This window comes from Oncorhynchus tshawytscha, linkage group LG29, assembly GCF_018296145.1.
Source record: "Oncorhynchus tshawytscha isolate Ot180627B linkage group LG29, Otsh_v2.0, whole genome shotgun sequence".
Classification (NCBI taxonomy): domain Eukaryota; kingdom Metazoa; phylum Chordata; class Actinopteri; order Salmoniformes; family Salmonidae; genus Oncorhynchus; species Oncorhynchus tshawytscha.
In genome coordinates this window covers 32,619,250-32,691,338 of record NC_056457.1, presented here as the reverse complement: position 1 = coordinate 32,691,338, position 72,089 = coordinate 32,619,250, and the positions used below count along the sequence as shown (strand labels likewise).

Here is a 72,089-nt window from a genome sequence, read left to right as displayed (position 1 = left end):
TGTGTGTGTGTGTGTGTCTGTGTGTGTGTGTGTGTGTCTGTGTGTGTGTAACCGCGTCCGTCCCCATGCATGCGTAATTTGATTGGTGGATTCAAATTAAGTCTTTAAAGTGTTTCTGTGCGTGTGTGTGTGTGTGTGTATATATGAATGCGTACGTGCGTGTGCACGTGCGTAAGCCTGTTACCATGGCGCTACAGCCAGTCCAGTGAGGTCCCTCCGATTTTTTCCCCCTCTGACCAATCCCAGAGGAGAATGAAAAATCCAAACACAAAGAGAGAATACAGAGATGAAAAAACTGCTGCTTTATAAAACAGGACACATTCCATGTTTCATGGGTGTACAGTGTTGTACTGTGTATACACACCTGGATGTTTCCCCCACATTTTGTTGTGTTACAGCATGAATTTGTGAAAAAAAACCAAATGGATTAAATTGAGATTTTGTTTTGTCACTGGCCTACACACAATACCCCATAATGTCAAAGTGGAATTATGTTTTTTGAAATCTTTACAAATGAATTAAAAATGAAAAGCTGGAATGTCTTAAATCGATCAGTAATTCAACCCCTTTGTTATGGCAAGCCTTAATAAATATATACAATTACAGACACTGCTCAAAAAATAAAGGGAACACTAAAATAACACATCCTAGATCTGAATGAATGAAATATTCTTATTAAATACTTTTTTCTTTACATAGTTGAATGTGCTGACAACAAAATCACACAAAAATGATCAATGGAAGTCAAATTTATCAACCCATGGAGGTCTGGATTTGGAGGCACACTCAAAATTAAAGTGGAAAACCACACTACAGGCTGATCCAACTTTGATGTAATGTCCTTAAAACAAGTCAAAATGAGGCTCAGTAGTGTGTGTGGCCTCCACGTGCCTGTATGACCTCCCTACAAGGCCTGGGCATGCTCCTGATGAGGTGGCGGATGGTCTCCTGAGGGATCTCCACCCAGACCTGGACTAAAGCATCCGCCAACTCCTGGACAGTCTGTGGTGCTCCATTGGTGGATGGAGCGAGACATGATGTCCCAGATGTGCTCAATTGGATTCAGGTCTGGGGAACGGGCGGGCCATTCCATAGCATCAATGCCTTCCTCTTGCAGGAACTGCTGACACACTCCAGCCACATGAGTTCTAGCATTGTCTTGCATTAGGAGGAACCCAGGGCCAACCGCACCAGCATATGGTCTCACAAGGGGTCTGAGGATCTCTTCTCGGTACCTAATGGCAGTCAGGCTGCCTCTGGCGAGCACATGGAGGGCTGTGCGGCCCCCCAAAGAAATGCCACCCCACACCATGACTGACCCACCGCCAAACCGGTCATGCTGGAGGATGTTGCAGGCAGCAGAACGTTCTCCACTGCGTCTCCAGACTGTCACGTCTGTCACATGTGCTCAGTGTGAACCTGCTTTCATCTGTGAAGAGCACAGGGCGCCAGTGGCGAATTTGCCAATCTTGGTGTTCTCTGGCAAATGCCAAACGTCCTGCACTGTGTTGGGCTGTAAGCACAACCCCCACTTGTGGACGTCGGGCCCTCATACCACCCTCATGGAGTCTGTTTCTGACCGTTTGAGCAGACACATGCACATTTGTGGCCTGCTGGAGGTCATTTTGCAGGGCTCTGGCAGTGCTCCTCCTGCTCCTCCTTGCACAAAGGTGGAGGTAGCGGTCCTGCTGCTGGGTTGGTGCCCTCCTACGGCCTCCTCCACGTCTCCTGATGTACTGGCCTGTCTACTGGTAGCGCCTCCATGCTCTGGACACTACGCTGACAGACACAGCAAACCTTGTTGCGACAGCTGTCATTGATGTGCTATCCTGGATGAGCTGCACTACCTGAGCCACTTGTGTGGGTTGTAGACTCCGTCTCATGCTACCACTAGAGTGAAAGTACCGCCAGCATTCAAAAGTGACCAAAACATCAGCCAGGAAGCATAGGAACTGAAAAGTGGTCTATGGTCCCCATATGCAGAACCACTCCTTTATTGGGGGTGTCTTGCTAATTGCCTATAATTTCCACCTGTTGTCTATTCCATTTGCACAACAGCATGCGAAATTTATTGTCAATCAGTGTTGCTTCCTAAGTGGACAGTTTGATTTCACAGAAGTGTGATTGACTTGGAGTTACATTGTGTTGTTTAAGTGTTCCTGTTATTTTTTTGAGCAGTGTATAATGGTCCCTCAGTCAAGCAGTGAATCTTAAACACAGAGTCAACCACAGAGACCAGGGAGGTTTTCCAACGCCTGCAGAGAAGGACACTTATTGTTAGGGTAAAAATAAAACATCTTATATCCATTTGAGCATGGTGAAGATATTAATTACACTTTGGATGTCAATCCACAAAGTCACTACAAAGATAGTTGCAAAGTAATGCTTCAAAAATTGATAATCTTAATGGTTGTACAGTCGTCTCAAATAAAACTGTGAAGGACCTCGGCATTACTCTGGACCCTGATCTCTCTTTTGAAGAACATATCAAGACCATTTCAAGGACAGCTTTTTTCCATCTACGTAACATTGCAAAAATCAGAAACTTTCTGTCCAAAAATGATGCAGAAAAATACCCATGCTTTTGTCACTTATAGGTTAGACTACTGCAATGCTCTACTTTCCGGCTACCCGGATAAAGCACTAAATAAACTTCAGTTGGTGCTAAATACGGCTGCTAGAATCCTGACTAGAACCAAAATATTTGATCATATTACTCCAGTGCTAGCCTCTCTACACTGGCTTCCTGTCAAAGCAAGGGCTGATTTCAAGGTTTTACTGCTAACCTACAAAGCAGTACATGGGCTTGCTCCTACCTATCTCTCTGATTTGGTCCTGCCGTACATACCTACACGTACGCTACGGTCACAAGACGCAGGCCTCCTAATTGTCCCTAGAATTTCGAAGCAAACAGCTGGAGGCAGGGCTTTCTCCTATAGAGCTCCATTTTTATGGAACGGTCTGCCTACCCATGTCAGAGACGCAAACTCGGTCTCAACCTTTAAGTCTTTACTGAAGACTCATCTCTTCAGTGGGTCATATGATTGAGTGTAGTCTGGCCCAGGAGTGGGAAGGTGAACGGAAAGGCTCTGGAGCAACGAACCGCCCTTGCTGTCTTTTCATAAAATGTCTAAACATGTTTTCACTTTATTATGGGGTATTGTGATGTTAATATGGGGTATTGTGATGTCATTATGGGGTATTGTGATGTTATTATGGGGTATTGTGATGTCATTATGGGGTATTGTGATGTTATTATGGGGTATTGTGATGTTATTATGGGGTATTGTGATGTTATTATGGGGTATTGTGATGTCATTATGGGGTATTGTGATGTTATTATGGGGTATTGTGATGTTATTATGGGGTATTGTGATGTCATTATGGGGTATTGTGATGTTATTATGGGGTATTGTGATGTTATTATGGGGTATTGTGATGTTATTATGGGGTATTGTGTGTAGATGGGTGAGAGAAAAATATCTATGTAATCCATTTTGAAGGCTGAAACAAAATGTGGAACACGTCAAGGGGTATGAATACTTTCTTAAGGCACTGCAGGTCTCAAGTCCGGTCTCAAGACCACATATTGAGTGTCTCAGTCTTGCCTTGGTGTGGGATACATTTTTACTTGGTCTTGACTCTCGGACAGTGAGGACATGTAATTCCTTCCTGAATTCAGCAGACGGGACCAGCGGAGTAAAAAAACTCCTAATTATCAGCTTCCATTCAGTCAGCGCACAAAACCGCTTCGTCAGACCAAATATCCTTTCATGACAATATCTTAATGCCTATTGAAACCTGGGCTTCCTATTTTACTCGTAACATTACTGTCCTTTATTTGGTGGAAAAATACCCTAAACCTTTGTCCAACATTCCCTTGATTCGCTGGTAGGGAGGAGTGGGGGAAATTGTTGGAAATTTGCAAACTCAATATTATAAGGGGAGACTGGAGGAAGTTGTAAGATATTGTCTTTTTATCTATTATAGAACATTTTGGGTTAGGGATCATTAGTAGAGTGGTTATGTCTGCCCTCAGCATTTTATCAACATTCTGAATGTCTAAAGAATTCAGATGTTCTTCTGAAATATGAACTCAGAAATACGGGACATTTTTAACTCTAATTATGGTGGCGAATCGACAATTACAATAACAGTCTTGACTCGGTCTCGAACCTCTCGTCCCCCCCCTTAAATCAAATCAAATTTTATTGGTCACATACATATGGTTAGCAGATGTTAATGCGAGTGTAGTGAAATGCTTGTGCTTCTAGTTCCGACAATGCAGTAATATCTAACAAGTAATCTAACAAATTCACAACGACAAATGTAAAGGGATGAATAAGAATATGTACATGTAAATATATGGATGAGTGATGGCCGTGCGGCATAGGCAAGATGTAGTAGATGGTATAGAGTACAGTATATACATATGACTAATGTAGGATATGTAAACATTATTAAAGTGGTGTTATTTACGGTTATTTACCTTTATTAAGTCCATTTATTAAAGTGGCCAGGGAATTGAGTCTGTATGTTGGCAGCAGCCTCTCTATGTTAGTGATGGTTGTTTAACAGTCTGATGGCCTTGAGATAGAAGCTGTTTTTTAGTCTTCGATCCCAGCTTTGACGCAGCTGTGCCTCCTGAGGTTGAAGAGGCGTTGTTGCGCCTTCTTCACCACGCTGTCTGTGTGGGTGGACCATTTCAGTTTGTCCATGATGTGTACCCCCAGGAACTTAAAACTTTCCGTCTTCTCGACAAATGTTCCGTCGATGGGCGGGGGGTGGCTGTTTCCTGAAGTAAAAGATCATCTCCTATTTTATGTTGACGTTGAGTGAGAGGTTATTTTCCTGACGCCACACTCCGAGGGCTCTCACCTCCTCCCTGTAGGCCGTCTCGTCATTGCTGCTAATCTACTACTGCAGTGTCGTCTGCAAACTTGATGATTCTGTTGGAAACGTGCATGGCCACGCAGTCTTTGGTGAACAGGGAGTGCAGGAGAGGGCTGAGAATGCACCCTTTTGGGGCCCCAGTGTTCAGGATCAGTGGGGTGGAGATGTTGTTTCATACCTTCACCACCTGGGGGCGGCCCATCAGAAAGTCCAGGACCCAGTTGCACAGGGCGGTTTCGAGATCCAGTGTCTCGAGCTTAATGATGAGTTTGGAGGGTAATATGGTGTTAAATGCTGAGCTGTAGTCAACGAATAATATTCTTACATAGGTATTCCTCTTGTCCAGATGGGATAGGGCAGTGTGCAGTGTGATGGCGATTGCATCATCAGTGGACCTATTGGGGCGGTTATCAAATTGGAGTGGGTCTAGTGTATCAGATAGGGTGGAGGGGATGTGATCCTTGATTAGTGTCTCAAAGCACTTCATGATGACAGAAGTGAGTGCAATAGGGGCGATAGTCATTTAGTTCAGTTACATTAGCTTTCTTGGGAACAGGAACAATGGTGGCCCTCTTGAAGCATGTGGGGACAGCAGACTGGGATAGGGATTGATTGAATATGTCCGTAAACACACCAGCGAGCTAGTTTGCGGACGTGGCTAGGCCGGCAGCCTTGCGAGGGCTAACACATTTAAATGTTTTACTTACATTGACCACGGAGAAGGAGAGCCCACAGGCTTTGGTAGCGGGCCATGTCAGTGGCACTGTATTGTCCTCAAAGTGAGCAAAGAAGCTGTTTAATTTGTCCGGGAGCAAGATGTCAGCGTCTGCAACAGGGCTGGTTTTCTTTTTGTAATCCGTGATTGACTGTAGACCCTGCCACATACATCTTGTGTTTGAGCTGTTGAATTGCAACTCTACTTTGTCTCTATACGGACACGTTGCTGGTTTGATTGCCTTATTTATCCGTTATTTTACCAGGTAAGTTGACTGAGAACACATTCTCATTTGCAGCAACGACCTGGGGAATAGTTACAGGGAAGAGGAGAGGGATGAAGGAGCCAATTGTAAACTGGGGATTATTAGGTGACCGTGATGGTTTGATGGCCAGTTTGGGAATTTAGCCAGGACACTGGGGTTAACACCCCTGCTCTTACGATAAGTGCCATGGGATCATTAATGACCTCAGAGAGTCAGGACACCCGTTTAACAGCCCATCCAAAAGACGGCACCCTACACAGGGCAGTGTCCCCAATCACTGGCCTGGGGCATTGAGATATTTTTTAGACCAGTGGAAAGAGTGCCTCCTACTGGCTCTCCAACACCAATTCCAGCAGCATCTGGTCTCCCATTCAGGGACTGACCAGGACTAACCCTGCTTAGCTTCAGAAGCAATTCAGCAGTTGTATGCAGGGTGGTATGCTGCTGGCAAATTCACTCTGCAACAGCTGCATTGCTTGTATTCGGTCATGTTTCCAGTCGCCTTGCCATGATTAAAATCGGTGGTGTGCGCTTTCAGTTTTGGGCCAATGACATCTCCGATGCACTTGCTAATTAACTCGCTCACCCAGTCAGCATATACATCAATGTTATTGTCGGAGGTTATCCGGAAATAAATCCCAGTCCATGTGAGTCAGGCAATCTTGAAGCGGGGAATCCGATTGGTCAGACCTACATTGTATAGACCTGAGCGCAGGCGTTATCTAGAGATTGGACATCGTCGAGTAATATGCTCTGGAGTGGTGGATGGTGTGCTCGCCTTCTGAGTCTGACCAATAGGCCGCTCCGTCTGCCTCTCCTGCAGCGACTGTGTTGTTTTGGGTCGGCCTCTGGGATAAGATCACATGTCCAGGGTGGAGTTCCGAACAAAGGATCCGCTTCGGGAAAGACGTATTCCTGGTCGTAATGTTGGAACGACGTATTCGTGGTCATAATGTTGGAAAGACGTATTCCTGGTCGTAATGTTGGAAAGACGTATTCCTGGTTGTAATGTTGGAAAGACGTATTCCTGGTTGTAATGTTGGAAAGACGTATTCCTGGTTGTAATGTTGGAAAGACGTATTCCTGGTTGTAATGTTGCTAAGACGTATTCCTGGTCGTAATGTTGGAAAGACGTATTCCTGGTCGTAATGTTGGAAAGACGTATTCCTGGTTGTAATGTTGCTAAGACGTATTCCTGGTTGTAATGTTGGAAAGACGTATTCCTGGTTGAAATGTTGGAAAGACGTATTCCTGGTTGTAATGTTGGAAAGACGTATTCCTGGTTGTAATGTTGGAAAGACGTATTCCTGGTTGTAATGTTGCTAAGACATATTCCTGGTTGTAATGTTGGAAAGACGTATTCCTGGTTGTAATGTTGGAAAGACGTATTCCTGGTCGTAATGTTGCTAAGACGTATTCCTGGTCGTAATGTTGGAAAGACATATTCCTGGCCGTAATGTTGCTAAGTTGACATCACTTTTATATCCAATAGTTCTTCCCGGAAATATGTTATTACACAAGATTTTCTGGGCTAAGAAGTATTGACTCTGTCTCAATCCCCTCGTGTCCCTCCTTGTCTCAGTCTTGAATCGGTTTCAATCCCCTCGTCCCTCTTCTTGTCTCGGTCTTGAATCGGTTTCAATCACCCGTCCCTCTTCTTGTCTCGGTCTTGAATCGGTCTCAATCCCCTCGTCCCCCTCCTTGTCTCAATCTTGAATCGGTTTCAATCCCCTCGTCCCCCTTCTTGTCTCGGTCTTGAATCAGTCTCAATCCCATCGTCCCCCTCCCTGTCTCAGTCTTGAATCGGACTCAAACCCCTCGTCCCCCTCCCTGTCTCGGTCTTGAATCCGTCTCAAACCCCTCGTCCCCCTCCCTGTCTCGGTCTTGAATTGATTCGATTTGCTCCAGTCTTGGTCTTGAATCTGTTTCACTTTATGTGTTCTCGAACACAACACTGCCGTGGACTAGGTGATTTATATGCTATGAGACAATAGCCTGGGTCTTTTTCAACAGAGCGACAACATGATCAAGTAGCTCCAAAGGCAACATATAAAGCATTATCTAGAAATGTCCCTTGCTGATGGGGACACCAGAGTGGCTTAGGGCTCCATAGAGAGAAATACTGAAGGCTTCTTTTTTTAGGCATTAACTCCTCTATGGCTCATTGGCCAAAGCCTATAGGGAAATTATGTTTTGTGGAGTATTTGGATAAAAGCCAAAATAAAGTCTCTGGTAAACACAGGCTTAGAAAATGTTATAGGTTTTGTTCTAGAAGATAATGTTCATCAGCTAATGTCACTTTCTGTGAATTTTGAAGCATTTACAGTATGTAATTTAAATAAGCACATAAAGTCTTAAACTCATAAAGGTGATGTTAACTGACTGGTATTATCTCATATATAATCCTACGCCTGTGTTAACCGCAGACTAGCGAGCTCTATTCAAACATCGTCCGGAAGTTCAGCTTTACAGTGTGATTGAAATTTAAAGGCAATGTTCCTGCTTTAGCGGCGACTGCATTCAGACTGCATTCACACTGCATTCAGACTGCATTCACACTGCATTCAGACTGCATTCACACTCCATTCAGACTGCATTCACACTCCATTCAGACTGCATTCACACTGCATTCACATTGCATTCAGGTTCCATTCAGACTGCATTCAGACTGAAGTCCTATAGTGAAGTCCTATAGTCGAGTCCTATAGTGAAGTCCTATGGTGAAGTCCTATAGTGAAGTCCTACAGTAAAGTCCTACAGTAAAGTCCTATAGTGAAGTCCTATAGTGAAGTCCTATAGTGAAGTCCTATAGTGAAGTCCGATAGTGAAGTCCTACAGTAAAGTCCTACAGTAAAGTCCTATAGTGAAGTCCTATAGTGAAGTCCTATAGTGAAGTCCTATAGTGATTGATAATGACAGTGGGATCATATCCTGTATAGGTGACCTGAGGTGGGATATGGGTTTAAAATGGTAATTGTACTGATTCAAGCCGTGTTGTTGGGTTATTTATTTGCTGTAGGGCACAATGTAATGAGATAGAAGATTAATACATAATGTTCATGTGAAGCAGACTAAACACACACACACAAGTGTACCACCGAGTCTGTTGACGGAAGATAAGCAGCGTAAACAAACAAGGACAATAATGATGTGACTCAATCTTTACCCCACTCGCTCTCTCGTTGACTCTGACCCCTCTCCTGTTGACTCTTACCCTGCTCCCTGACTCGTTGACTCTGACCCCTCTCTCGTTGACTCTTACCCTGCTCCCTGACTCGTTGACTCTGACCCCTCTCCATTGACTCATGCCCTGCTCCCTGACTCGTTGACTCTGACCCCTCTCCTGTTGACTCTTACCCTGCTCCCTGACTCGTTGACTCTGACCCCTCTCTCGTTGACTCTTACCCTGCTCCCTGACTCATTGACTCTGACTCTCTCCCTGTTTCGTTGACACTGACTCCTCTCTCTCTCCTCTCCCTCTCTTCTTGACACTTAATCCTCTCCCTGTTTCGTTGACTCTAACCCCTTTTCTTTCTCTTGTTGTCTCTTAATCATCTCCCTCTCTCGTTGACTCTGACCCTCTCTCTTTGACCCCTCTACATCTCTCGTTGACTCTGACCCTCTCTCTTTGACCCCTCTACATCTCTCGTTGACTCTGACCCCTCTCTCTTTGACCCCTCTACATCTCTCGTTGACTCTGACCCTCTCTCTTTGAACCCCTCTCCATCTCTCGTTGATTCTGACCCCTCTCTCTTTGACCCCTCTACATCTCTCGTTGACTCTGACCCCTCTCTCTTTGACCCCTCTACATCTCTCGTTGACTCTGACCCCTCTCTCTTTGACCCCTCTACATCTCTCGTTGACTCTGACCCCTCTCTCTTTGACCCCTTTGTAGATCTCTCTTTGACCCCTCTACATCTCTCGTTGACTCTGACACCTCTCTCTTTGACCCCTCTACATCTCTCATTGACTCTGACCCCTCTTTCTTTGACCCCTCTACATCTCTCGTTGACTCTGACCCCTCTCTCTTTGACCCCTCTACATCTCTAGTTGACTCTGACCCCTCTCTCTTTGACCCCCTTTGTAGATCTCTCGTTGACTCTGAACCCTCTCTCATTTGACCCCCTTTGTAGATCTCTCGTTGACTCTGACACCTCTCTCTTTGACCCCTCTACATCTCTCGTTGACTCTGACCCCTCTCTCTTTGACCCCTCTACATCTCTCGTTGACTCTGACCCCTCTCTCTTTGACACCCTTTGTAGATCTCTTGTTGACTCTGACACCTCTCCCTCTCCTGTTGTGTCTGACCCCTCTCCCTCTCCCGTTGACTCTGACCCCTCTCCCTCTCTTGTTGACTCTGACACCTATCCCGTTGACTCTGACACCTCTCTCGTTGACTTGGACTCCTCTTCCTTTCTTGATGACTTTGACCCCTAAATGTCATGGCAACCAAGAAATCCTTATTCTGACCTTCCTCACACTTTGTCTCATTAAAGACAAGGGATTCTGCTTTAGCTACACAGACCCTGCTTTGTTCCAATGTCACCCTATTCCCCAAATAGTGCACTGCTTTAGACCAAGGCCCACAGGGTGATTGGTGGAGGTCTTGTATAGAGATTGCAGTATGACCAGTCAGTGTGTGCTGTGTTTATTCATTCTCCCCACTGGGTCTCTAAGGATTTAAATCTCCATACCTGGTTGTTCTTCTGACAGGACATACAGTTGAAGTCGGAAGATTACATACACTCAGGTTGGAGTCATTAAAACTCGTTTTTCAAATCAAATCAAATTTATTTATATTTATATACCCCTTCGTACATCAGCTGATATCTCAAGTAATTCTTCCAACAATTGTTTATAGACAGATTATTTCACTTATAATTCACTGTATCACAATTCAAGTTGGTCAGAAGTTTACATACACTAAGTTGACAGTGCCTTTAAACAGCTTGGAAAATTCCAGAAAATGATGTCATGGCTTTAGAAGCTTCTGATATGCTAATTTACATCATTAAAGTCAATTGGAGATGTACCTGAGGATGTTTTTCAAGGCCTACCTTCAAACTCAGTGCCTCTTTGCTTGAGATCACGGGAAAATCTAAAGAAATCAGCCAAGACCTCAGAAAATAAATCGTAAGTCTGGTTCATCCTTGGGAGCAATTTCCAAACGCCTGAAGGTACCTCGTCAATCTGTAGAAACAATAGTACGCAAGTATAAACACCATGGGACCACGCAGCTGTCATACTGCTCAGGAAGGAGACGCGTTCTGTCACACAGCAGGCAGTAGTCCAGACCCCCATAGCCAAGACCAGGTTGAAACGGAGGCTTCAACCAAGAATGCAAAATAACACAAGCCCAGGCGATCTTAGGCAGAAAGAAAAATAACACAATGACTTACGATTGATATGGTAATGAGAGGCGCATTTTCAAACCGCTTATCAACATGAAATGAAATGCAGCCTTGCTGTTGATATCGTTTTTGAATTATTCTGGCTTTGGTTAGCTGGTGTGATTGAATTGCTGCACTTGCCTGAACACTATAGCTAAGGAACATGGGGTCAGAGGAGAATCATCATGAAACGGTTCTGGTGTTTCTGTTTCGGTGTTTCTGTTGTTTTTGTTCAAATCAATGAGAAGAAGAATGGCGGCTTTAGGTCAATGACCAATTACTTTTATAATGGGTGTTGGGGTTGTGCCCTGGGCAGAAACGATAGTTCAGATAACTCTTTGTTTCTCTCTCACCTGCTAATGGTGGAGTCAACACACACACACACACACACACACACACACACACACACACACACACACACACACACACACACACACACACACACACACACACTGTTTTAAAGATTCAACCTGGTGCATGCAGTGAGACATGTCATGTCTATATGCAGTGAGATATGTCATGTCTATATGCAGTGAGATATGTCATGTCTATATGGAGTGAGATATGTCATGTCTGCATGCAGTGAGATATGTCATGTCTATATGGAGTGAGATATGTCATGTCATGTCTATATGCAGTGAGATATGTCATGTCTATATGCAGTGAGATATGTCATGTCTATATGCAGTGAGATATGTCATGTCTATATGCAGTGAGATATATCATGTCTATATGCAGTGAGATATATCATGTCTGCATGCAGTGAGATATGTCATGTCTATATGGAGTGAGATATGTCATGTCTGCATGCAGTGAGATATGTCATGTCTATATGGAGTGAGATATGTCATGTCTATATGGAGTGAGATATGTCATGTCTATATGCAGTGAGATATGTCATGTCCTGTCTATATGCAGTGAGATATGTCATGTCATATCTATATGCAGGGAGATATGTCATGTCTATATGCAGTGAGATATGGCATGTCTATATGCAGTGAGATATGTCATGTCATGTCTATATGCAGTGAGATATGTCATGCCATGTCTATATGCAGTGAGATATGTCATGTCTATATGCAGTGAGATATGTCATGTCATGTCTATATGCAGTGAGATATGTCATGTCTATATGCAGTGAGATATGTCATGTCTATATGCAGTGAGATATGTCATGTCTATATGGAGTGAGATATGTCATGTCTGCATGCAGTGAGATATGTCATGTCTATATGGAGTGAGATATGTCATGTCATGTCTATATGCAGTGAGATATGTCATGTCATGTCTATATGCAGTGAGATATGTCATGTCATGTCTATATGCAGTGAGATATGTCATGTCTATATGCAGTGAGATATGTCATGTCTATATGCAGTGAGATATATCATGTCTATATGCAGTGAGATATATCATGTCTATATGCAGTGAGATATATCATGTCTATATGCAGTGAGATATATCATGTCATGTCTATATGTAGTGAGATATATCATGTCATGTCTATATGTAGTGAGATATATCATGTCTATATGCAGTGAGATATATCATGTCATGTCTATATGCAGTGAGATATATCATGTCATGTCTATATGCAGTGAGATATGTCATATCATATTTATATGCAGGGAGATATGTCATGTCTATATGCAGTGAGATATGTCATGTCATGTCTATATGCAGTGAGATATATCATGTCTATATGCAGTGAGATATATCATGTCATGTCTATATGCAGTGAGATATGTCATGTCTATATTTATATGCAGTGAGATATGTCATGTCTATATGCAGTGAGATATGTCATGTCATGTCTATATGCAGTGAGATATGTCATATCATATTTATATGCAGGGAGATATGTCATGTCTATATGCAGTGAGATATGTCATGTCTATATGCAGTGAGATATGGCATGTCTATATGCAGTGAGATATGTCATGTCATGTCTATATGCAGTGAGATATGTCATGTCATGTCTATATGTGCAGTGAGATATGTCATGTCATGTCTATATGCAGTGAGATATGTCATGCCTATATGCAGTGAGATATATCATGTCTATATGCAATGAGATATATCATGTCTATATGCAGTGAGATATATCATGTCTATATGCAGTGAGATATATCATGTCTATATGCAGTGAGATATGTCATGTCTATATGCAGTGAGATATGTCATGTCATGTCTATATGCAGTGAGATATATCATGTCTATATGCAGTGAGATATATCATGTCTATATGCAGTGAGATATATCATGTCTATATGCAGTGAGATATATCATGTCTATATGCAGTGAGATATATCATGTCTATATGCAGTGAGATATATCATGTCTATATGCAGTGAGATATATCATGTCTATATGCAGTGAGATATATCATGTCTATATGCAGTGAGATATGTCATGTCTATATGCAGTGAGATATGTCATGTCATGTCTATATGCAGTGAGATATGTCATGTCTATATGCAGTGAGATATGTCATGTCTATATGCAGTGAGATATGTCATGTCTATATGCAGTGAGATATATCATGTCTATATGCAGTGAGATATATCATGTCTATATGCAGTGAGATATGTCATGTCTATATGCAGTGAGATATATCATGTCTATATGCAGTGAGATATATCATGTCATGTCTATATGTAGTGAGATGTCATCACTCCCATCTGTTCCCTCTCCGTCCCAACAGCTCCCATCTCAATTATGCCAAGCAGCCTGTCAAGTCAGAGCAGAGAGACAACTTTACCAAATTACATGGTAATTACACAGTACAAAAGACCCTCTGTCTATTCAGGTAATATCTCCCTTTGCCAAAAGGGGGAATTTTCCTGGCTGTTCCTATCGTGGAAATATTCAGTCAATTATATTTCTGAAATAACCGGAGCCTGTTGGTTCAAATAGACTTGTATTACAATAGTAATATCAGCCGAGCTGGTTCATGAAAACAACTGACTTTCCAGCCTTGGCGCACATCCTTTATACAGGTTACATTCTTCCGTCACACACATAGTAACTCCTGTGTCACGGCCTGACCACAGTAAGCTGTTTATTCTCTGTGTTGGTTGGGGCGTGATAGTGACTAAGGGCGGGTCATCTAGGTTTTTTTGTATGTCTACGTTGGCCTGATATGGTTCCCAAACAGAGACAGTTGTTTATCGATGTCTCTGATTGGGGATCATATTTAGGCAGCCATTTTTCTCATTTGTGTTTGTGGGAACTTGTCTACATTGAGTTGCCTTGAGTGCACACCAGTAGCGTCACGTTTCGTTCGTTTGTGGTTTTGTTTTGCCGAGTTTCAGTTTATTAAAAATATGTGGAACTCTATTCACTCTGCGCCCCGGTCTACTCATTACGACGATCGTGACATAATGACTCATCCCCTCTGGCATTTAGCCACAGTTCTCTTTTTGCCTGGCACTAATTTTTTAGCTTGGTTTCACATTAGGGATTGGAAACTTTAGAGCCACAGCAATGGTTAAAAAAAATAAACAGTCATGTCCACTCCCCAGACAGGTGCATGTCTAATGGTGCCCTAATGGTGCCTAATGGTGTCTAATGACACAGACGCACACATAGAGTGCACTTATTCTTGCTGACTCCTCTGAAATCAACATACATGTTCTGTAACCCTGAGACTCTTAGGTTATCACGAACGGAAGGCATTTTGGATAAAACAGAGGTATTAACATTTGATTTCTCAAATCACCCAGACTACATCACCCAGACAGTTAATGGTGTTGTTGCAGTTTGAAAAGGAGGGACATTTGTGGGTGTCTCTCTCAGTGTCAGTGCTGGGTGACAGTAATAACATGTGTATTTACAAAAGGGCTTTGGGGATAAAGAGAGGATTCAAAATGTGAATATCCTTAATCAAAGAAATCTCTAGATTCTTCTTACTGTATTGATTCTCTTGAGATCAGGGAATGGTTAGTTTGTCATCAAAGAGGAGAAACCTCACCACCACCACCCTCCCCCACCACCACCCCCCACCACCACCTCCACACCCCCCGCCACCACCATCCCCCACCACCACCCCCATCACCTCCACCACCATCCCCCACCACCACCTCCACCCCCAATCACCTCCACCACCTCCAAATCATCTCCACCACCACGTCCATCACCTGCATCTCCACCACCCCCATCACCCCCATCACCTCCTCCACCACCACCTCCACCACCTCCACCCCCATCACCTCCACCTCCATCACCCCCATCACCTCCATCACCTCCTCCACCACCATCTCCAGCACCCCCATCACCCCCCATCACCTCCTCCACCACCACCTCCACCACCCCATCACCTCCTCCACCACCTCCACCACCTCCACCACCCCCATCACCTCCATCACCCCCATCACCTCCACCACCCCATCACCTCCACCACCCCCCCACCACCTCCACCACCCCCACCACCTCCACCACCACCTCCACCACCTCCACCACCCCACCACCTCCACCACCCCCCCATCATCACCTCCACCACCCCACCTCCACCACCCCTCCATCACCTCAACCACCACCACCCCCATCACCACCACCACCACGTACATCACCTCCACCACCTCCACCACCTCCACCACCCCCCCATCACCTCCACCACCCCATCACCTCCACCACCCCCCCCCCATCACCTCCACCACCACCACCCCCATCACCTCCCCCTCACCCTCAACCACCACCCCCCCCATCACCACCACCACCACGTACATCACCTCCACCACCTCCACCACCTCCACCACCCCCATCACCTCCACCACCCCATCCCTCCACCACCCCCATCACCTCCCACCACCCCCCCCATCACCACCACCACCACGTCCATCACCTCCACCACCACCACCACCCCCCCCACCACCTCCACCACATCCACCATTGGCACACAATATCCTCTGTCCTGTCCTGACTTAATACAATTACAGTCTCATAAAATCACAATATTCCCCCAATAGCAATAACACTCCTACTTTTGAAGCCCTTTGTGAGGCAGAGACCCTGAAGCTACTGAATGTGAGGCACACCATACAGAGAAGAATAAAATCAAGTGGAAAATATTCCTGGGGCTTCAGAAAAAGTCCTTTAAAGCGATCTATCATCAAACTTTAGTGGGTAGATTGTGGTAGATAACGTGCGAAGTGTTTGGAGCCCCTCTCACTAATGTGGAATCAGAACGTCTGAAGGTGTATGGCGAATCCCGTGTGACTATTGACAGATACCACACAGTTTTAATACCCCAGGTGTAAATTTAGCTGGAATGGAACAGCAAGAAAGCATTCGGGGGGTGGGGGGAGGGAATAACCGATAAATTACGAATTGATATTCTACACAAAATTCTCTACACACCCAGCATCGTTCCTGGTGGGAAGTTGGTCCAATCTGGCTGAGAGGAGGTCTTTCTAAGGCCCTGAGAGGGAGAACATGCATGGTCATAATGAAGGACCCACTCTAGACTACTACGCATTTTTCCATGTAGGAGAAAATAAATAAATGATACAGTTGACATGCCATTTCCATACTGATGAGCCCAAGCCTGTATTCATCAATGCTTGGCCTCGTTTGTCACTGCAATACCTGTGTGTGTGTGTGTGTGTGTGTGTGTGTGTGTGTGTGTGTGTGTGTCTCTGCATATATATATATATATATATATATATTCATTCTCCTGGAGAAGCGATCCAGGTGATTTGTCATGCATTGATATAGCACCCAGTGAAGTGCTGTACTGTGTGCTGATATAGCACCCAGTGAAGTGTTCTACTGTGTGTTGATATAGCACCCAGTGAAGTGTTGTACTGTGTGTTGATATAGCACCCAGTGAAGTGTTGTGCTGTGTGTTGATATAGCACCCAGTGAAGTGCTGTACTGTGTGTTGATATAGCACCCAGTGAAGTGTTGTACTGTGTGTTGATATAGCACCCAGTGAAGTGTTGTACTGTGTGTTGATATAGCACCCAGTGAAGTGTTGTGCTGTGTGTTGATATAGCACCCAGTGAAGTGTTGTGCTGTGTGTTGATATAGCACCCAGTGAAGTGTTGTGCTGTGTGTTGATATAGCACCCAGTGAAGTGTTCTACTGTGTGGTGATATAGCACCCAGTGAAGTGTTGTACTGTGTGTTGATATAGCACCCAGTGAAGTGCTGTACTGTGTGTTGATATAGCACCCAGTGAAGTGTTACAGGTTTTTTACTGTGTTTTGATAAGACATGATCAGTCAAACTTACAGCGTTTGAGGTTATGATCCTATTGCTGTGAACCATAGCCCTCCCTCCCTCCCTCCCTCCCTCCCTCCCTCCCTCCCTCCCTCCCTCCCTCCCTCCCTCCCTCCCTCCCTCCCTCCCTCCCTCCCTCCCTCCCTCCCTCCCTCCCTCCCTCCCCCCTCCCTCCCTCCCTCCCTCCCTCCCATCAAGGCAGACATGTGGAGAGAGGAAAGGGTGGGACAATCAATGCTAATCAACTTCTCTGGAAGATCTCTTTCTGATTTAATACAGAACTGCTGATGTCTGATGGATTTTTATTTTTCGATGGGGGCGATGTGAGGGGGACAGTGTGGAGGGGGACAGTGGGGAAGGGGATTGGCAGGAAGGAGGACAGCAGGGAGAGGGGAGATGATCACACTGGGGGCATTTGTAGCCGAGGCCTCTAGATGGGAAACCAATTTGGATTCATGATAGTGTTAGAAACATAACAATAGCAAAGTGCCTAAGAGAAGAGGAGGGGGAGAGGTGTTATTTTAAGAGAAGAGGAGGGAGGGAGAGAGGTGTTATTTTAAGAGAAGAGGAGGGGAGGGAGAGAGGTGTTGTTTTAAGAGAAGAGGAGGGGAGGGAGAGAGGTGTTGTTTTAAGAGGAGGGGAGGGAGAGGAGGTTTTAAGAGGAGGGGAGGGAGAGAGGTGTTGTTTTAAGAGAAGAGGAGGGGAGGGAGAGAGGTGTTGTTTTAAGAGAAGAGGAGGGGAGGGAGAGAGGCGATGTTTTAAGAGAAGAGGAGGGGAGGGAGAGAGGTGTTGTTTTAAGAGAAGAGGAGGGGAGGGAGAGAGGTGTTGTTTTAAGAGAAGAGGAGGGGAGGGAGAGAGGCGATGTTTTAAGAGAAGAGGAGGGGAGGGAGAGAGGTGTTGTTTTTTAATAGAAGAGGAGGGGACGGAGATAGGTGTTTTAAGAGGAGGGGAGGGAGATGTGTTGTTTTTTAAGAGAAGAGGAGGGGAGGGAGAGAGGTGTTGTTTTTAAGAGAAGAGGAGGGGAGGGAGAGAGGTGTTGTTTTTTAAGAGAAGAGGAGGGGAGGGAGAGAGGTGTTGTTTTTTAATAGAAGAGGAGGGGAGGGAGATAGGTGTTTTAAGAGGAGGGGAGGGAGATGTGTTGTTTTTTAAGAGAAGACGAGGGAGAGAGGTGTACTTAAAAAAAGAGTAGGTGGGGAGTGAGAGAGGTGTAGTTGTTTTTTGAAGAGGGGAGGGAGAGAGATAGTCAATGATTTAGTATGTCTCATGGCCTGCTACTGTAAAACCAGACAGATTGGTGATTTTATCAGAAATGATTGTGTGTGTGTGAGAGAGAGAGTGTGTATGTGCTTGCGTGTTTATAAAATAGATAGTTACCATATACTGTCAGTGTTGGTGACAGAAACTGAGCTACAATATGAGTATATGGGGACGGGGGGGGTGATGCAGTGAGCAATCTGAACCCACCCAGCTCTTCTCTGCCTGTTCCTGATTGGAATGCCAAAGGACAGCACTCAACAATCAGACAAAAAATATTTAAAACGGATAAATGAAAGTTCCAATCTTTGCAATCCATCATCATCATCATCATCATCATCATTCATAAACGGGGCCTTCATCATAGGATTCCCTTCAACAGAGCTGTTTTTTAAAATCTTGGCAGGAAGATGTCGAATTTTTATATTTTACTCTGACTGTAAAATATTTATCTATTTCAGAGTTGTATTATCAGGCAGACTTCTTTCAAAAATGTCACAGATAGAACAGACATCAAGATGCAGGCAGACTACAGGTAAAACAGACGTCAAGATGCAGGCAGGCTACAGGTAAAACAGACGTCAAGATGCAGGCAGACTACAGGTTAAACAGACATCAAGATGCAGGCAGGCTACAGGTAAAACAGACGTCAAGATGCAGGCAGACTACAGGTAAAACAGACGTCAAGATGCAGGCAGGCTACAGGTAAAACAGACATCAAGATGCAGGCAGACTACAGGTTAAACAGACATCAAGATGCAGGCAGGCTACAGGTAAAACAGACGTCAAGATGCAGGCAGACTACAGGTTAAACAGACATCAAGATGCAGGCAGGCTACAGGTAAAACAGACATCAAGATGCAGGCAGAACATGTTGAGCGTGACAACAATGTGCACCCAGAAGCGTTGCAGTTCTTGACACAAACCGGTGTGCCTGTCACCTACTACCATGATCCATTCAAAGGCACTTACATGTTCTGTAGCCTGTACACAATCCATGTCTCAGTTATCTCAAGGCTTAAGAATCCTTCTTTAACCCGTCTCCTCCCCTTCATCTACACTGATTGAAGGTGGTTTAAACAAGAGACATCAATACGGGATCATAGATTTCACCTGGATTCACCTGGTCAGTCTGTGTCTTGGAACGAGCACTTGTTAATTTTTCGTGCACCTAGTGTATATCAAGACGCAGCATTTTCATACCAAGATAAAAGCATTGAATTACTTTGGTGGTGCATTGGGTGGGTTTCAGTTTTGATGCTATAAGAGGTAATGCCTTTGAAACACAAATAAAAAAACTGATACACTTTTGATACAGTATTTTATAACAAACAAAATGTTTACTTAGCTTTCGCATAGAGACATACAATTGTTACCACAATGTTTTCCATAATCAGACTGTTCATGTAACATGGCAGCAAATACTCTGGAGAGGACCTCAAACTAGGTTTAAATACTATCAATAGACGTCACTACAAACACTGTGAGAACTGAAGGACATCTGGAACGGAAACATTGAAAATACACTATATCATCGTAAATTACAGCAGACAAAATGTCAGACATTCATGCACATATCTATCAAGAGTCCGTGGATCATAGAGAACCTAAAGACAGCAGTAAATAAGGCCATACAGTAAACTCCTATTTCAGCAGAGATGGGAAAAGAAGAGGATCATAGAGAATGTAAAGACAGCAGTAAATAAGGCCATACAGTAAACTCCTATTTCAGCAGAGATGGGAAAAGAAGAGGATCATAGAGAACCTAAAGACAGCAGTAAATAAGGCCATACAGTAAACTCCTATTTCAGCAGAGATGGGAAAAGAAGAGGATCATAGAGAACCTAAAGACAGCAGTAAATAAGGCCATACAGTAAACTCCTATTTCAGCAGAGATGGGAAAAGAAGAGGATCATAGAGAACCTAAAGACAGCAGTAAATAAGGCCATACAGTAAACTCCTATTTCAGCAGAGATGGGAAAAGAAGAGGATCATAGAGAACGTAAAGACAGCAGTAAATAAGGCCATAAAGTAAACTCCTATTTCAGCAGAGATGGGAAAATAAAAAAAGAAGAAGAGAGGAGAAATAGGATATATGACATTCTGTCTGTGTTCAAGTCACCTCAAGTGTTCTGGCCCAGAAAATACAAAAAAGGGCAATTTCTTCAAGTAATGGCAACGTAATGACAGAGCAGTTCACTTTAGGGAGGAGGTGAGGAAAAACATGAACAAGGTTGTAAGCAACAAGGTCCCATTTTATATCACAAATGATGGCGCTTTGCCTTGGAAAGTTGCTGTTGTCATTTCTACGGTGTCCATATGAGGACTTGTGACATTTCATCTCCCGTGTCCTCTAGGAGTCGTCTTGGGTTTTGATGACGTGGAACAGAGTGACATTGAACAGCACCTGGTGTCCATTGTTCCAGCCATAGAGGTGCCTCTCCCTGGAGTTATAGGCCAGCATGGAGATGTGAAAGTACTGGTTGTGGAAAGGGATGTCTGTGTACTCATAGCTGGAGGTCTTGGTGGAGTACGCGTAGTAGACCTTAGCACCCGTCAGGTGAGAGTTGGTGATGTAGAGTGTTCCGCAGATCATAAAGGATTCCCCCGCGTTCCGTCTGGAATATTCCGTGTTCCACGTCTTCCGGACTTCCAGGGTGTCCGGGTCCATCTGGGCGATGACGATATTTCCCGCATTCTGATTGGTTGCGTACACTACCCACATGCCCAGTTCGTCGGCCATGACATCGATGTCGGAGTATCCTCCCCAGGAGTAAGGGTAGGTATTGTGGAAGCCGGCGTACTCCAGAGCCCGCTGAGCCAGCACCCGACCCGTCTCAAAACTGTACTTGACGATGATGTTACTCTGGTACTTGTTGTAATACAGAGACCCATTGTACGCCACGTGACCGGTTCCCTCCCATTTAAATGGGAGGTTGTAGGTTCGAGACACCACGTTAGCTACAAAGTCGTCCATGGTCTTGTACTCACGTACAATCTTACTGTTGGTGTAGCTGTCCATGTACCAGACCTATGTCAAAGAAAGATGAATAGCAGGAATTAGTGGAAACCACAAGCTGATGTGTATTTAAACTGAACACTGACTGAGTTAACATGCAACATACATTTAAATATCTTTACGGAAAGGTGACTTTTTTCTCCATCTCTCTTATGAATGTACAGTGGCTAGTGAAAGTATTCACCCCATTTTCCTTGGAATTAAAATAGTTTTTTTTTTTTTGGGGGGTTGTATCATTTGATTTACAAAACATGCCTACCACTTTGAAGATAAAAAATATTTTATTTGTGAAACAAACATTGAGAGTGCATAACAATTCAATCCCCCCCAAAGTCAATAATTTGTAGAGCCACCTTTTGCAACAATTAAAGCTTCAAGTCTCTTGGGGAATGTCTCTATAAACTTGGCACATCTAGCCACTGGGATTTTTGTCCATTCTTCAAGGCAAAACTGCTCCAGCTCCTTCAAGTTGGATGGGTTCCGCTGGTGTACAGCAATCTTTAAGTCATACCACAGACTCTCAATTGGATTGAGGTCTGGGCTTTGACTAGGCCATTCCAAGACATTTAAATTTACGTTAATCCACTCGAGTGTTGCTTTAGCAGTATGCTTAGGGTCATTGTCCTGCTGGAAGGTGAACCTCCGTCCCAGTCTCAAATCTCTGGCAGACTGCCACCACCATACTTCACTGTGGGGATGGTGTTCTCGCGATGATGATGAGAGGTGTTGGGTTTGTGCCAGACATAACGTTTTCCTTGATGGCCAAAAAGATACATTTTTAGTTTAATCTGACCAGAGTACCTTCTTCTGTAAGTTTGGGGAGACTCCCAAATGTATTTTGGCGAACACCAAACTTGTTTGCTTATCTTTTCTTCAAGCAATGGCTTTTTTTCTGGCCACTCTTCCATAAAGCCCAGCTCTGTGGAGTGTACGGCTTAAAGTGGTGCTATGGACAGATACTCCAATCTCCATTGTGGAGCTTTTCAGCTCTTTCAGGGTTATCTTTGGTCTCTTTGTTGCCTCTCTGATTAATGCCCTCCTTGCCTGGTCCATGAGTTTTGGGGGGCGGCCCTCTCTTGGCAGGTTTGTTGTGGTGCCATATTCTTTCAATTTTTTTAATAATGGATTTAATGGAGCTCTATGGGCTGTTCAAAGTTTTGGACATTTTTTATAACCCAAGCCTTGGTCCTTAATGCCCTCCTTGGTCTTCATGGTGCCACTTGCTTGGTGGTGCCCCTTGCTTAGTGGTGTTGCAGACTCTGGGGCCTTTCAGAATAGGTGTATATACAGTATACTGAGATCATGTGACAGATCATGTGAACCTTAAATAAAGTCCACCTGTGTGCAATCTAACTAATTATGTGACTTCTGAAGGTAATTGGTTGCACCAGATCTTATTTAGGGGCTTCATAGTAAAGGGGGTGAATACACATGCACGCACAACTTTTCAAATGTATTTTTTAAACAAGTCATTTTTTTTCATTTCACTTCCCCAATATGGACTATTTTGTGTCTGTCCATTACATGATATCCAAATAAAAATCTATTTAAATTACAGGTTGAAATGCAACAAAATAGGAACAATGGCAAGGGGGATGAAGGCACTGTACCTGAACCACTTCACAAGGCCTTATAAATATTATACCTGAACCACTTCCCAAGGCCTTATAAATATTACACCTGAACCACTTCCCAAGGCCTTATAAATATTATACCTGAACCACTTCCCAAGGCCTTATAAATATTATTCCTGAACCACTTCCCAAGGCCTTATAAATATTATACCTGAACCACTTCCCAAGGCCTTATAAATATTATTCCTGAACCACTTCCCAAGGCCGTATAATTATTATACCTGAACCACTTCCCAAGGCCTTATAAATATTATACCTGAACCACTTCCCAAGGCCTTATAAATATTATACCTGAACCACTTCCCAAGGCCTTATAAATATTATACCTGAACCACTTCCCAAGGCCTTATAATTATTATACCTGAACCACTTCCCAAGGCCTTATAAATATTATACCTGTACCACTTCCCAAGGCATTATAAATCTAATACCTGAACCACTTCCCAAGGCATTATAAATCTAATACCTGAACCACTTCCCAAGGCATTATAAATCTAATACCTGAACCACTTCACAAGGCCTTATAAATCTAATACCTGAACCACTTCACAAGGCCTTATGAATCAGAATAAATGATCCTCTGCATCAGAAAAGCTATTGAATATTCCCATCTCAGAAAGCCCTAGAAGAAAACCAACCCCATGATATTAGGTCATGACAGTCTTTGATTATTGTTATGAATCCTTCCTTAGTAGTCCGGAAACAAAACAGAGATGTTGTTTAACACCCAGAGAGAGACACACCCGCAGACAGAGCTATCACCTCCCACCTCCTCCACTCCCATCCCATAACTTACCCTGTTGTTTCTCTGAGAGGCCTGTGGGTCAGTCATCCATGCTCCAAACCGGGTGCCAGATGTCTTTATTGTTACAGGTCCAGTGATTTTCATTAATTTCCCACATGCTGTTAATAAAGAAATGCAGCGATAAGACATACTGTTTTTTTCTCCTCTTCATACTACATTTCTCAAGGCAATGTCATGCCTGCGCCACTGTGTGAGTTTTACCGAACAACGCTGTACATATTAAAACCAGGCTTGGCGGAGACAAGCACACACTAAGCTCTAGGACTCAGGCGGTCATATCGGACTCAATTAATTGGCCATCGGTATTGGCTGCATGTGAAAGCTGTTTGGCAATACTGCTTGTGGTTTCCCACGTGGTATCGCAGAGTTTTATACGAGCACATGCATTTACAACTGATCGCTCACTGGGTTTTGCCCACGCAGTCGATATTGATCTGGTTCTACTCACTGGGTTTTTCCCACGCAGTCGATATTGATCCGGTTCTACTCACTGGGTTTTGCCCACGCAGTCGATATTGATCCGGTTCTACTCACTGGGTTTTGCCCACGCAGTCGATATTGATCTGGTTCTACTCACTGGGTTTTGCCCACGCAGTCAATATTGATCTGGTTCTACTCACTGGGTTTTGCCCACGCAGTCGATATTGATCTGGTTCTACTCACTGGGTTTTGCCCACGCAGTCGATATTGATCTGGTTCTACTCACTGGGTTTTGCCCACGCAGTCGATATTGATCTGGTTCTACTCACTGGGTTTTGCCCACGCAGTCGATATTGATCTGGTTCTACTCACTGGGTTTTGCCCACGCAGTCGATATTGATCGGGTTCTACTCACTGGGTTTTGCCCACGCAGTCGATATTGATCGGGTTCTACTCACTGGGTTTTGCCCACGCAGTCGATATTGATCTGGTTCTACTCACTGGGTTTTGCCCACGCAATCGATATTGATCGGGTTCTACTCACTGGGTTTTGCCCACGCAGTCGATATTGATCTGGTTCTACTCACTGGGTTTTGCCCACGCAGTCGATATTGATCGGGTTCTACTCACTGGGTTTTGCCCACGCAGTCGATATTGATCTGGTTCTACTCACCGGGTTTTGCGAAAGCAGTCGATATTGATCTGGTTCTACTCACTGGGTTTTGCCCACGCAGTCGATATTGATCGGGTTCTACTCACTGGGTTTTGCCCACGCAGTCGATATTGATCTGGTTCTACTCACTGGGTTTTGCCCACGCAATATCGATATTGATCGGGTTCTACTCACTGGGTTTTGCCCACGCAGTCGATATTGATCGGGTTCTACTCACTGGGTTTTGCCCACGCAGTCGATATTGATCTGGTTCTACTCACCGGGTTTTGCGAAAGCAGTCGATATTGATCTGGTTCTACTCACTGGGTTTTGCCCACGCAGTCGATATTGATCTGGTTCTACTCACTAAGTTTGCCCACGCAGTGGATATTGATCTGGTTCTACTCACTGAGTTTGCCCATGCAGTTGTGCAGCCTGCTGTCCAGTCTGAGGACCCTCTGGTAGAGCTCGTCATAGTCGTATGCCCCCATCTCCTCCTGAATAGCTGTGAGCACCATGGACAGGTTCCTGATCTCCTCTTTAAAGGAGGAGATGAGCTGGGCGTCTGTCTTGTACTGCTCCAACACGGGGATCAGAGGCTGCAGCTCATCCATCTTGTTCTTCAGCTCCTGAAGCAGACAACAGATGGACACAGAGACATAGACAGACACAAAGACAGAAACAGAGACAGGCACAGAGACAGGCACAGCGACAGAGACGGGCACAGAGGCAGGCACAGAGGCAGAAACAGAGAAAGGCATGTAGAGGCAGAGACAGGCACAGAGACAGAAACAGACATAGAAACAGGCACAGAGACAGGCACAGACACAGAGACAGAGAAAGACACAGAGACAGGCACAGGCTCACAGACAGACATAGGCACGAGACAGAGACACGCACAGAGACAGAGACAGGCAACGTGACAGATACAGAAAGAGGCATAAAGACAGAGACAGGTACAGAGACAGGTACAGAGACAGGTACAGAGACAGGCACAGAGACAGAGACAGGCACAGAAACAGAGAAAGGCACAGAGACAGAGACAGAGACAGGCCCACAGACAGACATAGGCACGAGACAGAGACAGGCACAGAGACAGAGACAGACACAGAGACAGAGACAGGCCCACAGACAGACATAGGCATGAGACAGAGACAGGCACAGAGACAGAAACAGACACAGAAACAGAGAAAGGCACAGAGACAGGCACAGAGACAGAGACAGGCCCACAGGCAGATATAGGCACGAGACAAAGACACGCACAGAGACAGGCAACGTGACAGAGACAGAGAGAGGCATAAAGACAGAGACAGTAAAAGAGACAGAGACAGTAACAAGGACAGAGAAAGGCACAGAGACAGTGACCGTGACCGAAACAGGCACAGTGACAGTGTTAGTGACAGAGGCAGACATAAAGACAGAGACAGGTCATAATGGAAGAAGAGAAGAGGCCATAATGGTAAAAGGAGAAGAGAGAAGAAGCCATAATGGTAGAAGAGAGAAGAGGCCATGATGGTAGAACAGAAGAGAGGAGAAGAGTCCATCATGGCAGAGGAGGCCATAATGGTAGAATGGAAGAGAAGAGGTCATAATGGTAGAATGGAAGAGAGGAGAAGAGGCCATAATGGTAGAAGAGAGAAGAAAAGAGAAGAGGCCATAATGGTAGAACAGAAGAGAGGAGAGGCCATCATGGCAGAGGAGGCCGTAATGGTAGAATGGAAGAGAGGAGGCCATAATGGTAGAATGGAAGAGAAGAGGCCATAATGGTAGAACAGAAGAGAGGGGAGAGGCCATAATGGTAGAAGAGAGAAGAAAAGAGAAGAGGCCATAATGGTAGAACAGAAGAGAGGAGAGGCCATCATGGCAGAGGAGGCCGTAATGGTAGAATGGAAGAGAAGAGGCCATAATGGTAGAACAGAAGAGAGGAGAAGAGGCCATAATGGTAGAACAGAAGAGAGAAGAGAAGAGGCCATAATGGTAGAAGAGAGAAGAAAAGAGAAGAGGACATAATGGAAGAAGAGAAGAGTGAAGAGGCCATAATGGTAGAAGAGAAGAGAGAAGAGGCCATAATGGTAGAAGAGAAGAGAGAAGAGGCCATAATGGTAGAAGAGAAGAGAGAAGAGTCCATAATGGTAGAAGAGAAGAGAGAAGAGTCCACAATGGTAGAAGGAGAAGGGTGATGAGATGAGTGAAGAGACCATAATGGTAGAAGAGAAGAGAGAAGAGACTATGCCATAATGGTAGAAGGAGAAGAGTGAAGAGAGGAGGCCATAATGACAGAAGTGAAGAGAAAGGAGAAGAGGCCATAATGGCAGAAGAGGAGAGGCCATAATGACAGAAGAGAAGAGAAAAGAGACTTGGCCATAATGGTAGAAGGAGAGGAGAGAAGAGAGGAGGCCATAATGACAGAAGTGGAGAGAAAAGAGACTTGGCCATAATGGTAGAAGTGTAGAGTGAAGAGTGAAGAGGCCATAATGGTAGAAGAGAAGAGGCCATAATGGCAGAAGAGAAGAGAAGAGTGAAGAGGCCATAATGGTAGAAGAGAAGAGACCATAATGGCAGAAGTGGAGAGAAGAGGCCATAATGACAGAAGTGGAGAGAAGAGAAGAGGCCATAATGGCAGAAGTGGAGAGAAGAGAAGAGGCCATAATGGTAGAAGAGAAGAGACCATAATGGCAGAAGTGGAGAGAAGAGGCCATAATGACAGAAGTGGAGAGAAGAGAAGAGGCCATAATGGCAGAAGTGGAGAGAAGAGAAGAGGCCATAATGGTAGAAGAGAAGAGTGAAGAGGCCATAATGGTAGAAAAGAAGAGGCCATAATGGCAGAAGAGAAGAGGCCATAATGACAGAAGTGGATAGAAGAGGCCATAATGGTAGAAGAGAAGAGAGAAGAGAAGAGAGAAGAGTCCACAATGGTAGAAGAGAAGAGAAAAGAGACTTGGCCATAATGGTAGAAGAGAAGAGGCCATAATGACAGAAGTGGTGAGAAGAAGCCATAATGGTAGAAGAGTAGAGGCCGTAATGACAGAAGAGAAGAGGCAATAATGACAGAAGTGGATAGAAGTGGACATAATGGTAGAAGAGAAGAGAGAAGAGAGAAGAGAAGAGAGAAGAGAAGAGAGAAGAGAAGAGAGAAGAGTCCACAATGGTAGAAGAGAAGAGAAAAGAGACTTGGCCATAATGGTAGAAGAGAAGAGGCCATAATGGTAGAAAGAGAAGATAGAAGAGAAGAGGTCATAATGGTAGAAGAGAGAAGAGGCCATAATGGTAGAAGAGAAGAGAGAAGAGGCCATAATGACAGAGGAGAAAAGAGACTAGGCCATAATGGTAGAAGAGAAGAGGCCATAATGGTAGAAGCGTCCATAATGGTAGAAGAGACGAGAGAAGAGGCCATGATGTAGAAGGAGAAGAGAGAAGAGGAGAGCCAATAATGGTAGAAGGAGAGGAGAGAAGAGAAGAGGCCATAATGGTAGAAGGAGAGGAGAGAAGAGAAGAGGCCATAATGGTAGAAGGAGAGGAGAGAAGAGAAGAGACCATAATGGTAGAAGAAAAGAGGCCATAATGGTAGGAGAGAAGAGGCCATAATGGTAGAAGGAGAGGAGAGAGTAGGTCATAATGGTAGAAGAGACCATAATGGTAGAAGAGAAGAGGCCATAATGGTAGAAGGAGAGGAGAGAAGAGACTAGGTCATAATGGTAGAAGAGAAGAGGCCATAATGGCAGAAGAGAAGAGGCAATAATGACAGAAGTGGGTGGAAGAGGCCATAATGGCAGAAGAGAAGAGAGAAGAGTCCACAATGGTAGAAGAGAAGATAAAATAGACTTGGCCATAATGGTAGAAGAGAAGAGGCCATAATGGTAGAAAGAGAAGATAGAAGAGACCATAATGGTAGAAGAGAGAAGAGGCCATAATGGTAGAAGAGACGAGAGAAGAGGCCATAATGACAGAAGAGAAAAGAGACTAGGCCATAATGGTAGAAGAGAAGAGGCCATAATGGTAGAGGAGAGAAGAGGCCATAATGGTAGAAGGAGAAGATAGAAGAGGCCATAATGGTAGAAGAGGCCATAATGGTAGAGAAATGAGAGAAGAGGCCATAATGGTAGAAGAGAGAAGACGCCATAATGGTAAAAAGAGAAGATAGAAGAGAAGAGGCCATAATGGTAGAAGAGAAGAGAGAAGAGGCCATAATGACAGAAGAGAAGAGAAAAGAGACTAGGCCATAATGGTAGAAGAGAAGAGGCCATAATGGTAGAAGAGAGAAGACGCCATAATGGTAGAAGAGCCCATAATGGTAGAAGAGACGAGAGAAGAGGCCATGATGTAGAAGGAGAAAAGAGAAGAGGAGAGCCAATAATGGTAGAAGGAGAGGAGAGAAGAAAAGAGGCCATAATGGTAGAAGAGAAGAGGCCATAATGGTAGAAGAGAAGAGGCCATAATGGTAGAAGAGAAGAGGCCATAATGGTAGAAGGAGAAGATAGAAGAGGCCATACTTTAATGTATCCTAGTGCTGTAATGTTCTGTACTTTAATGTATACTAGTGCTGTAATGTTCTGTACTTTAATGTATCCTAGTGCTGTAATGTTCTGTACTTTAATGTATACTAGTGCTGTAATGTTCTGTACCTGGAAGTTCCTGGTTATAATGGTCTTCCTGTCGTCTTCTATCTGTCTGAGCGTGGTCTGGAGCCCTTTCATCTGATTCTCCATCTTCATGACGTACTGGAAGTCCCTCTGGGTCCGCAGGTTCAACACCTCAATGGACTGGGACATGTTCTGCACCTGGACCAGAGAATACAACTACCTCCAATATGTTCTGGACTACAGCAAACAGAAGCACATTCAATATGGTAGGTGTTGTGTTGATTCTATGATAGGTGTTGTCTTGATTCTATGGTAGGTGATGTCTTGATTCTATGGTAGGTGTTGTCTTGATGCTATGGTATGTGTTGTCTTGATTATATGATATGTGTTGTCTTGATTGTATGGTATGTGTTGTCTTGATTCTATGATAGGTGTTGTGTTGATTCTATCGTAGGTGTTGTCTTCATTCTATGGTAGGTGTTGTCTTGATTCTATGGTATGTGTTGTCTTGATTATATGATAGGTGTTGTGTTGATTCTATGGTAGGTGTTGTGTTGATTCTATGGTAGGTGCTGTCTTGATTCTATGGTAGGTGCTGTGTTGATTCTATGGTAGGTATTGCCTTGATTCTATGGTAGGTATTGCCTTGATTCTATGGTAGGTATTGCCTTGATCCTGTGGTAGGTGTTGAGTAGATTACACAGGGAAACCCAGCCCTGAGCTGCCCAGAGCCTACCAGATTAACTAAATAGCAAGCAACACTGAAACATGCATGAGAGCACCAGCTATTCCGGACGACTGTGTGATCACGCTCGTCATAGCCAATGTAAGTAAGACCTTTAAACAGGTCAACACTCACAAGGCCGCAGGGCCAGATGGATTACCAGGACACGTAATCAGAGCATGCGCTGACTAACTGGCAAGTGTCTTCACTGACATGTCAACCTCTCCCTGACCGACTCTGTAAAATATACATGTTTCAAGCAAACCACCACAGTCCCTGTGCGCCAAGAAAACCTGCCTAAATGACTAACATCCCATGGCACTCACATCTAGAGCCATGAAGTGCTTTGAAAGTCTGGTCATGGCTCACATCAACCCCATCATCCCAGAAACCCTAGACTCACTACAATTCGCATACTGCCCCATCTCGATTGTACTCCACACTGTCCTTTCCCACCTGGTCAAAAGGAACACCTACGTAAGAATGCTGGTCTTTGACTACTACAGCTCATCACTAAGCTAAGGACCCTGGTACTAAACACCTCCCTTTGCAACTGGATCATGGACTTCCTGACAGGCTGCACCCAGGTGGTAAGGGTAGGCAACAACACATCTGCCCCGTTGATCCTCAACACGGGGGCACCTCAGGGGTGTGTGCTTAGTCCCCTCCAGTACTCCCTGTTCACCCACAAATGACTTCAACACCATCATTAAGTTTTGCCAATGACACAACGGTGGTAGGCATGATTCCCGACAACGATGAGACAGCCTACAAGGAGGAGGTCAGAGACCTGTCAGTGTGGAACCAGGACAACAACCTCTCTCTCAATGTGATCAAGACAAAAGAGCTCATCGGGGACTACAGGAGAACGCCCCCATTAACATCGAGCGGGCTGTAGTGGGTCGGGAGCTTCAAGTTCATTGGCGTCCGCATCACTAACACACCATCATGGGCCAAACACAGCAACACAGTCGTGGCGAGGGCATGTCAATGCCTATTCCCCCTCAGGAGACTAAAAAGATTTGGCATGGATCCTCAGATACTCAAAACATTCTACAGCTGCAACATCGAGAGCATCTTGACTGGTTGCAACGCCACTTGGTATGGGAACTACTCGGCATCCGAGGGTAGTACGTATGGCCCAGTACATCACTGGGCACAAGCTTCCTGCCATCCAGGAACTCTCTATACCAGGCGGTACTGCACGGCAAGTGGTACCAGAGTGCCAATTATAGGTCCCAAAGTCATTATTAAACTGCTAAAAAGTTAATCAAATGGCTACCCGCACAATTTTCATTGAACCCCTTTTTTGCATTGCTGCTACTCACTGTTTATTATCTATGCACATTGACTCGGTACCGAAACCCCCTGTACATGTATATAGCCTCATTATTGTTCATTGATTGTGTAACTTTTATTTCTTGCTTTTAGTTTTTTTTTAAATGGAAAAAAAATATTTACCAAATATTTTCTTACTTAAAATAGTTTACTTAAAATAGTTTTTCTGAATGGTTGGTTAAGGGCTTGTAAGTAAGGATTTCACAGTAAGGTGTTGTATTTGGCACAATTGACAAATCAAATGTTATTCTATTTGAGTCATGGGATTACCTTCGAATGGAATTACACCCATTTTTCACCTCAGTCTACAAGACACTAGCAAAACCCAAGCCTACTGTACTTGATTGTAAGAGCACACACTGTTGCCACTAGTGGCTGGACAGATGTCCAATTCCGAAGTCAATCTCGAGTGATCTGCCTGAGCTGACATGGGGGCTAATTGACTGACTATCAGGGAAAAACTGCTGACGCACACAACAATTTAGAAATTGCACCTAACGCTCAACAGTAAATTAAGACCCTGACTGAGTTACAAAAATGAAAATACAGTATATACTTATTTCATTTGGGGGGTTGGGGGCCCCCTAGCAGACACAGGGCCCTGGAACCGGCCCTGATAGAGAGAGTATGTACTGTATGTGTCTGTATTGCTTTGTGTGTGACCTTCTCCAGTAGCTGGCGGAGCTGTCTTCCCTTGGCGTCTCTGGAGCAGAGGTTCTGTTCAGGAGCCACCACCGTGCAGATACACCGCCCGTCAGTATCCTGAGCTGAGCTGTACACCTGCCAACCCTCCTTAGGCCCGATGGTCTATACACACACACACACACACACACACACACACACACACACACACACACACACACACACACAAACAAACAAGAAAATATCAGTGAAGGGAATCAGTAATCTGGATAAATGACGTTGGATGACAGACAACATTTTTCAGTGTGAGCTGGTAGCTAGATGATCATATAGCTAGTGATAGAAAGTGATAGATACTACAAATGTTATAGTGCCTTGCAAAATTATTCATCTCCCTTGGCGTTTTTCCTATTTTGTTGCATTACAACCTGTAATTTAAATTGAATTTGATTTGGATTTCATGTAATGGACAGACACAAAATAGTCTAAACTGGTGAAGTGAACTGAAAAAAATGTACTTGTTTCAAAATATTCTAAAAAATAAAAATCTGAAAAGTGGTGTGTGCATATGTATTCACCCCCTTTACTATGAAGCCCCTAAATAAGATCTGGTGCAACCAATTACATTCAGAAGTCACAGAATTAGGTAAATAAAGTCCACCTGTGTGCAATCTAAGTGTCACATGATCTGTCACATGATCTCAGTATATATACTGCACACCTGTTCTGGAAGGCCCCAGAGTCTGCAACACCACTAAGCAAGGGGCACCATGAAGACCAAGGAGCTCTCCAGACATGTCAGGGACAAAGTTGTAGAGAAGTACAGATCAGGGTTGGGTTATAAAAAAATATCAGAAATGTTTAACATCCCACTGAGCACCATTAAATCCATTAATAAAAAATGGAAAGAATATGGCACCATAACAAACCTGCCAAGAGAAGGCCGCCCACCAAAACTCAACGACCGGGCAAGGAGGGCTTAATCAGAGGCAAGAAAGAGACCAAAGATAATCCTGAAGGAGCTGCAAAGCTCCACAGCGGAGATTGGAGTATCTGTCCATAGGACCACTTTAAGCCGTGCACTCCACAGAGCTGGGCTTTACGGTAAGAGTGGGCAGAAAAAAGCCTTTGCTTAAAGAAAAAAATAATTAAATATGTTTAGTGTTCGCCAAAAGGCGTGTGGGAAACTCCCCAAACATATTGAAGAAGGTACTCTGGTCAGATGAGACTAAAACGGAGCTTTTTGGCAATCAAGGAAAATGCTATGTCTGGCGCAACCCCAACACCTCTCATCATCGCGAGAACACCATCCCCAATGTAAACCATGGTGGTGGCAGCATCATGCTGTGGCAATGTTTTTCATCAGCAGGGACTGGGAAACTGGACTGGGAAATTGCAGGAATGATGGGATGGCGCTAAATACAGGGAAATTCTTGAGGGAAACCTGTTTGTATTCCAAAGATTTGAGACTGGGGTGGAGGTTCACCTTCCAGCAGAACAATGACCCTAAGCATACTGCTAAAGCAACACTCGAGTGGTTTAAGGGGAAACATTTAAATGTCTTGGAATGGCCTAGTCAAACCCCAGACCTGAATCCAAATGAGAATCTGTGGTATGACTTAAAGTTTGCTGTACACCAGCGGAACCCATCCAACTTGAAGGAGCTGAGCAGTTTTGCCTTGAAGAATGGGCAAAAATCTCAGAGGCTAGATGTGCCAAGCTTATAGAGACATACCCCAAGAGACTTGCAGCTGTAAGTGCTGCAAAAGGTGGCTCTACAAAGTATTGACTTTGGGGGGGGGGTGATTAGTTATGCACGCTCAAGTTACCTGTTTTTGTGGGTCTGGGGCTGTTTTTCATATCGGGCCCCTTAGTTCCAGTGAAGGGAAATCATAACGCTACAGCATAAAATGACATTCCTTTGCTATGAGACTCGACATTGAGCTCTGGGGCATCCTTTCCATTTATCATCCTTGAGATGTTTTTACAACTTGGAGTCCACCTGTGGCAAAGTCAATTGATTGAACATGATATGGAAAGGCACACACCTGTCTATACAAGGTCCCACAGTTGACAGTGAATGAGCAAAAACCAAGCCATGAGGTCGAAGGAATTGTCCAAAGAGCCAGACAGGAGACAGGATTTTGTCGAGGCCCAGATCCTGAGGAATATTTTATTCTGAGGAATATATATATTATATACTATTTTTATTGCTGCATTGAAGGTCCCCAAGAACACAGTGTCCTTCTTCATTCTTAAATGGAAGAAGTTTGGAACCACCAAGACTCTTCCTAGAGCTGGCTGCCTGGCCAAACCGAGCAATCGGGGGAGAAGGGCCTTGGTCAGGGAGGTGACCAAAACCCCCATGGTCACTAACAAAGTTCCAGAGTTAATCTGTGGAGATGGGCGAACCTTCCAGAAGGACAACCTGGCACCATCCCTACGGTGAAGTATGGTGGAGGCAGCATCATGCTGTGGGGATGTTTTTCAGCGGCAGGGACTGGGAGACTAGTCACGTTTGAGGGAAAGATGAACAGAGAGATCCTTGATGAAATCCTGCTCCAGAGCGCTCAGAACCTCAGACTGGAGCGAAGGTTCACCTTCCAACAGGACAGTGACCCTAAGCACACACCCAAGACAACGTATTAGTGGGTTCGGGACAAGTCTCAGAATATCCTTGAGTTGCTCAGCCAGAGCCCAGACTTTAACCCGATCAAACATCTCTGGAGAGAACTGAAAATAGCTATGCTACTCCATCCCCAAATACTGGTTTGCCAAGCTTGTAGCGTCATACCCAAGAAGACTCGAGGCTGTAATCGCTGCCTAAGGTGCTGGTGCATCAATAGACATATTTTTTTAAAGGAATACAGGGAAACACATTGACATGTCTGTCTTATTTTTCTCCATTTCTTTAAATGTGCAGCTCTCAGAAAACCATCCCATTAAAACATGAATCATCGGTCTGTCACTTCAGAGATAGAGATAGTGGGTGAGAGAGAGAGAGAGAGAGAGAGGTGAGAGAGATTGTGAGACAGGGGAGAGGAGAGGGAGAGAGGAGAGAGAGAGGGGAGAGATTGTGAGAGGAGAGAAGAGAGAGAGGCAGAGGGGAGAGGAGAGAGAGGATAGATGGAGAGAGAGGAGAGAGAGGGGAGAGAGGGAGTAGAGAGAGGAGAGAGAGGGGAGAGAGAGGGAGTAGAGAGAGGAGAGAGGAGAGGAGAGAGAGAGAGGAGAGAGAGATGCGGTTGTGAAATAGACAACCCCAGATGCTTGTGCAGGGACTTATACTGGTGCTGGTCCACTGGGAATGGGGCTGCAGCAGGGGTGGCTCCATGGCTCTAGTGAAAGGTATTTCGTGAGAATGATTAATGACCCTCCATTGGAGTGTATCTCTGTGTGAAACCAATGTAGTCTTGTATCAGATCCTCCTCTATATAACTTACAGAGATCTGGAACCATAGTGTACTGTGTATTGACTGCAGAGAGAGATTGTGTGAGACAGAAAATGCCCTAAAATTCTCAATGTTGCAACTCCTATTTTTTTATTCTCTGTGCGTGGACCTTTTATGAACTGTGTCCTAACAGTGTTACTTTGATGTACAGTTTGAACTGGGCTATATTATGCAAGACACGTTCTGTAGCAGAGCTAACGTCAACACCTTACCACCCACAGTAGAAACAAACTAACAGACAGTTCATAGTGGGGTTGAAGTTGTCTGAAGAGAGGAATGATTAAGCAAAACAAACACTCACAAAAATAAATGGACACGACATCAGGAGGGATACCTCGGAACGTCTGAAAATTGTTTTTAAAGAACTGAAAGATTCCAAAAAGGAAGCCAATCATTTCAGGTCCGGTACGTAGCGCAGCGGGAAGGTTCCAGTACGCTGTGAAAGATTCAGCCACCTACTGGCATCACACACCTGGCTAAAAGATTACTGTAGCTCTGTTGGAAACACTTTTATAGATAACTTTGACACATTCTGGAAACAGAAGATATTGGCTCCTCCACTCTGGCCACGCATTTCAAGGCTGCGTTGAGACAGCGATGCCAAAGCCCAGCTCAGTTAATCCATACCTTTGTGATGCTGAGTTGTCATAATGTTGCATCAAATGTGCGTTATTGCAGGGGAGTTGGCTGACACAATGTAAGTAACTTAATGAATGTGCCTCCTATCTGCCCTGAATACCTCTGTTGATCCTAAAGCTATTGTATGCAGTAATCATGTGCCTATGAACCAGAGTTAGACTGTTATCACTGAGGCGGTGAGCCCTAGTAGGAAGACCACTTTGTGCAGCTCAGCCTGCACAATCAGCTCCAATATAAATAATATGAGCATGTCTACTTCTGATAAGCTTCCCAGTAAAGCATTAAAATCAATCAGGCAACACAGAAAAGTTATCAAAAATAGCCCTTAACATATGTAGCCTAAGAAACAAGGTTCATGAAGTCAATAACTTGCTTGCAACATATGACATTCATATTCTAACTATTTCTGAAACTCAGACCCTTGATGATACAGTGGTAGCAATACATTGTTAAAACATTTACTGAAAAGACAGAAATGCCAATGGGGGAGGTGTTGCAGTCTATATTCAGAACCACATTCCTGTAAAGCTTAGAGGATCTCATGTTAAATACTGTTAAAGTAATATGGCTACAGGTTCATCTGCCTCACCTAAAGCCCATTCTGGTGGGAAGCTGCTATAGACCACCAAGTGCTAACAGTCAGTATCTGGATAATATGTGTGAAATGCTTGGTAATGCATGTGATTTCAACAGAAAGGTATATTTTCTGGGTGATTTAAATACTGACTGGATTTCATCAAGCTGCCCCACTCAAGAAAAAGCTTCAAACTGTAAACTAGTGCCTGCAACTTGGTTCAGATTATCAGTCAACCTTTACCAGGGTAGTTACGAACAGCACAGGAACTGAAATCATCAACATGCATTGATCATATCTTTACTAATGTTGCAGATATTTGCTTTAAAGCAGTATCGAAGTCAATTGGATTTAGTGAATATAGTAGCCATATCTAGGAAAACCAAAGTTCCAAAGGCTGGGCCTAATATAGTGTATAAGAGGTCATACAATAAGTTTGTAGTGATTATTATGTTGATGATGTAAATAATATTTGCTGGTCTATACTATGAAACAATAACAAATGATATAAAGAATGATAGTAAAAAGCTTTGGAGGACCTTAAATGAAATTTTGGGAAAAAAGGCAAACTCAGCTCCATCTTTCATTGAAATGATGGCTCATTCATCACAAAACCCACTGATATTGCCAACTACTTTAATTCATTTTTAAATGGGCAAGATTAGAAAACCTAGGCATGATATGCCAGCAACAAATGCAATAATTGTACTTTTGAGTGTGGAAGAGGTGAAACATTGATTGTTGTCTATCAGCAATGACAAGCCACTGGGGTCTGACAAACTGAATGGAAAAATACTGAGGATAATAACACTCCTATTTGCCATGTCTTCAATTTAAGCTTCTAGAAAATGTGTGCTGTCAGGCCTGGAGGGAAGCAAAAGTCATTGTTAGCCTGTTACCAACCCTTAGTAAACTTTTGGGAAAAATTGTGTTTGACCAGATACAATGCTATTTTAGAGTAAACAAATTGACAACAAACTTTCAACACACTTATAGGGAAGGACGTTCAACAAGCACAGCACTTACACAAATTATTGGCTGAGAGAAATTTATGATAAAAATATTGTGAGGGCTGTTTTGTTAGACATTATCGACCATAGTCTGCTGCTGGAAAAAAAATGTATATGTTACAGCTTTACAACCCCTGCTATATTGTAGATGAAGAGTTGCCTGTCTAACAGAACACAGAGGGTGTTCTTTAATGGTAGCCTCTCCAACATAATCCAGAAAGAGTCAGGAATTCCCCAGGGCAGCTGTTTAGGCCCCTTACTTTTTTCAATCTTTACTAACTACATGCTTTTGAGTAAATCAAAAGATAAAACAGTACATCATATTATTACACCACTACATATCTACAATACCAAATCTATAATATACAACAATATTACAATGTACGTGTGTGTAGAGCGTTTGTGTCTGTACATTTGTGTGTGTCTCTTCACAGTCCATGCTGTTCCATAAATTGTTATGGCTCAAAATTCTAGGAGCGATTGACTTCATCACTACTTGTGTCTGTATGAAGTGGTGACAAGCTGAATCCACCGAGCTGTCTGTTTAAACTATTAGCACACAGCTCGGACACTCATGCATGCCCCACAAGACACGCCACCAGAGGTCTCTTCACAATCCCCAAGTCTAGAACAGACTATTGGAAGAGCACAGTACATACAGTCGTGACTACTTTGAACTTGATTTCACATCAGTAGCACATCAGTAGCACATCAGTAGCACATCAGTAGCACATCAGTAGCAGTAGAGCAGTAAAAAAACAGGTAAAAATACACCTTATGGAACAGCGGGGACTGTGAAGAGACACGCCACAAATGTACAGACACAAGCACTCTACACACACACACACACACATTGTAATATTGTTGTATGGTGGTATTATACATTTGGTATTGTAGATATGTAGTGGTGTGATAATGTTATATGATGTACTGTTTTATCTTTTGATTTACAAGTAATGTAAGGGCCTTAGGAAGAGTAACCATGGCATCAGCTAATGGGGATCCCTAATAAATACAAATACACACACACACACACACACACACACACACACACACACACACACACACACACACACACACACACACACACACACACTACTGTATGACAAATGATCAATACATAAAGATGTCAGCCTGGTCTAAACTAGCCATGTCAGAATAAAGGATGCTGAACAAACAAGCCACCAAAAATGGACATAACTATTCATTACATCAATTGATCAAACTGTCTCTATAAAAGCTATGGGAGCAACTAAAGTGGAATGCACATGTCTGTCCTGGAATTGATGATCATGCTCCTTAAACGAGTTAACATTTCTGCTCTAATGGTGGATAAGATGAAGTCGCAGTTGCCTTGTGTGTGAGTGGGTGAATTTGAGTGTGTGTGCGTGACTGCACAGAGCTTCGTAACTAGATAGAGACAGACATTTTAGTCAGCAGCGGTTCAACTTAACAAGTGGTGACCTCCAAACATAACAGCCACGATAACAACAACACCTAACGTAGCACGGGGAACAACAGATATAGATAGACAGAGAGAGAGGAGAGTGAAAGATAGTGATGTGGAGTAAAACGAGGATGACTGTAGAAGAATGTGTGACAGTGTGCTGCGGAATTATTCACAAGGTCAGAGAAGGCAGGGATGTACCACTCCTGGAAATAAATCAATTTCTCTCTCTCTCTCTCTCTCTCTCATATATATATATATATACAGTGGGGCAAAAAAGTATTTAGTCAGCCACCAATTGTGCAAGTTCTCCCACTTAAAAAGATGAGAGAGGCCTGTAATTTTTATCATAGGTACACTTCAACTATGACAGACAAAATGAGAAAGAAAATCCAGAAAATCACATTGTAGGATTTTTAATTAATTTATTTGCAAATTATGGGAGTTTTGAGTCAATTGGAGGTGTACTTGTGGATGTATTTTTTATTTATTTTTTATTTCACCTTTATTTAACCAGGTAGGCCAGTTGAGAACAAGTTCTCATTTGCAACTGCGACCTGGCCAAGATAAAGCATAGCAGTGTGAGCAGACAACACAGAGTTACACATGGAATAAACAATTAACAAGTCAATAACACAGTAGAAAACAAAGGGGGGAGTCTATATACAATGTGTGCAAAAGGCATGAGGAGGTAGGCGAATAATTACAATTTTGCAGATTAACACTGGAATGATAAATGATCAGATGGTCATGTACAGGTAGAGATATTGGTGTGCAAAAGAGCAAGTAAATAAATAAAAACAGTATGGGGATGAGGTAGGTGAAAATGGGTGGGCTATTTACCAATAGACTATGTACAGCAGCAGCGATCGGTTAGCTGCTCAGATAGCTGATGTTTGAAGTTGGTGAGGGAGATAAAAGTCTCCAACTTCAGCGATTTTTGCAATTCGTTCCAGTCACAGGCAGCAGAGTACTGGAACGAAAGGCGGCCAAATGAGGTGTTGGCTTTAGGGATGATCAGTGAGATACACCTGCTGGAGCGCGTGCTACGGATGGGTGTTGCCATCGTGACCAGTGAACTGAGATAAGGCGGAGCTTTACCTAGCATGGACTTGTAGATGACCTGGAGCCAGTGGGTCTGGCGACGAATATGTAACGAGGGCCAGCCGACCAGAGCATACAGGTCGCAGTGGTGGGTGGTATAAGGTGCTTTAGTGACAAAACGGATGGCACTGTGATAGACTGCATCCAGTTTGCTGAGTAGAGTGTTGGAAGCCATTTTGTAGATGACATCGCCGAAGTCGAGGATCGGAAGGATAGTCAGTTACAGGGTAAGCTTGGCGGCGTGAGTGAAGGAGGCTTTGTTGCGGAATTGAAAGCCGACTCTTGATTTGATTTTCGATTGGAGATGTTTGATATGAGTCTGGAAGGAGAGTTTGCAGTCTAGCCAGACACCTAGGTACTTATAGATGTCCACATATTCAAGGTCGGAACCATCCAGGGTGGTGATGCTAGTCGGGCATGCGGGTGCAGGCAGCGATCGGTTGAAAAGCATGCATTTGGTTTTACTAGCGTTTAAGAGCAGTTGGAGGCCACGGAAGGAGTGTTGTATGGCATTGAAGCTTGTTTGGAGGTTAGATAGCACAGTGTCCAATGACGGGCCGAAAGTATATAGAATGGTGTCGTCTGCGTAGAGGTGGATCAGGGAATCGCCCGCAGCAAGAGCAACGTCATTGATATATACAGAGAAAAGAGTCGGCCCGAGAATTGAACCCTGTGGCACCCCCATAGAGACTGCCAGAGGACCGGACAGCATGCCCTCCGATTTGACACACTGAACTCTGTCTGCAAAGTAATTGGTGAACCAGGCAAGGCAGTCATCCGAAAAACCGAGGCTACTGAGTCTGCCGATAAGAATATGGTGATTGACAGAGTCGAAAGCCTTGGCAAGGTCAATGAAGACGGCTGCACAGTACTGTCTTTTATCGATGGCGGTTATGATATCGTTTAGTACCTTGAGTGTTGCTGAGGTGCACCCGTGACCGGCTCGGAAACCAGATTGCACAGCGGAGAAGGTACGGTGGGATTCGAGATGGTCAGTGACCTGTTTGTTGACTTGGCTTTCGAAGACCTTAGATAGGCAGGGCAGGATGGATATAGGTCTGTAACAGTTTGGGTCCAGGGTGTCTCCCCCTTTGAAGAGGGGGATGACTGCGGCAGCTTTCAATCCTTGGGGATCTCAGACGATATGAAAGAGAGGTTGAACAGGCTGGTAATAGGGGTTGCGACAATGGCGGCGGAAAGTTTCAGAAATAGGGGGTCCAGATTGTCAAGCCCAGCTGATTTGTACGGGTCCAGGTTTTGCAGCTCTTTCAGAACATCTGCTATCTGGATTTGGGTAAAGGAGAACCTGGAGAGGATGGGCGAGGAGCTGCCGGGGGGGCAGAGCTGTTGGCCGAGGTTGGAGTAGCCAGGCGGAAGGCATGGCCAGCCGTTGAGAAATGCTTATTGAAGTTTTCGATAATCATGGATTTATCGGTGGTGACCGTGTTACCTAGCCTCAGTGCAGTGGGCAGCTGGGAGGAGGTGCTCTTGTTCTCCATGGACTTCACAGTGTCCCAGAACTTTTTGGAGTTGGAGCTACAGGATGCAAACTTCTGCCTGAAGAAGCTGGCCTTAGCTTTCCTGACTGACTGCGTGTATTGGTTCCGGACTTCCCTGAACAGTTGCATATCCCGGGGACTATTCGATGCTATTGCAGTCCGCCACAGGATGTTTTTGTGCTGGTCGAGGGCAGTCAGGTCTGGGGTGAACCAAGGACTGTATCTGTTCTTAGTTCTGCATTTTTTGAACGGAGCATGCTTATCTAAAATGGTAAGGAAGTTACTTTTAAAGAATGACCAGGCATCCTCAACTGACGGGATGAGGTCAATGTCCTTCCAGGATACCCGGGCCAGGTTGATTAGAAAGGCCTGCTCACAGAAGTGTTTTAGGGAGCGTTTGACAGTGATGAGGGGTGGTCGTTTGACTGCGGCTCCGTAGCGGATACAGGCAATGAGGCAGTGATCGCTGAGATCCTGGTTGAAGACAGCGGAGATGTATTTGGAGGGCCAGTTGGTCAGGATGACGTCTATGAGGGTGCCCTTGTTTACAGAGTTAGGGTTGTACCTGGTGGGTTCCTTGATGATTTGTGTGAGATTGAGGGCATCTAGCTTAGATTGTAGGACTGGCGGGGTGTTAAGCATATCCCAGTTTAGGTCACCTAACAGAACAAACTCTGAGGCTAGATGGGGGCGATCAATTCACAAATGGTGTCCAGGGCACAGCTGGGAGCTGAGGGGGGTCGGTAGCAGGCGGCAACAGTGAGAGACTTATTTCTGGAGAGAGTAATTTTCAAAATTAGTAGTTCGAACTGTTTGGGTATGGACCTGGAAAGTATGACATTACTTTGCAGGCTATCTCTGCAGTAGACTGCAACTCCTCCCCCTTTAGCAGTTCTATCTTGATGGAAGATGTTATAGTTGGGTATGGAAATCTCTGAATTTTTGGTGGCCTTCCTGAGCCAGGATTCAGACACAGCAAGGACATCAGGGTTAGCAGAGTGTGCTAGAGCAGTGAGTAAAACAAACTTAGGGAGGAGGCTTCTGATGTTGACATGCATGAAACCAAGGCTTTTTCGATCACAGAAGTCAACAAATGAGGGTGCCTGGGGACATGCAGGGCCTGGGTTTACCTCCACATCACCCGCGGAACAGAGAAGGAGTAGTATGAGGGTGCGGCTAAAGGCTATCAAAACTGGTCGCCTAGAGCGTTGGGGACAGAGAATAAGAGGAGCAGGTTTCTGGGCATGGTAGAATATATTCAGGGCATAGTGCGCAGACAGGGGTATGGTGGGGTGCGGGTACAGCGGGGGTAAGCCCAGGCACTGGGTGATGATGAGAGAGGTTGTGTCTCTGGACATGCTGGTTGTAATGGGTGAGGTCACCGCATGTGTGGGAGGTGGGACAAAGGAGTTATCAGGGGTATGAAGAGTAGAACTAGGGGCTCCATTGTGAACTAGAACAATGATAACTAACCTGAGCAACAGTATACAAGGCATATTGACATTTGAGAGAGACATACAGCGAGGCATACAGTAATCACAGGTGTTGAATTGGGAAAGCTAGCTTAAACAGTAGGTGAGACAACAGCTAATCAGCTAGCACAACAACAGCAGGTAAAATGGCGTTGACTAGGCAACGGGGCCGACAGATAAAACATAAACAAGCAGAATGGAGTACCGTGATTAATGGACAGTCCAGAGTGCATCAGCTATGTAGCCAAGAGATCAGTGTCCAGGGGGCAGCGGTGGATGGGGCAGGGAAGCTGGACTGGCGAGTGTTATCCAGGTTGAAAAAAAAAAAAAAAAAAAAAAAAAGTTAACAATGACTAAATAGCTTGTAGCTAGTTAGCTGGTTAGCTTCTGGAGGTTCTTGAGTGTGTTCTAAAAATTAAAAATAATAGCGATTCCGTATCACATTGGGTGAGGCAGGTTTCCGGAAAGGTATAAACAGATTAAAAATCAAGAAGAGATAGAAAGTAAATATGGGTCCGGTGAGTGTTTGGGACGCGGCGATTCAGACGGTTAGCAGGCCTGTGCTAACAAGCTAACAGTTCGTAGGCCCGGGCTAGACAAGCTAGCAGTTAGCAGGCCGAGTTTAGCAAGCAGGGAGATAGCGAGGGCTGGAGAGTTGGCCTTTAGGGGACGTTGCGATGGGGTGAGTCTGTTTATTCCTCTTCATGCGGTGACATCGATAGACCGGTCGTGGGCCCGGGTATTGTAGCCCAGGAGTATGCTACGGTGGTGGTACAGGTGCGCTGGCCGGGCTAGCTTCACGCTAAGTGGGTGGAAGCGCTAGCCAGGAGTAATCATCCGGGGTTGCGATTTAGCTAGATAGCTACTTGTGAAGATCCAGCTGAAATGTTCCGTTTGCGGTGGGAATCCAGGGATGAGTCCGGGGATGAAAAAATATATAGGTCCGTTATGCTCTGGTTAGAGTCGCGTTGTTCGAGCTGGCGAGAGCTTTCCGAGCTAAAGGTTAGCTTAGCTGATGACCGGTTAGCTGAAGACCGCTAGCATAGCTGGTGGTTAGCCGGCTAGCTTCAGTTGAGGGGTTCCGGTTCCGAAGTAAATATAAATACTTTAGGAAAAATAGCTACATTGGGTGAGGCGGGTTGCAGGAGAGTATTTGGAAGCTTAGGTTTAGCAAAATGTTTTTGAAGAAAAATATGTAAAAAACGAAAAATAGACGATATATACAGGGACACGACGAGACAGGACGACTTACTGCTACGCCATCTTGGTACGAGATCTCTAGGCTTACCTTCAAACTCAGTGCCTCTTTGCTTGACATCACGGGAAAATCAAAAGAAATCAGCCAAGACCTCAGAATTTTTTTTGTAGAACACAAGTCTGGTTCATCCTTGGGAGCAATTTCCAAATGCCTGAAGGTATCACGTTCATCTGTGCAAACAATAGCATGCAAGTATAAACACCATGGGAACACACAACGGTCATACTGCTCAGGAAGGAGACGCATTCTGTCTCCTAGAGATGAACGTACTTAGGTGCGAAAAGTGCAAATCATTCCCAGAACAAAAGCAAAGGACCTTGTGAAGATGCTGGAGTAAACAAGTACAAAAGTATCTATATCCACAGTAAAACGAGTCCCATATCGACTTAATCTCATTGGCCGCTCAGCAAGAAAGAAGCCACTGCTCCAAAACCGCCATAAAAAATATGGACTACGGTTTGAAACTGCACATAGAGAAATGTCCTCTGATATGATGACACGAAAATAGAACTGTTTGGCCATAATGACCATCATTATGTTCGGAGGAAAAGGGGGAGGCTTGCAAGCCGAAGACCCCTAGCACAACAGTGAAGCACGGGGGTGGCAGCATCATTTCGTGCGGGTGCTTTGCTGCAGGAGAGACTGGTGCACTTCACAAAATAGATGGCATCGTGAGGAAGGAAAATTATGTGGATATATCGAAGCAACATCTCAAGACATCAGTCAGGAAGTTAACGCTTGGTCGCAAATGGGTCTTCCAAACGAACAATGACCCCAAGAATACTTCCAAAGTTGTGGCAAAATGCCTTAAGGACAACAAATTCAAGGTATTGGAGGAGCTATCAAAAAGCCCTGACCTCAATCCTATAGAAAATGTGTGGGCAGAACTGAAAAAGCATGTGCGAGCACAAACCTGACTCAGTTACACCAGTTCTGTCAGGAGGAATGGTCCAAAAGTCACCCAACTTATTGTGTGAAGCTTGTGGAAGGCTTGTGAAATGTTTGACCCAAGTTAAACAATTTAAAGGCAATGCTACCAGATACTAATTGAGTGTATTTAAACTTCTGACCCACTGGCAACGTGATGAAATAAATAAAAGCTGAAATAAATCTACTCTACTATTATTCTGACATTTTACATTCTTAAAATGCAGTGTGATCCTAATTTACCTATGAAAGGGAATTTTTACTAGGATTAAATGTCAGGAATTGTGAAAAACTGAGTTTAAATGTATTTTGCTAAGGTGCATGTAAACTTCTGACTTCAACTGTTTATACAGTTGTATATACTGTATTCTATTCTACAGTATTTTAGTCAATGCCACTACGACATTGTTCAATCTAATATTTAATATTTCTTAATTCCATTCTTTTCCCGTTTAGATTCGTGTGCATTGTTGTGAATTGTTTTTAGATACTCCTGCACTGTTCGAGCTAGGAACACATGCCTTTCGCTACACCCGCAATAACATCTGCTAAATATGTGTATGCGACCAATAAAATTTGATCATGTCAAACGCTTCTCTTGTTTTGTTATCGTTCCATGTTTGTTATAATTAAACTCACTAAGAACACCTGCTTCCTGACTCCCTGCATCTACATTACAGAATACTACCTCAACAAATGGAGGCAGCAGTTGATCATCTCCCAGATGGTCGGTGAACAAGGACACCTACTTCGTCAATACCATGACCAGCTGGCTCAGCTGTAGAAACAAAACATGAAGGGCAGCCAGCCAGCGAAAGACACGGGATTCCCGCGAAAGAGGAACTTATGTCAATATTGAATCAGTACTGATGCGATTTGGGCTTTAATGAGCTTGCAAAAGCAAATTGTATTGATTAATCGATGTGAATGATTAAATCATATCTGTATACTCTATCTGGGAATTAAACTTGAATTAACCTGTTAGCATCACTTTATCTAGGATAATGTGCAAAAGTCTAAAATGTTTCATTGGATGGAACAAATTCATTTGGTCTTTATCCATAGATCAACCTGGTAAAAGGTTTGTTTGGCAATTTAACTCCCCTATACATTGAATGAGACAACAATCAGTTGAGATTGGTTGGATATCATAAAGTGTAACCCGTTGTTACAAATGTGAGAAGACGTTGTCTTTAATATATATATATATTGGTGATTCTTCACCATAATTGGTCAATTAACCCTGAAAAGTGATCTCACCATGCAGAACATCCGTTGACAAAGACCCAATGGCTTCTCTCCCAGACCTAGCTGTTCACAGGAAATGTTCACTTCCAAGCACACACACAGGTTCCTTTCAATTCGGGAACGGGTTTACTAATGACGTCTCACGTTCAACCCAATCTACCGGAACACCCGGTAACATAAGAAAGTACTCGCCGTGGTCTACTCACGCTCCTGAAACGCGAGAGACAGGAAGATAATAACTTCGCTAACAAATATATTTCTCAAAATTCCTTCATAGTTCATATGTCCTAGACCTAGAAATGGTATAATTCACCCTAAACTGATCTTTACTCAGTATGCAACACCGGAGGGGAATATTTCCAGTATCTTGTTCAAATGGAAACACACACACAGGTCAACAACAAATCCTGCCTACGGCTCTAACGGTGTATAACATAATCTGCTACACAATTCATATTGACTAAATTCAACAGCAAAGGTCTAATTCTGTCTTAGATTCCTCGCATAGGGACTCCAAAATGTCATGACTTGATTTACATTAATCTGATGACTGCTATTTATTCCACTTACTATGTTTAATTGTTAACCAATTAAATTAATCATGTAACAATTAAATCAATAGGAATTTGGGGCACCACGGGAAGAAGTTGTTAAAACGAGCCTCCATCTCATGAAGTCAACTCTAGAAGATATGTTATATATCGATAAGTCACTTACTAATCATTACCTCATATCAGACTCATTCTGAACAGTTGTAACCCTCTTGAATCCGCAAGAACCCCAACTTTTGCTCATCATTCAGTACTGCACAAATGTATTTAATTATTTATTTACTTACTAACTAAATAATAACACAGAATACACACTTACATGAGCAAAAGTCCCTAGTGGACTGACAATATACAGTACGGTGGCTTATTACACAGAGTTGGAGAAGGGGGTGGGGAAAAAGAGAGAGAGAAAAAGGGATAATTATCGTGGATACATTCTAGGACTGTCTTCACATTAATCATATACCTTGCACACAAACCGCCACCCGTTTTGGAATAAGAAGCAATTAATGTACTTACAGTGTTTGAATGCCGTCGTTAGTCCTCTATCTCTGTTGAAATCAAACCTTCTTGAACGAGGGTTTTGTTGGCCTTTCCGCGGCCACTTGTACATACTCTGATTTTCCACCAGATGTCATAATGTCCTTCTTCTTAGTTGTCCGGTCTCCAATGAGTTTTGTTCAGAACTTGTTCTTAGCTCGTGTGGATAGTCAAAGTCTGAACCCCTTTTATACGGACAGCTGCAGCCTGTTCATTTTCAGGTATAGTCTGGTGAGTTTATCTTCTTCACCCCGTGTTGGTTCAACGTTTCAACCATTTCCCACATGTAGCTAACGCTCCATGCTTTGCTGATCTTGTAGGTGAGGTTATCTTCTCATCTATTGTTGAGGTTGAGGGTTTCAGAGTTTGTAATCATTTCAACGTGTGGACCAAAGTCTCACATCTTCTGGTATGGTATGTTAATTCTTACCCAGTCCTTTTAAGCACTCTGGTTGAAAAGGGTAGTTTCATCACGCTGACAAGCTCTCTGACCTCATTGGCTACTTAATGGGCAACGTATCATCAAAACTATGATCTCGTTAGAAAACTAAAATCACATTCCTACACAGCGTAAAGGATGTAAATCTGACAGACACAGTGGGAAAGCTCTTCAAGTTACAATATTTTCGTTATAACATGTTTATAAAAAAATGGATGACGTCACAAAATAGACATTAATGTTACATAGACCATCCCTCATCATTCCCCACATCCAGATGTTTTGAAATATTGTTCACTTCTGGACAATAGAGTTTTGGGTGGCAAAATGTCTCTGTAAGAAAGCAACATTCCAATCACCACTCCTGAAGACCAAAAATAGTTCCCTGCTGCAAACAATTTACAATTGGCGTGCGGTGTCATATAACCCACACATCATACCTACTTCCCTCTGCGGGTGAGAGGGCTCTGGGGGTCGTGGATCCATTGTAACCTGATCTTTGGATCCTCACAGGAGAGTCATGACACCATGTCAGATGCTTCTCTCGTTTTGTTATTGTTTCATGTTTTGTTATTATTAAACTCACTAACTACACCTGCTTCCTGACTCCCTACGTCTATGTTACATAGGCGCATAACGAGTTTGCTTGTTGGAACTGCACAGGGGAAGTCTAGTTAAACCAAACTTCTAATCCATTCTCCTCTGTTATTATGGGCCCTGCATGCTGTGCAGTAAAGTGCGTCTAGTATGGGGACTGTCTGCATCACACACTCACAAACACATTTCCCTGGGTGCTGTGGAATGATATCTGTCTAATATGGGGACTGTCTGCAACACACACTCACAAACACATTTCCCTGGGTGCTGTGGAATGATATCTGTCTAAGCCATTCTCCTCTGTTATTATGGGCCCTGCATGCTGTGCAGTAAAGTGCGTCTAATATGGGGACTGTCTGCATCACACACTCAAAAACACATTTCCCTGGGTGCTGTGGAATGATATTTGTCTGTTATGGGGCTGTCTGCATCACCGCTCAGGGCCACAATTACTGTAACTAAGAAGAGGAAGGAGGGATGGATGAGAGGAGAAAGGGATAGATATATAGATCTCCTGAACATCTCTAAAACTAAGAACATTATATTTGGTACAAATCATTCAATAAGCTCTAGACCTCAGCTGAATCTGGTAATGAATGGTGCGACTGTTGAACAAGTTGAGGAGACTAAAATTACTAGGTGTTACCTTAGATTGTAAACTGTCATGGTCAAAACATATAGATTCAATGGTTGTAAAGATGAGGAAAGGTCTGTAATAAAGAGATGCTCTGCTTTTTTTACACCACACTCCACAGAGCAAGTCCTGCAGGATCTAGTTTGGCCTTATCTTGATTAATGTCCAGTCATGTGGTCAAGTGCTGTAAAGAAAGACCTAGTTAATCTGCAGCTGGACCAGAACAGAGGGATACATCTTGTTCTTCATTGTAATCAGAGGGCTGATATAAATACTATGCTGTCAGTCTCTTTGGCGAAGAGTTGAGGAGAGACTGACTAGATCATGTCTTCTTTTAATAAGAAACATTAATGTGCTAAAAATTCCACATTGTTTCCATAGTCAATTTACGCACAGCTCTGACACACACAAACTTACCCCACCAGACATGCCACCAGGGGTCTTTTCATAGTCCCCAAATCCAAGAAAGCATACACTAAAAATGTTTTAAAATTGAAACTTTATTTAACCAGGCAAGTCAGTTAAGAACAAATTCTTATTTACAATGACGGCCTACCGGGAAACATTTGGTTCACTGCCTTATTCAAGGGCAGAACGACAGATTTTTACGTTGTCAGCTCGGGGATTCAATCCTGCAACCTTTCAGTTACTGGCCCGAACTCTCTAACCACTAAGCTACAGGCTAACATTAAGCAATGCAGGTGATCAAAGAAATGCAGTTTTCTCTCAGTGTCTCCCACTACAGCTATCCATATTGGTCATGCAAATAACTCGTTAAAGACACCAGTCCAATGATGTATTATTATTGACATTAAACTTTCTTTAGATATTATCAGCTTTCCCTCCCTATGGGTGATGTTAGCTCGAAGAATAATCAGCTGTACCTCCCTATGGGTGATGTTAGCTCGAAGAATAATCAGCTGTACCTCCCTATGGGTGATGTTAGCGCTAAGAATAATCAGCTGTACCTCCCTATGGGTGATGTTAGCGCTAAGAATAATCAGCTGTACCTCCCTATGGGTGATGTTAGCTCTAATAATAATCAGCTGTACCTCCCTATGGGTGATGTTAGCTCTAATACTAATCAGCTGTACCTCCCTATGGGTGATGTTAGCTCTAATACTAATCAGCTGTACCTCCCTATGGGTGATGTTAGCTCTAATACTAATCAGCTGTACCTCCCTATGGGTGATGTTAGCTCTAATACTAATCAGCTGTACCTCCCTATGGGTGATGTTAGCTCTAATACTAATCAGCTGTACCTCCCTATGGGTGATGTTAGCTCTAATACTAATCAGCTGTACCTCCCTATGGGTGATGTTAGCTCTAATACTAATCAGCTGTACCTCCCTATGGGTGATGTAAGCGATGTTAGCTAATAATTCCAGACACAGTAAATCATACTACCATAGGCAGTATGTTCAGACCAGATCTATCCATCCATCCAGATTATTATTATGTTTGGGTATTTCATAAGGATCCCCATTGCAACAGCTGCAGATACTTTTCCTGTTGTCCACACAGAACATGAAACATCACATAATGCAGAACATCAATAGACAAGAACCACTCAATGAGAGAAGTTCAAACATTTAAAAACATCACACACAGCCTACTTAAATCAATACATACACACAGAATCTCCTAAGTCAAATAGAGGAGAGGCGTTGTGCCATAAGGTGTTGCTTCATCTGTTTTTGAGCAATATGAGAAGGAAGGGAGTTCCTTGAAATAATGGCTCAATATAATTGGGGTGGCAGGTAGCCTAGTGGTTACCTGCCACCCAGCCTCACATGTCTGGCAGCTTCATTAAATAGTACCCGCAAAACACAAGTCTCAACGTCAACAGTGAAGAGGCGACTCCGTTATGCTGGCTTTCTAGGCAGAGTTCCTCTGTCCAGTGTCTGTTCTTTTGTCCATTTTAATTTTACATTTTTATTGGCCAGTCTGAGATATGGCTTTTTCTTTCCAACTCTGCCTGGAAGACCAGCATCCCAGAGTCGCCTCTTCACTGTTGACGTTGAGACTGGTGTTTTGAGGGTACTATTTAATGAAGCTGCCAGACATGTGAGGCATCTTTTTCTCAAACTAGACACTTTAATATACTTGTCCTCTTGCTCAGTTGTGCTCCGGGGCCTCCCACTCCTCTTTCTATTCTGGTTAGAGACAGTTTGCGCTTTTCTGTGAAGGGAGTAGTACACAGCATTGTACGAGACCTTCAGTTTCTTGGCAATTTCTCGCAAGGAATAGCCTTCATTTCTCAGAACAAAAATAGACTGACGAGTTTCAGAAGAAAGGTCCTTGTTTCGGGCCATTTTGAGCCTGTAATCGAACAAACAAATGCAGATGCTCCAGATACTCAATTAGTCTAAAGAAGGACAGTTTTATTGCTTCTTTAATCAGGACAACAGTTTTCAGCTGTGCTAACATAATTGCAAAAGGGTTTTCTAATGATCAATTAGACATTTAAAATGATGAACTTGATTTAGCTAACATAACGTGCTATTGGAACACAGGAGTGATGGTTGCTGATAATGGGCCTCTGTACGCCTATGTAGATATTCCATTAAAAATCAGCCGTTTCCAGCTACAATAGTCATTTACAACATTAACAATGTCTACACTGTATTTCTGATCAATTTGATGCTATTTTACTGGACAGAAATGTGCTTTTCTTTCAAAACCTAGGACATTTCTAAGTGACCCCAAACTTTTGAATGGTAGTGTATGTGGATGGTATCTAACCATCATTGGTTGATCAATTCCACGGTGCGTTGCTCGATTGCGTTTAACTGGGCTGTGGTCAGTATGACAGAACGCTGTTCAACTTTTAAAGGCCCTGTTTCACATTAGCACCCAGCCAAACAATAACCTGTAGAGCATATAGCTATGTTTCAATCTGATATGTCACCTTTTTTTGGGGGGTGGATATTGGAGATAAAATCGATTATATGCCGCAAGTGAAGCATAAAAAGACACAAAAAGAAAAATAATATAATGTTGTCCTTGCTTGAAGTAGAAATAGGTGAACAGTTTTGGAACACTGAGTCATTGACTGCCTGGCTGTACCAGGTGGCTGTGTTACGGATTTCTTTTGACCATAAGGCACCGGACTACAGCCATATTGTTTTGAACCTTAGCTACAAGCTATTTAGTCATTGTTAGCGGCCTTTACCTTCTGCACAGCTAGCTAGCACCCACCGAGTTACCTAGTTCCGAAGCTATCCCTGAGGCCACCTCCAGGCCTACTCAGTTGTTCACCTGGACTCCACCCAAACACGGCTAGAACACACTACTCCACCGGATCCTTGCCGTAAGCTCTGGACCTTGGCACCGGATAACTGCTGCTACCGAGTGGGTATAGTGGCTAATGCCTCTGCCCCGAAGCTAGCACCAGTTAGCCGTGAGCCAGGCGCATCTCCCGGATAGAAAACTAAATTACTACAACTACAATACCTCTTTCGACACCTGGCTTGGATCCGTAGTCGATACGGCACCCCGCCGCACCACCACGACAGGTCTGCCGACGAATACTCCATCTGCTGTGCCTTCAACCGGCCTCCGTCGGACCAGATGCTAGCCTACTACTACTAGCCCCGGGTTACTAACTTTAAACGCCGCATGCTAGCGTAGTAACGACTACTCCGCGGCTTCCCTGTTCCTTCTATTGCTGCCCCCTGGACCCTATGATCACTTGGCTACATAGCGGATGCCCGCTGGACTGTCCATTAATCACGGTACTCAATTCTGTTTATATATTTATTTGTTTTTATTTATTTATTATTTATTTTTTGTTTGTTTATCTGCCGGCCCCAGGCGCGAACTCAGGCTCTGTGTGTAGTTAACCGACCCTCTGCCCAATCTTCGCCATTTTGCCTGTTGTTGTTTTAGCCGATTAGCTGTTGTTGTTGTCTTAGCTAGCTCTCCAAATCAACACTTGTGATTAATTTATGCCTCGCTGTATGTCTCTCTCATATGTCAATATGCCTTTTATACTGTTGTTTAGGTTAGTTATCATTGTTTTAGTTTAATGCGGAGCCCCTAGTTCCACTCATTATACCTCTGATACCTCATTTGTCCCACCTCCCACACATGCGGTGACCTCACCCATTATAACCAGCTTATCCAGAGATACAACCTCTCTTATCATCACTCAGTGCCTGGGCTTGCCCCCACTGTACACGCACCCCACCATACCCCTGTCTGCACATTATGCCCTGAATCTATTCTACCACGCCCAAAAATCTGCTCCTCTTATTTTTTGTCCCCAACGCTCTAGGCGACCAGTTTTGATAACCTTTAGGCGAACCCTCATCCTACTCCTCCTCTGTTCCTCGGGTGATGTGGAGGTAAACCCAGGCCCCACGTGTCCCCAGGCACCCTCATTTGTTGACTTCTGTTTCATGCATGTCAACATCTGAAGCCTCCTCCGTAAGTTTGTTTTACTCACTGCTTTAGCACACTCTGCTAACCCTGATGTCCTTGCCGTGTCTGAATCCTGGCTTAGGAAGGCCACCAACAATTCTGAGATTTCCATACCCAGCTACAACATTTTCCGTCAAGATAGAACTGCCAAAGGGGGAGGAGTTGCAATCTACTGCAGAGAGAGCCTGCAAAGTTCTGTCATACTTTCCAGGTCTATACCCAAACAGTTTGAACTTCTAATTTTAAATATTAACCTCTCCAGAAATAAGTCTCTCACTGTTGCCGCCTGCTATCGACCCCCCTCCACTCCAAGCTGTGCCCTGGACACCATTTGTGAATTGATCGCCCCCCATCTAGCTTCAGAGTTCATTCTGTTAGGTGACCTAAACTGGGATATGCTTATCACCCCGGCAGTCCTACAATCTGAGCTACATGCCCTCAATCTCACACAAATCATCAAGGAACCCACCAGGTACAACCCCATATCCGTTAACATAGGCACCCTCATAGACATTATCCTGACCAACTTGCCCTCCAAATACATCTCCGCTGTTTTCAATCAGGATCTCAGCGATCACTGCCTCATTGCCTGTATCCGCTACGGGTCCGCGGTCAAACGACCACCCCTCATCACTGTCAAACGATCCCTAAAACACTTCTGCGAGCAGGCCTTTCTAATCGACCTGGCCCGGGTATCCTGGAAGGATATTGATCTCATCCCATCAGCCCTTGGTCCACTCCAGACCTGACTGCCCTTGACCAGCACAAAAACATCCTGTGGCGGACTGCAATAGCATTGAATAGTCCCCACGATATGCAACTGTTCAGGGAAGTCAGGAACCAATACACGCAGTCAGTCAGGAAAGCAAAGGCTAGCTTTTTCAAGCAGAAATTTGCATCCAGTAGCTCTAACTCCAAAAAGTTTTGTGACACTGCATAGTCCATGGAGAACAAGAGCACCTCTTCCCAGCTGCCCATTGCACTGAGGCTAGGTAACACGGTCACCGCTGATAAATCTATGATAATCGAAAAATTTCAATAAGCATTTCTCAACGGCTGGCCATGCCTTCCTCCTGGCTACTCCAACCCCAGCCAACATCCCCCCCGCGCAGCTACTCGCCCAAGCCTCTCCAGCTTCTCCTTCACCCAAATCCAGACAGCTGATGTTCTGAAAGAGCTGCAAAAACTGGACCTGTACAAATCAGCTGGGATAGACAATCTGGACCCTCTCTTTCGAAAACTATCCGCCGCCATTGTTGCAACCCCTATTACCAGCCTGTTCAACCTCTCTTTCGTATCGTCCGAGATTTAGAGCTACAGTATGCAAGTTTTTTGGTAACATATCTTTTGTGATGTCACCATAATGTTCTCACCAGACTGTTCCCACAACCTAATGAAACATTCTGGGAACCTTTAAAGAACAGATTAAATGTTTTCTTGGAACTGCTTTGCAACATCAAGCAAATGTTTTATGCAAACATTCTATAATCATCAGCATGGCTTGATAGTTTTTGTGTTATGAGAACATTTGCTGCGACCTAACGAATGTTCTGAGAACGTTTACAAAACCAATTTTGGTTTGCTGGGCCCACTGTAACAAAATAATGCACTATTTTGTTTATTTCCGATCCAATACCCGGAGCTTTGAAGACAAGGATTCAGTGAAAACCAACATGTATTATAACAAATTGTTTTGCACTGACGTCAGTGTTGTTGTTTTGTTTTTGTTGTCACATCATTAGGCTTGTGATTTTTTTAATTCACAAGGAATTGTAAAGCAGTCATGCTGACTCACAGAGAGATAGGGGTGGGAGAGAGAGAGAGAGAGAGAGAGCGAGAGAGCGAGAGAGAGAGAGAGAGCGAGAGAGAGCGAGAGAGAGAGAACGAGAGAGAGAGAGAGACAGAGCGAGAGAGAGATACATGAGAGAAAGAGAGAGAGAGAAAGAGAGAGAGAAAGAGATCTGCATGTCAAGGACTTTTGTCTCTCACGTCCTGACCTCTGTTCGACAGTCTCCTCATCTCATATTTAGCTTGAACGAAAGTATTTGCCAAGCCAAATCTCCTGAACTGAATGATTAATATTTCATATTAGCGAAAATAGCTGCGAGGGATTTGAAGAGAATCAATTTATAGTGGAAAATATCACCAGCTGTTGGCAATTGTCTCCGTCCCTCTGTCCCTTGAGTTTCACATTCATATTCAACATCAAATAATGTTTTTTTTCTCACAATGTGGTATAATAGACGAAACCAAGAGATACATTCACGGGACAAATCACAATGGTTTGATCTGGGGCTTTAATGTACCATTTTCATCTCATTGAGCCTTAACCCTACATAATATAAGCTGTATTCTCTCACATTTTACAGATCAATTAACACTGACCGCTGTGTGCGTGTGTGCGTGTGTGTGTGTGTGTGTGTGTGTGTGTGCGTGTGTGTGTGCGTGTGTGTGTGTGTGTGCGTGTCTGTGTGTGCGTGTGTGCGTGTGCGTGTGTGTGTGCGTGTGTGCGTGTGTGTGTGCGTGCGTGTGTGTGTGCATGTGCGTGTGTGTGTGCGTGTGTGCATGTGTGTCTGTGTGTGCGTGTGTGCATGTGCGTCTGTGTGTGCGTGTGTGCGTGCGTGTGCGTGCGTGTGCGTGCATGTGTGTGCGTGCGCGTGTGCGTGCGTGCGTACGTGCGCGCGTGTGTGTGCGTGTGTGACTATATTGAGTTGCACCCCTTTTTTCCCTCAGAACAGCCTCTATTCGGCGAGGGCATGGACTCTGCAAGGTGTCAAAAGCGTTCCACAGGGATGCTGGGTCATGTTGAACCCAATACTCCCCACAGTTTTGTCAAGTTGGTTGGATGTCCTTTGGGTGGTGGACCATTCTTGATACACACAGGAAACTGTTGAGTGTGAAAAACCCAGCAGTGTTGCAGTTCTTGACACAAACCGGCACACCTTGCACCAACTACCATACCCCATTCAAAAGCATATTTTGTCTTTACCCTCTGATTGGCACACATACACAATCCATGTCTCAATTGTCTCAAGGCTTAAAAATCCTTCTTTAACCTGTCTCCTCCCCTTCATCTACACTGATTGAAATAGATTTAACAAGTTACATCAATGAAGGATAATACATTTCACCTGGATTCACCTGGTCAGTCTATGTCATGGAGAGAGAGCAGGTGTCCTTAATGTTTTGTATGTTCAGTGTACAGTGATCTCCAAAAGTATTGGGACAGTGCCACATGTGTTGTTGTTTTGACTTTGTACTCCAGAACTTTGGATTTGAAATGATACAATTGTGAGGTTAAAGAGCAGACTGTCAGCTTTAATTTGAGGGGATTTTCATCCATATCGGGTGAACCGTTTAGAAATTACAGCAATTTTTGTACATAGTCCCTCCATTTTAGGGGACCAAAAGTATCGGGACAAATTCACGTTGTGTATTAAATCCTAAGAGTATCAATTTAAGTAACTTAATAAAAAATCCCCATCAAAATCGAGATATCTGGTTTTACTCCATCAATCCACCTCATCCTCCCTTGTCAGCATTTCGCTTCTGTGGTGGAAGGTGGCAAAGCTACAATGGTGTTAGTCAGAACATGAGACATCTTCTCACAAAAAACATCTATATCCTCCGAATGATTTGGCCTGTAAAACTAATATGATCACTCTGGTCAAAGAGGACACACACAACGTTGTCCTCCCTTTTACTCATCTGAAGGTAACCCATACAAACAAATGGAACAACAAAAAATAAGGGGCTGAGCTTTCTTATACCTCCTAGATGTAGGGGAGACCTTATTCCTTTTTTTTTGCCATTTATGTCACGACTTCCACCGAAGTCGTTCCTCTCCTTGTTCGGGTGGTGTTCGGGGTGGTGTTCGGGGTGGTGTTCGGGGGTGTTCAGTGTTCGGTGTGGTGTTCGGGGCAGTGTTCGGGGGCGGTGTTCGGGTGGTGTTCAGGGGGTGTTCAGTGTTCGGGGCAGTGTTCGGGCGGTGTTCGGGGTGGTGTTCAGGGCAGTGTTCGGGCAGTGTTCGGGGCAGTGTTCAGGGCGGTGTTCGGGTGGTGTTCGGGCGGTGTTCGGGGTGGTGTTCGGGGGTGTGGTGTGTTCGGGGTGGTGTCCCTCTTCCCACTGGGATTCTCTGCCTCTAACCCTATTACAGGGGCTGAGTCACTGGCTTACTGGGGCTCTCTCTTGCCGTCCCTGGAAGGGGTGCGTCACCTGAGTGGGTTGATTCACTGATGTGGTCATCCTGTCTGGGATGGCGCCCCCCCTTGGGTTGTGCCATGGCGGAGTTCTTCGTGGGCTATACTCAGCCTTGTCTCAGTATGGTAAGTTGGTGGTTGAAGATATCCCTCTAGTGGTGTGGGGGCTGTGATTTGGCAAAGTGGGTGGGGTTATATCCTTCCTGTTTGGCCCTGTCTGGGGGTGTCCTCGGATGGGGCCACAGTGTCTCCTGACCCCTCCTGTCTCAGCCTCCAGTATTTATGCTGCAGTAGTTAATGTGTCGGGGGCTAGGGTCAGTTTGTTATATCTGGAGTACCTCTCCTGTCCTATTCGGTGTCCTGTGTGAATCTAAGTGTGCGTTCTCTAATTCTCTCTTTCTTTCTCTCTCTCTCTCTCTCTCTCTGAGGACCTGAGCCCTAGGACCATGCCCCAGGACTACCTGACATGATGACTCCTTGCTGTCCCCAGTCCACCTGGCCGTGCTGCTGCTCCAGTTTCAACTGTTCTGCCTTATTATTATACGACCATGCTGGTCATTTATGAACATTTGAACATCTTGGCCATGTTCTGTTATAATCTCCACCCGGCACAGCCAGAAGAGGACTGGCCACCCCACATAGCCTGGTTCCTCTCTAGGTTTCTTCCTAGGTTTTGGCCTTTCTAGGGAGTTTTTCCTAGCCACTGTGCTTCTACACCTGCATTGCTTGCTGTTTGGGGTTTTACGCTGGGTTTCTGTACAGCACTTTGAGATATCAGCTGATGTACGAAGGGCTATATAAATCAATTTGATTTGATTTGATTTGTTCGGGGTGGTGTTCGGGGTGGTGTTCGGGGCGGTGTTCGGGGCAGTGTTCGGGGTGGTGTTTGGCGGTCAACGTCACTGGTCTTCTAGCCATCATCGATTCACTTTTCATTTTCCATTTGTTTTGTCTTGTTTTCTTACACACCTGCTTTCCATTTCCATCATTAATTGTTGTGTATTTAAAACCTCTTTGGGGTACCCCCCCTTCTTCTCAATTTCCGCCTGAAGACATACCCTAATCTAACTGCCTGTAGCTCAGGCCCAGAGGCAAGGATATGCATATTCTTGATATCATTTGAAAGGAAACACTCTGAATTTTGTGGAAATGTGAATTGAATTGTAGGAGAATATAGCACAATAGATCTGGTAGAAGAAAATACAAGGAAATAAACATATGTTTTCTGTTTTTTATTGTTGCTGCATCATCTTTCAAATGAACAAGAACAGCCAAACATACAGATAGGATGCTGGGGATGGTTTGAATGAAGAACATAGGATGGCAACAATAGCTGTGCAAAGGATTAGACAGATAACTTCAAAAATGAGCGAGCTACATGACATTGAGCATAAAGTCACCCAGGTGTCCCACACAAATGTACCCAAATGTACCCAGTGGCTGAATTGGTACAGTGATACATTTTGAAGGAAATAACTATATACAAACTACATAAATGCTATTCTAAAATACCCCCAAAATTAATATATATATATATATATATATATATATATATATATATATATATATATATATATATATGAAGAAAATAATTAAATTAAATAATAATAATAAACAAACAAATAACAAGGGTAAATATTTACACATTTTCTATTTACATTATTGACAGTCCTCTACACAACATTGTGCTGCTGGTGCCATGGCCCATAGCAGTCTCTTTCTGCTGTAAAGCAGAGGCTTACTGAACAGGTGGTGCAGGTGATGGGGCATTTCCTGTGACAAAGGGCATAACGACGTCTCCCTACTGTGCCCTTTTTGCCCTGTGGCACATTCATGCCTGCAGAGATGAATCTGGGCAGGTGAACACCACTGGTTGGAGCAGAAGGTGCTGCAGTGGACTTGCTCTAGCTAGCAGGCTCCTGGATGAGCAGCTCCCTGAAGGCTAGCTGTGAGATGGGGGGCTGTCCACAGCTCTTGGCCATTTCCTTCTGGAGGATGAAGGAATTCACCACAGCAATGTCAATGAAATGATAGAAACATGTTTTGTACCATTTCATGGTCTTGTGAAGAACATTGTGGTATCTTATCAGCGCATCTGACAGGTCCACACCTCCCATGCTCTTGTTGTAGTCCTTCACAGCAGCTGGAATGGGGCCATTTTTGTGGTCCATGCCCCGGCACCGTCCTCCACACGCCTGACGACGTGATCTCCACTGAATGACGTGTGGAGACTGGAGCACATGACCACCTCTCTGGTGTCCATCCACTTCACAAAGAGCAGGCCATCTTCACGGATCCATCGCATGGTATCTCGCTCAGCCCGCTTAGGCATGTCGTTCACCTTGGTCTTTGGAAATCCCACCCTGTTGGTACGAATGGTGCCACAAGCCGACACCTCCCGCTTCCTCAGCTCTGTAAACAGGTTAGGGCTTGTGTAGAGTTGTCCACAAGCAGTTTGTAGCCCTTCCCCAGCAGTTGAAAATCCAATAACTCCAAAACGGAATCATAACACAGTCCATTACCGGTAGCAAAACTGTTTTTCCCCTCATAAACAAAAAAATTGCAAGTGTAGGCACATACAGAATCAGCCAAAACAAACAGCTTTTAACCCCATTTGGTTGGTTTGTTACGCATGTATTGTTTGCTGATTCTGGCCTTTGAAGCTACCATCCTCTCATCGATGGACAGGTTCTGGGCGGGCTGAAAATAAGTCTTGCAGGCATCAACGATGCTGGGGTAGAGAGGTTTTATTTTACAGAGCCTATCAAACCTTGGTGTGCCTCTCTTCTTGTCATTCTCCCCATCAACTTCTGGGTCACTGATGTGAAGTGCCCGTGAGATAGTCAGAAACCTTTTACAAGACATGACAGTCATGGGGAAAGGCAGTTGATTGAGAGCTGACATTTTCCAGTAGTCCCTTAGAGTTTTCAACTTCACCAGCCCCATGTAAATGACCATTGAAAAGTAGCAGAAAAGGTCTGACATGGAAATGGCCTTCCATGCCTCTTTCTTTCCTGCCTGCTTCTTAGCCCCGTACTTATTGGTATTCACCACCAGAGAATCAACAACTGACGAGGTGAAAAACAGTTGAAAAAGTTGAAGGGGGCTGTACTTTGCAGTCATGTCTAGTTGAGGTCCTGGCTGCCTTTTGGGTCTAAAAACTGGTGGATTTGGTTCCACATCATCTTCTAACACAGAGTGCCAACGATTCTCTGGCCCTCTGTCTCCTCTCTTCCCCACCTCCTCTTCTTTGTCACTGACTTCACAACTCTAGATGGCCGGGTAGGTGTGGAGCCGTAGACAGCGGGGGTCCGGCTGGATGAACCAGCTTCAGAGGGAGATGGACACCTAGACATTGGTGGCTCAAATTCAGAATCACTGCAACTGTGAAAGATTTAAAAAATCAGTAACAATACTTTCACATATGAGCCCTGTATCAACAAGTAAAATAAACAGATATATATAGAGTACAGGGAACATAATCACTATGGTGAAGTGCTGATCCATTCCAAGTTTATGTATAATGAATTTTAAAAATATATCACACACACAGTATTGCCAATGTGTACTTAACACATTTCATTACAGTTGATATTTTTATTTAATGCAAATAAAATCAAAAATAAAATCAAAAAAATCTCAAATTAATAATATTTCATATTAATTTCAAACAATGACATTAGCATTAGAACTTACCAGAGTTTACGACAAAGGCTGGTCTTCGAACGTATAACCATTACATATTGTTGTTTACCTCAGCTCATTGGCTATCTGCCAAGCTAGATTTCAAGATGATCAGTGGTCATTGGGCCAAAATACAGTCAATCAACAATAGACCGGTCCTACCATTGGTGCGCAATGACGTCATTGATTGGTGTCTTCAAATCAGTTTGTTTCGGTCAATATGTCCCGGGAAAAGAACCATCATGTATGGTTGTGTTAGTAACAACCAGAGGATTGCAATGAAACCAACCATGACTGCATAAACGTTTGTTTAGTGTGTGTAATTACCACAAACGCTTCGTCCAAAGTTGAATGAGACGGAAATCACGACGCAAGCGGTTTACAAATGTTTTGTGTTAAAAATGTATTTTATCAAACAAAACGAACATTCACTGTTCACTTGGCACCAGAGGAAGATCTTCAATGGTAAGCCATTTATTTTATTGTTATTTCTGACTTTCTTGACGCTAATGCTTGGTTGGAAAATGCTAGTAATACTTGTATGTGTGTGTGTGTGTGTGTGTGTGTGTGGCGCCATCCTCAGAAAATCGCATGTTTGCTTTCGCAGTAAGGGCTTTTTGAAATCTGACACAGTGTAATATTAATTAATAAGACGTTTATCTTTTAAATGATGTAAAATACATTACAAGAATGTTTACTATAACGAAGGTGTATTTAACATGTTAGCTCTCTGCAGTTTCACCGGATGTTGGCCTGGTGGGACGTGAGCGTCTCCCCTACCCTAGAGAGGCTAACCCTCTGTTTCCCCCATGTCCTTGTGTGGAATTGTTTGTTTGTAAGTGCTTGTACATTATGTTACTGGTGCGCGTCGGGTTTTGTACCCATGTAGGTTATTTTTGTATTGCCGTGGGTTTTATAATTAAACTGCTCCGGCTATTACCTATCTCTGCCTATCTCTACCTATCTCTGCTCTCCTGCATCTGGCTTCACTGCCACCTGTTCCGCAACCCTTACAATTTATGACCGTGTTATTCAATGTGTTTCTATGAGCTATCGTAGTGAAAATTCAAAATTTTATAAAATAATCAAATGTATACCTAAAGAGGTCCTAAAATTCAAAATCAAATAGCTAAATGATCCATGGTATGACCATCTTTAAACAATTCCATACGTTAGCTTAGTAGGCTATAGTAGTAAAGGCCAAATTCAATATTTTATAAAATACAAGAATCAAATCAAATGTAAAATTCAAAATCAAATGATCCACGGTATGACCATTTTTAAACAACTCCATATGTTAGCCCCCCTCCCCCCCACAGACTTTTAGAGATGAAAATAGTCACAAGTTTAGTATCTGGTCCCATATTCCTAAAAACACAACAATTGCATCAAGCTTTTGACTCTACAGACTTATTGTAAGCATGTGCTGTTTGTTTTGGTGATGTTTCAAATAATTTTGTGCCCAATAGGAAATAATGGTAAATAATGTATTGGTCACACAATAATCTGAAACACAACCAAAACAAACAGCAAATGCATCCAACAAGTGTGTAGAGTGGCAAGCTTGATGTAATCATTGTGTACTAGGACTATGGGATCAAATACTACGCTTTTGACTACTTTAATACACATAAGTGAATTCATTCCAACTTTTGGTCCCCTAAAATGGGGAGTCTATGTACAAAACATGCTGTAAATGTCTAAAAGTTTCACTCTATGGATGAAAATAAACTCAAATTAAAGCTGACAGTCAGCACTTTAACCTCAACGTCATTGTATCATTTCAAATCCAAAGTTCTGGAGTACAGAGACGAAAACAACAACAACAACACGTGTCACTGTCCCAATACTTTAGGAGCTCACTGTATGTAGGCTTTATATATCATTCTCTGTGGGTGTTGTCTTCAGGGATCTATTCACACAGCTGACTGTGGCGATCATCAAATTACACTGGGTTGTTTAAAGATGCTCGAGGTTTGATTGACAATGGTCTGACTGTCACAATGTGGTGATCAAATTACCAAAGTACTGTAAATTGATCAAGGTACTGTAAATTGATCAAGGTACTGTAAATTGACCAAAGTACTGTAAATTGATCAAGGTACTGTAAATTGACCAAAGTACTGTAAATTGATCAAGGTACTGTAAATTGATCAAGGTACTGTAAATTGATCAAGGTACTGTAAATTGACCAAAGTACTGTAAATTGATCAAGGTACTGTAAATTGATCAAGGTACTGTAAATTGACCAAGGTACTGTAAATTGACCAAGGTACTGTACATTGACCAAAGTACTGTAAATTGATCAAGGTACTGTAAATTGACCAAAGTACCCTAAATTGATCAAGGTACTGTACATTCACCAAAGTACCCTAAATAGATCAAGGTACTGTAAATTGACCAAGGTACTGTAAATTGACCAAGGTACTGTAAATTGACCAAGGTACTGTAAATTGATCAAGGTACTGTAAATTGACCAAAGTACTGTAAATTGATCAAGGTAGTGTAAATTGACCAAAGTACCCTAAATAGATCAAGGTACTGTAAATTGACCAAAGTACTGTAAATTGATCAAGGTACTGTAAATTGATCAAGGTACTGTAAATTGATCAAGGTAGTGTAAATTGACCAAAGTACCCTAAATAGATCAAGGTACTGTAAATTGACCAAAGTACTGTAAATTGATCAAGGTACTGTAAATTGATCAAGGTACTGTAAATTGACCAAAGTACTGTAAATTGATCAAGGTCCTGTAAATTGACCAAAGTACTGTAAATTGATCAAGGTACTGTAAATTGATCAAGGTACTGTAAATTGATCAAGGTACTGTAAATTGACCAAAGTACTGTAAATTGATCAAGGTACTGTAAATTGACCAAAGTACCCTAAATTGATCAAGGTGCTGTAAATTGACCAAAGTACTGTAAATTGATCAAGGTACTGTAAATTGACCAAAGTACCCTAAATTGATCAAGGTACTGTAAATTGACCAAAGTACCCTAAATTGATCAAGGTGCTGTAAATTGACCAAAGTACTGTAAATTGATCAAGGTACTGTAAATTGACCAAGGTACTGTAAATTGACCAAAGTACTGTACATTGACCAAATTACTCTAAATTGTGACAGTTTTTAAAATGAATATCTAGGCCCATATTTGGTCGTATATTTCCGATAAAGGTTTGATTGAGTAAAACTTACACAGTAGCCTAATTAACCAATCAAAAAGTTAACTTGTATAAGGTTATCAATATTACAAGCTAGGTAATGGGAATGGGAACATTACATACATATATATTTGGAGTAATACATAGATGTGTCTCAGTTTAAAATGAAATTGGCCCTCTAGAACATATTGATATCAGAATAGCAATTGGCTGAGATCGGGAATCGACATGAAATCGAACTCAAGAAGCAGGAGACTGCACGCCGCCTGCGCCCCTTGTCGTTGATTGAATGGTTTCAGCACCACAGAGTTTTGAACAAGCTCGACAGCGTTCCTCACCACTCCGCCCAGTCGTCCTCAATCAGACAGCACCAAGTTGAGTTTCTTATTCGCTCATAGTTTCAACAGAGACGATCCGTGAAGGGGATAAAACCAACTGTCACTAGTTCACCTAAATTCCAAGTCTTGAATACTTCCCCGAAGAGGTTTATATGCGACAGAAAATATGAACACAGCTTCCATAGACTCCACTTGTCAGTGCCAGTATTCGTTCACTGACAAAATCCTCTGGGAACGGGATGATACACTAGGAGAGCCGGTTGAGGAATTTAAGAAAAGCTAAAAACAGAAGTTGTGGTCTTTGACTGCGTTAAAGATGTAGCCTACATAATGAAAATATAAATCAATTCGTGAGATTTATGTGGGATCCTGCAATAAGCATTTTCATCACTTTAAAGTTTGCTGTCTCCAGTGCTTTTAACATCTGAACGGGATCCACTGCTTGATTCTGCTGCTGAGTCTACTGTTTTCTCCGAATATTCAGGAGAATCAAATGCGAGTTATTACAATATACTCAGTCACTCTAAAAACAATAATTTTCTTGCCTCACTGATATTGTGAATTGTTCATATTATTTTGAATATTTTCAGACAGTTATTGCAGGCAACGCCAAACGAAAACGAATATCATAACATGCAATGTGTGTAGGCTAATTGAGGAGACCGATTCCATTTGAGGCTATGTGAATAAAGGTGAATTTATGCACAAAATCGCAGATCCTGAAGCAAAGACACGGAAACATGCAGAGATCTCGCGTTGAATTGTAAGAAATTAGGAGGGGAAACTCACCATTGACGGATATAATCCGAAGACCGTGATTGAAAGCACCGGGTACAGGACACTCAACAGAACACGCATTCTGTCTGTCTTGAGGCAGTTACACTTTTCTCGCTTATTGCGGGACTGCGTCTGCGTCGCTACCGGTGTAGGCTGTGCCCGCCACTGTTCCGAGCGCTCCAACAGAAGAAAACGGATAGATCCACGATCATTCCCACCCACAGCTCCGCGGACTCTGGCGTGAAGCCAATACAGAAAGTGATGCTCGGTCTCATTAAAACTGACACCATAGATAAAAGTTTCTGCCAGGGGACGAGACAGACCTACGAGACTGCATGGGAGTCACACAACAGATGTGGCATCATGTGTTGTGTGTCCTGGGTGTTGGGGAGAAATGTTTGTTGATGTCGATCAGTTCCAGGACCTGCCACTCCTCACGCAGTGCCGAGAGAAAAGGCAAAAGAACAGACAACAGTTACAAACGCACACCTCCCACTGTGAAAGGATAGGATTTAGAGCTTTAATTACCCGATCAAGACACCACTTGTACACATTTACATTTATACATAAAATGCACTTGAATTGTTAACGAATAAAGGTGCATGACAAACTGTACTGGATGTACAGTAATACACCATATTGAAATGCATGAAACCTATGAAATATGAAGTGGTAAATACTCATTTCTTAGCATTACAATTTTTACAATGTGAAATTTGCTGCATTGCTGCCAGAAGTGGGATTGACAGTAGAATGACAGAAATGATGATGTGATGACTTCTTGGTGCCTACCGGTACCAGGGTTAAACCTCATCTACAGTACCATAGACCTCATTTTCAGTACCATAGACCTCATCTACAGTACCATAGACCTCATCTTCAGTACCATAGACCTCATCTACAGTACCATAGACCTCATCTACAGTACCATAGACCTCATCTACAGTACCATAGACCTCATCTACAGTACCATAGACCTCATCTACAGTACCATAGACCTCATCTACAGTACCATAGACCTCATCTACAGTACCATAGACCTCATCTACAGTACCATAGACCTCATCTACAGTACCATAGACCTCATCTTCAGTACCATAGACCTCATCTTCAGTACCATAGACCTCATCTTCAGTACCATAGACCTCATCTACAGTACCATAGACCTCATCTACAGTACCATAGACTTAGACCTCATCTACAATAACAGGATTAGACCTCATCTCACAGTTTAGGGTTACCAGACTGAGTGTTGTATAGGGTTAGGGTTACCAGACTGAGTGTTGTATAGGGTTACCAGACTGAGTGTTGTATAGGGTTACCAGACTGAGTGTTGTATAGGGTCACCAGACTGAGTGTTGTATAGGGTTACCAGACTGAGTGTTGTATAGGGTTACCAGACTGAGTGTTGTATAGGGTTAGGGTTACCAGACTGAGTGTTGTATAGGGTCACCAGACTGAGTGTTGTATAGGGTTAGGGTTACCAGACTGAGTGTTGTATAGGGTTACCAGACTGAGTGTTGTATAGGGTTACCAGACTGAGTGTTGTATAGGGTTACCAGACTGAGTGTTGTATAGGGTTACCAGACTGAGTGTTGTATAGGGTTACCAGACTGAGTGTTGTATAGGGTCACCAGACTGAGTGTTGTATAGGGTTACCAGACTGAGTGTTGTATAGGGTTACCAGACTGAGTGTTGTATAGGGTTACCAGACTGAGTGTTGTATAGGGTTGCCAGACTGAGTGTTGTATAGGGTTACCAGACTGAGTGTTGTATAGGGTCACCAGACTGAGTGAGGTATAGGGTTAGGGTTACCAGACTGAGTGTTGTAAAGGGTTACCAGACTGAGTGTTGTATAGGGTTACCAGACTGAGTGCTGTATAGGGTTACCAGACTGAGTGTTGTATAGGGTTACCAGACTGAGTGTTGTATAGGGTTACCAGACTGAGTGTTGTATAGGGTTACCAGACTATGTGTTGTATAGGGTTAGGATTACCAGACTGAGTGTTGTATAGGGTTACCAGACTGAGTGTTGTATAGGGTTACCAGACTGAGTGCTGTATAGGGTTACCAGACTGAGTGTTGTATAGGGTTACCAGACTGAGTGTTGTATAGGGTTACCAGACTGAGTGTTGTATAGGGTTACCAGACTGAGTGTTGAATAGGGTCACCAGACTGAGTGTTGTATAGGGTTACCAGACTGAGTGTTGTATAGGGTTACCAGACTGAGTGTTGTATAGGGTTACCAGACTGAGTGTTGTATAGGGTTACCAGACTGAGTGTTGTATAGGGTCACCAGACTGAGTGTTGTATAGGGTCACCAGACTGAGTGTTGTATAGGGTTAGGGTTACCAGACTGAGTGTTGTATAGGGTCACCAGACTGAGTGTTGTATAGGGTCACCAGACTGAGTGTTGTATAGGGTTACCAGACTGAGTGTTGTATAGGGTTACCAGACTGAGTGTTGTATAGGGTTAGGGTTACCAGACTGAGTGTTGTATAGGGTCACCAGACTGAGTGTTGTATAGGGTTAGGGTTACCAGACTGAGTGTTGTATAGGGTTACCAGACTGAGTGTTGTATAGGGTTACCAGACTGAGTGTTGTATAGGGTCACCAGACTGAGTGTTGTATAGGGTTACCAGACTGAGTGTTGTATAGGGTTACCAGACTGAGTGTTGTATAGGGTTACCAGACTGAGTGTTGTATAGGGTTGCCAGACTGAGTGTTGTATAGGGTTACCAGACTGAGTGTTGTATAGGGTCACCAGACTGAGTGTTGTATAGGGTTAGGGTTACCAGACTGAGTGTTGTATAGGGTTACCAGACTGAGTGTTGTATAGGGTTACCAGACTGAGTGCTGTATAGGGTTACCAGACTGAGTGTTGTATAGGGTTACCAGACTGAGTGTTGTATAGGGTTACCAGACTGAGTGTTGTATAGGGTTACCAGACTATGTGTTGTATAGGGTTAGGATTACCAGACTGAGTGTTGTATAGGGTTACCAGACTGAGTGTTGTATAGGGTTACCAGACTGAGTGCTGTATAGGGTTACCAGACTGAGTGTTGTATAGGGTTACCAGACTGAGTGTTGTATAGGGTTACCAGACTGAGTGTTGTATAGGGTTACCAGACTGAGTGTTGTATAGGGTTACCAGACTGAGTGTTGTATAGGGTTGCCAGACTGAGTGTTGTATAGGGTTACCAGACTGAGTGTTGTATAGGGTCACCAGACTGAGTGTTGTATAGGGTTAGGGTTACCAGACTGAGTGTTGTATAGGGTCACCAGACTGAGTGTTGTATAGGGTCACCAGACTGAGTGTTGTATAGGGTTAGGGTTACCAGACTGAGTGTTGTATAGGGTCACCAGACTGAGTGTTGTATAGGGTTAGGGTTACCAGACTGAGTGTTGTATAGGGTTACCAGACTGAGTGTTGTATAGGGTTACCAGACTGAGTGTTGTATAGGGTTACCAGACTGAGTGTTGTATAGGGTTACCAGACTGAGTGTTGTATAGGGTTGCCAGACTGAGTGTTGTATAGGGTCACCAGACTGAGTGTTGTATAGGGTTAGGGTTACCAGACTGAGTGTTGTATAGGGTTACCAGACTGAGTGTTGTATAGGGTTACCAGACTGAGTGCTGTATAGGGTTACCAGACTGAGTGTTGTATAGGGTTACCAGACTGAGTGTTGTATAGGGTTACCAGACTGAGTGTTGTATAGGGTTACCAGACTATGTGTTGTATAGGGTTAGGATTACCAGACTGAGTGTTGTATAGGGTTACCAGACTGAGTGTTGTATAGGGTTACCAGACTGAGTGCTGTATAGGGTTACCAGACTGAGTGTTGTATAGGGTTACCAGACTGAGTGTTGTATAGGGTTACCAGACTGAGTGTTGTATAGGGTTACCAGACTGAGTGTTGTATAGGGTTACCAGACTGAGTGTTGTATAGGGTTACCAGACTGAGTGCTGTATAGGGTTACCAGACTGAGTGTTGTATAGGGTTACCAGACTGAGTGTTGTATAGGGTTACCAGACTGAGTGTTGTATAGGGTTACCAGACTATGTGTTGTATAGGGTTAGGATTACCAGACTGAGTGTTGTATAGGGTTACCAGACTGAGTGTTGTATAGGGTTACCAGACTGAGTGCTGTATAGGGTTACCAGACTGAGTGTTGTATAGGGTTACCAGACTGAGTGTTGTATAGGGTTGCCAGACTGAGTGTTGTATAGGGTTACCAGACTGAGTGTTGTATAGGGTCACCAGACTGAGTGTTGTATAGGGTTACCAGACTGAGTGTTGTATAGGGTCACCAGACTGAGTGTTGTATAGGGTCACCAGACTGAGTGTTGTATAGGGTTAGGGTTACCAGACTGAGTGTTGTATAGGGTCACCAGACTGAGTGTTGTATAGGGTCACCAGACTGAGTGTTGTATAGGGTTACCAGACTGAGTGTTGTATAGGGTTACCAGACTGAGTGTTGTATAGGGTCACCAGACTGAGTGTTGTATAGGGTTACCAGACTGAGTGTTGTATAGGGTTACCAGACTGAGTGTTGTATAGGGTTACCAGACTGAGTGTTGTATAGGGTTAGGGTTACCAGACTGAGTGTTGTATAGGGTCACCAGACTGAGTGTTGTATAGGGTTAGGGTTACCAGACTGAGTGTTGTATAGGGTTAGGGTCACCAGACTGAGTGTTGTATAGGGTTAGGGTCACCAGACTGAGTGTTGTATAGGGTTAGGGTCACCAGACTGAGTGTTGTATAGGGTTAGGGTCACCAGACTGAGTGTTGTATAGGGTTACCAGACTGAGTGTTGTATAGGGTTACCAGACTGAGTGTTGTATAGGGTTACCAGACTGAGTGTTGTATAGGGTTAGGGTTACCAGACTGAGTGTTGTATAGGGTCACCAGACTGAGTGTTGTATAGGGTTACCAGACTGAGTGTTGTATAGGGTTACCAGACTGAGTGTTGTATAGGGTTACCAGACTGAGTGTTGTATAGGGTTACCAGACTGAGTGTTGTATAGGGTTACCAGACTGAGTGTTGTATAGGGTTACCAGACTGAGTGTTGTATAGGGTTACCAGACTGAGTGTTGTATAGGGTTACCAGACTGAGTGTTGTATAGGGTTACCAGACTGAGTGTTGTATAGGGTTGCCAGACTGAGTGTTGTATAGGGTTACCAGACTGAGTGTTGTATAGGGTTACCAGACTGAGTGCTGTATAGGGTTACCAGACTGAGTGTTGTATAGGGTTACCAGACTGAGTGTTGTATAGGGTTACCAGACTGAGTGTTGTATAGGGTTACCAGACTATGTGTTGTATAGGGTTAGGATTACCAGACTGAGTGTTGTATAGGGTTACCAGACTGAGTGTTGTATAGGGTTACCAGACTGAGTGTTGTATAGGGTTACCAGACTGAGTGTTGTATAGGGTTACCAGACTGAGTGTTGTATAGGGTTACCAGACTGAGTGTTGTATAGGGTTAGGGTTACCAGACTGAGTGTTGTATAGGGTTACCAGACTGAGTGTTGTATAGGGTCACCAGACTGAGTGTTG

The 72,089-nt window shown here is 43.7% G+C and overlaps 1 protein-coding gene across 1 annotated transcript; it reads right to left on the bottom strand.

Annotated features, from left to right (window-relative positions):
* Positions 1–20,042: 20,042 nt before the first annotated feature.
* On the bottom strand, positions 20,043–66,903 carry LOC112236787 (noelin-3-like). Its single transcript, XM_042308862.1, has 6 exons — positions 66,541–66,903; positions 32,574–32,717; positions 29,891–30,046; positions 25,678–25,897; positions 24,188–24,294; positions 20,043–21,769 (listed from the first exon to the last, which is right to left on the bottom strand). Exons 1-6 carry the CDS (start codon positions 66,607–66,609, stop codon positions 21,092–21,094), a joined length of 1,374 nt encoding a protein of 457 aa, XP_042164796.1. The 5' UTR covers positions 66,610–66,903; the 3' UTR covers positions 20,043–21,091.
* Between the last annotated feature and the right edge of the window lie 5,186 nt (positions 66,904–72,089).

What these genes read in the sequence shown, in the direction of transcription:
- LOC112236787 (XM_042308862.1), bottom strand. Translation starts at nt 66,609, where the DNA reads ATGCGTGTTCTGTTGAGTGTCCTGTACCCGGTGCTTTCAATCACGGTC. An exon ending in TCGGATTATATCCGTCAATG is followed by an intron (nt 32,718 to 66,540) that starts GTGAGTTTCCCC and finishes GTGTGTGTATAG; the next exon opens with ACCATCGGGCCTAAGGAGGG. An exon ending in CCTCTCAGAGAAACAACAGG is followed by an intron (nt 21,770 to 24,187) that starts GTAAGTTATGGG and finishes TCTTTGACATAG; the next exon opens with GTCTGGTACATGGACAGCTA.